The following is a 65406-nucleotide window of genomic DNA, read 5'->3' as shown; positions in this document are numbered from 1 at the left end:
AAACAGGTTCATATTAAAATCTTGGGGAACTGAACTAACCTAATGATGGGTTTTATGCAAAACTGACGTGCCAGATGGTTGGGCTATCGTAGGGATCCTACTAATTTTCTGTTCTCGAGCCCCTTGCGAACATTAGGTTACTATTAGCCAAAGAGAGCTAGGCTGTTGCGATCTATGCTTGAGGTGTGCTTGGTCTGAAGCGTTGGATATTCTGGACATATCAGCCCTTTAAAATTAAAGGGCGCTGCAAACCTCGTATTTGCCAATCAGTGAAAGTCAGGTCTAGTGCAAATGACTGGCTGTTCGGCATCATTCTGGTGATGTATTTTTGTGCGTGTTGATTTCACTGTTTGCTAGTACTGGCCCTGTTTAGTTCCCCACCCAAAAATTTTTCATCCATCCCATCGAATTTTTAGACACATGCATGGAACATTAAATGTAGATAAAAAAATAAACTAATTACACAGTTTAGTTGAGAATCGCGAGACGAATCTTTTAAGCCTAGTTACTCCCTGATTAGCCTTAAGTGCTACAGTAACCCACATATGCTAATGATAGATTAATTATGCTTAATAAATTTGTCTTGCAGTTTCCTGACGAGCTATGTAATTTGTTTTTTTATTAGTCTGTAAAAACCCCTCCCGACATCCTTCCGACACATTCGATGTGACACCCAAAAAATTTTCGTTACCAATCTAAACAGGCCCTTAACTTCTGATGAACGAGATATGCAGATTGATTGATGGTCGAGCTGGAGTACGCGTTGTTTCCTTTCAATCAGGCCGCTGATGCACCTTTTGGGACTGCTGATGCTTGGCCTGCCCTACCAAATAATGACCCGACTTCAGTTTTGCAGGTTATCACTGCTTTGAGGCTGGTGCAACCAGTGTCGTTGACCTTTGGTGTGCAACCGTGCGTCATTTCCTCATCCAACTAGGCACATATATGAAACATTAAATATAGATAAAATAAAAACTAATCATACAGTTTGACTGTAAATCGCGAGACGAATCTTTTGATCCTAGTTACTCTATGATTGGATAATATTTACCACAAACAAACAAAAATACGACAGTAGCGAAATCTAAATTTTTTTCACATCTAAACAAGGCCTAGAATTATAGATATTCAGCCGCGCATTGGGCAGTGAACTTCCACACTGCAGTTTCTGCGTGCGTCATACGTTTGATGCAACAGGGACAGCTGCAATACGGAGGAGCTACATGTCGTGGCTGCGTGCCACGTCCTCAATCCACGGTAAGAAACTGAACGTCTGTTCGCTTGCTCGACTTGCGTCGATGCAAGTGCCCGACGATGAGGATGAGGATTAGGGACAACAGAGTTATAGTCTTGCAGCCTTCCACGATAAGTCTGACGACCGATTGAAGTCCTCATCGCGTACTGGTACGGATGACAACTTGCCGCGGTTTTGTTGAGGAAAAAAAATGTTCATTTAAACAAGGGCCAATTTTGCAAAACATAACTAAGCCATTGAATAAAAAGATTCTTGCATTCTCTTACATAACCGTGCAGTTTTGGGATAGCCAAGTATTGGCGTTTACGATTTAGTTTAATCTCTCGATAATCATGAACTTTGCCAACAGTTCATGTAACATGAGCATAATCAAGACACGTTTAAATTGAGCACGACAATGTCCAGATCTACCGAGGATATGAGATGCCACGATTTAGGACTCGGCGAGGAAGCGGATAACAGCGGCGGGCGACTGGATCGGAGGAACACAAGGACGACGGGCAGAGCCGCAAGGTGCACCGCTTGGAACCCATGCTGCTGTCGGGAATATCTAAAACTGTGTACGCATGCAAACTGCACTGCATATGGACAGTATAAAACGGAAGAAAATTGAGTGCGGCCTCCCCGCACCGAGTCCCCGTGGGCACCAGGCTCGTACGCGTGTACACCGGGATTTGGAGAGCCGTCCGCTCGACTCGCATCTCAGCGCTTCGGCTCGCACGTCTTCGGCTCGCAGGGTCAAGTCCACGTAGCGCTCGGCTCGCAAGTTAGTTGCAGATCGCCCGACGCTCGTAGTACATTCTCGGCTCCTGGCTTTAACGCGCTGCTTGTACGTCTAGAAGTAGGATTAATTTTCCAGCAGTCACTGGTACAATCACTTGAGTGCAAATTTACCACTGCTGGATTTCATAACTATTCCTGTGTAATAATGATGAAAATATTCAGATGCAGTCCATGATCTTTCTGATGGTGCAAAGGCTTTTGAGATATGTTTACACATTGTATTTTTTTTTCCGAAATACATATAGCATGTTGGCTATTTTTAAACTTATATAAGAGGCTATTTTTGCTGAAAATTATCACAGTATGTTGTGATTATTTCTGTGATCATAGAGAATAGAATATGCAAAAATTTGAAATTGATAACCAACGTAACTAGCAAATCCATCCAAAAAAAGTACTACAAAGTGACGTCTTGTTGAACAATATAGTTACATATTCTCATCAAAATTTAACTTCCTAGCGGATAAGGACATTGCAGCATCTTGATGAACACCATGTAAAAGATCCGTATATCCGCCTTGCATGAAAGGAACAGACACAGTAGAAGATTGCCCATACACAGTTTGTGAAGTTTGGCGTTGTAGCATTATTAGTATCTCCGCCATGGATGAATGGAGCAACCATGGCTGAATCATTTGCAAATTGTATTGTACTATTACCGCCACTGTTGCCAGCATGAAGATCCTGTGTCGTGTATAAGAAATTATTTATAACAATTTATTGTAAGTAAATAAAATATAAAACTAAAACAATAAGTGTAAATCATTTACGATTAATTGGTTTGGATTAACACTTCCGTCTCTATTCTCTGCAGTATTATTTGTAGCATCTCCTGTGAACAAAAATAATTAATATATAAGTTAGACTTTTTCGTGGGAACAAAATCAGCTAGGAAAGGTAGGATCAATACCTTTCGTCTTGGAACTTTTCTTTTTCTTCTTTGATGTATTTTTTTCAACTGCACTTTGGAGTCGCTTATTCTTTGGGCCCTTTATGACATGGGGAACTCTAAATGATATTGTACCGTTCAATGTGTCTGTAGCACATTCAGTTGAAACTAGAGGAACATCATCGGATTTTTCTTGCAACTTGCTTATAGCAATATCTGCTTCCAAGTCCAATTTATCTATACCTTTCTCCAAATCATCAAGAAGTTCTTTTGACAATGAACATTTCAATGTAAGGGATGTAGCCTTTCGTGAGATACGCGCAGCACGCGTTTTCAAACTTTCTTCGCCGGTTTCTTGTTTCTCGATATAAAATCCTCTTTTTGCATATTTGGTCCATCTTCCCAATATATATTGCGGCGGCAATTTGAAAACATCGTTCACACTAAAAACTTTGAAGGCATGCTTGCACAGTATACCTACAAAATAAAGATATAATTTTCCATCGGTGCACATTAGAAACTATATTATAATTCAAAATGTGTGCACATACCTATGGATTCATACTTTCTGCACGAACATGTAATGGATATATTCGCACTGTCAAAAACAGTCGTTGCTCCATGATTAGCTTGCATATGTTTAACCATATATGTGAAGATTGATCCATCAGTTTGCAACAATTTACAAGAGAATGAAAAATATTCTTTAAATTCTTCCTCAAACTCCAAATACATCCTCTTTGTATAGGATTCAGCTGCGGTTTTCAATAGAGGTAAATTTGGGAAGCAAGTAACTGGGTTCTTTCGACGTGAATTAAAATCCGCTTCTAACTCATTTTCACGAAGGCTAGCGGAAACCTTCTCGCACTCTATAAGAAGTTCAGTAAGTCCAAGTTTTCTACGAAATCTTTTCTTGAAGACGTTATTCATACCTTCACTTCTTTGAGTTGAATTCATATCGGCAGTAAAAGAGTCACGATATACAGCGGCCCACTTTTTCCTCAAAGCATATAAGTTTGCCATCCATTGGTTGTTCTCAAGGTTATACTTACTCAACAATTCCTGCCACTTCTGGATGAATAGATCTTCTGATCTATCTTCATACACACATCTCTTAAATTCAGGTAAAAATGTGTCAGGATAATTCTGAATTATGGGCCCTATATGTTTAGCAGCATTAAGATAGATGTGCCACAAACAAAGACGATGACTTGTATTTCTAAATACATAGGCAATTGCTCCTGCCATGGCCGCGTCTTGATCAGTGAAAATTGTGTTGGGATGTTTGCCTGACATTGCTATTAGGAAGGTCTCAAAGAGCCAAACAAATGATTCAATAGTCTCATTAAATATCAGTGCAGCCCCAAAAATTATTGTTTGTTTATGATGGTTCGTTCCAAGGAGTGGAGCAAAAGGCATTTCAAACTTATTAGTCTGAAAGGTGGTGTCAAATGATATAGCGTCACCAAAGCATGCATAGTCCATAATCGACTGACCATCTGCCCAAAAGAAATTAGCTATCCGGCCATCTTCCTCATCTATTTGAGCAGCATAAAAAAATGCAGGATCATCTTTCTGCTTATTTTTCAAGTAATCCAACAATGACTGTGCATCATTGGACTCTAAGTACTTCTTCCGCTTACGACCGATCTCATTGTTGCTATCCATCTGTGCGAATGGAACTTTGTCAGATCCTCCATAAAACTCTTTCATGAACTCATACACCTGGGCTGGCTTCATTCCAGCTTCTCTTATCTGACCAATGAGCTGCTTGTCTGCTTCGGTTACACGACGCTGTGACTTCAACTTGTGCAATTTATTTGGACTAGCAAGATAATGATTGTGATCAAGTACAACCTTTTGTACTTTCCAAATCCCCTCTTTACTAACACTAAACTGAATACGGGCATCACAACCCGTCCTTGTAACGTCCCTGTTTGATGACTCGTTTCCTCGAAATCCTTGGTTAGTGCAAACTATATACTTTTGACATATAGTTTTATCAACTCGGCGCTTCGTATGACTCTTTCTAATACTAAACCCGACCTTACCAGCATAGGTGTTGTACATCTCATAAGCTTTATCCTCTGAATCAAAAGTCATTCCAACTTGAGGGCGAATCAAAGGTTGTCCAGTTTTATCTACTACCTGTTATATGTAGAGAGAAAATTTAAAGGTGTTTCGTTCGCAAAAAAAAAAGAAAATTTAAAGGTGTTTAATAACCAAGAAATACATAGTATGATTTTTTCCATGCTTATAATAATCAAACTGACATCTCATACCTCATCTTATTGTTGTGTCGTAGATTCTAGCAACTCCGAAACTGATGCAGTCCTGTGCAATGTACACGCGCACTTGATGACAGCAGTGTTGTTCTCCTATATAAAAACACTTGTTTGAGATGTTCCAGCATACAAACCTAGCATAAATAAATTCTATAATGTTATCAGGTGCATAGCGATCCATACGTACCTGTGTTGCATCAATAGCATCAACGTCACCATTGATTAGGGCAGAGTTCGTTTCCATGCTGTCTACTGGTGCATTTGATTGGGAACAAATCTCCTCTGAATTATCTTTGAAGGCGTAGTCCGTCGTATGGCTTGGGTGGCTACAAAGACATCGCGCAACCGGTGGCAACTCGCACAACCGGCCGCGGTATGTATCGGCGGCGGCGTGACCTATTTCTGCGCTCTTTTCCGTGCGATGGAACTAACTCAGGTAACTATCCAATGATTACGGCGCTGATCGGGTGTCCAAATCCCGGTGTACACGCGTCATCAGCACGAGCCTGGTGCCCACGGGGACTCGGTGCGGGGAGGCCGCACTCAATTTTCAATTTTCTTCCGTATAAAACAGTGTACACATGCACACTGCACTGCATGGACACGAAAAGGATGGTGAAAGGCGCGCAAAAACAAAACGTTAAATGTGTGCCCTCTTTTTCTCTATTTTTCTACTGTTCACGGGTGTTCTTTCCTTTGGAAGAGGTTTTTGCATGCGTGCACGTTGACAAACTGATCGATCAGGCTTAGCTTTGGAGTAAACAAAGACGAAACGTCCCAATAATAATGTAGCCATGAGACATGAGTTATCCATTCTCGGCTGTGACTCATCAAATGATCAAAAGTATAGAAAGTATAAAAGTGCATCTTTGCTTGCCGTGACATGGCTCCGCTTCACAAACAACAAACACCCCGTATTTGGGCTCCAAGCTAGCACTGGGTAGGCAAATGGCACCGGGTCATTATATATTACTGATCAATGTTTAACAATGAGCAAAAATATCCGCACTTATTCAATCGAAACTGATCACTTTGACATTTATTCTGATTCGAAGAAAGCTCTGATGAACAAAACAGCCTGCTGCTTAGTTATAGAAGCGCAGCGATTTATTCTCACTCTCTTTGTACAATAGCCTTCCTCAAAAAAACATCTGCGCCGCAGCACATGTACAGTTCATCTTCACTCTCTAGTACTAGTACGTTTATGCAAAACACAAGCAAAACTTTTATTCACCCTCCATGGTCTCCGAGAAGGCAGACCTGACATATACTACCTAGACATGCACCGATGCACGCCGCGCTTACTTGGCGGCCGCCGGCGCGAACGTGAGCAGGGTGCGCGACTCGAGCCAGGGCTTGACAACGACGACGGCGTCGAACGCGCGCTCGCCGCCGGCGTTCTGCGCACCTTCCTCCACCGCCGCGACGCGGAGGTAGTACTTGAGCCCCGACACCACCTGCCGCTGCGCCGCCACCACCCTGCCGAACTCGAGCCTGCCGCCGCCGTCGCCTCTAAGCTGGCGGTTGTACTCGGCGACGGAGAAGCGGCCGAGCTCCTGCACCTCGCCGTCGCTCTCCACGTCCCGCACCTCCGTCCTGGCCCCCACCTTCCTCCCGCGGTACCCGTCGCTCGCCGGTTGCCGTATGCCGCCGGCTCCGGCCCCGCTGCCCGCTACGTCGTCGTCGTCGGGGCGCGCGGACGCCGCCGCGGTGGCGGCCATGAGCAGGACGGCGAGCAGCATGCCAGCGCCGAGCGCACGAGGATCCATATCGCAGTGTCCGCGCCGCGTGTTCGTCCGCTCTGCTTCTCACGAGTAGTGCGGCGTGGTGTGTCGGTGTATGCTGAGTTTGTGACAGCTTTGTGATGACCCCGCGCAGTGTGTGCTACGGTCTCGCCGTTATATAGCGGGAGCTCTCTCGCCTGCTTGGAACGGAAAGACGTCGCCGGGTTTTTTTTGCTGGGTGCGGCCAAACGCGGCGCGCAGTGTGGGTGCATGAACTGCGCGTCCCGAGGCGGCGGCGCGCGGGACGGATAGGGACGAGAGGCGGCGGAGCGGAGGACACGTTGTGAGTGCTCGCGAGGGCGTGGTGCCGCGTAGACGGGGCTGCGTCCTGCTCTAGCGTAGCGTGTGAGGTGGTGGTGGGGTCGGATCCTCATGGGCTATGACGCGGCGCCGCGAGGGGTTGTTTCTGACCAACAAACTGAGGGTTTTGTCGCGACACCTCCCGTGTCCGGCACCGGCACCACGGCGCCGGTCTCCGGCTCTGTAGTTGGTAATTTGGTATTAACGCTTGCTCAGCTAGCTAGTCGTACTCCTGGCATATATATATATATATATATATATATATATATATATATATATATATATATATATATATATATATATATATATATATATATATATATATATATACCCGTAATTATCCAGAGGTGCTTCAGAAGTTGGACCGAGTCACCGAGGCAAGGACTTAAAGAGGATACAAGAATGCCGTCTCCACAAGGTGCTGCAACGTAACAAATTAATACTCTCTCCTCTCCGTACTCATCCGTACTCATAAAGAAAGTTGTTTAGATAAGATTTGATTCACATATTATAAATATATATTCATCAATAACTTTTAAGGCCTTGTTTAGATATACCTAAAAATCTAAAACTTTACAAAATTCCCCATCACATCGAATCTTGCGTCACATGTATAGAACATTAAATATAGATAAAAAAGATAACTAATTACATAGTTTACCTGTAAATCACGAGACGAATATTTTAAGCCTAGTTGTTTCATGATTGGATAATGTTGTCAAATAAAAACGAAAGTGCTATAGTGTCAAAATCAAAAAAAAATATCTAAACAAGGCCTAAGTTGTTAAGTTTAAAAATCTATACTTAATTGTAAAAATTTTATATATTTATATGTCCATCAGTCCACTAAGTATCAGCGTTCTGTATAGGACTATGGTTACAATTAACCAAATATTGTGTGCGCGCTCAAGAGAAGGCTGATCTTTCCCAATAACAGACCAAAATCGTTCGGCAAGAGACCGCTGTACGCAGATACGTTGCTGCTATCTTGTCCGGCATGTATAGGAACACGAGACCTAACCAAAATCATGTGCAAGCTCTTTTCCTTGACGCACGTACACCTAAGGCATTTGAGGTATAGTCCTTTTATCTAGGTGTGATGCAGCTGGACTCTTTCTCCTTCCTTCTGCTAGGCGTGCGGAAGGACATAGATGTATTAGAGGCAGATTCGATTGATTGGTTCGGAGTAGGAGATAGCCATACCAGCATGTCCTCCTAGCATACACGTCCGGATGACGTTATATCTTTTCACCCATTGCAACGCACGGGCACTTTTGCTAGTATAAAAAATATATGAATAGATTTGTCTTAAAAAATACTTTCATAAAAAAAATATATATATATACCTTTTTTATAAATATTTTTATAAAAATAAAAAGTCAAAGTTAGATTTTAGAGACCATATTGTTGTCTTAAATGACTTTTTTTATAGGTATATGGAGAGAGTATACTCCCTACGGTCCTGTATGTCTGGCGTGGCAAGTCTAATCCCAAAGACCAATAAACGTATTAAGGCCTTGTTCACCCTAAAATACGAAAACTTTTCAAGATTTCACATCACATCAAATTTTGTGTCACATACATGGAACACTAAATATAGACGAAAACAAAAACTAATTGCACCGTTTCTCTGTAATATACGAGACGAATCTTTTAAGCTTAGTTAGTTTATAGTTGGACAATAATTATTAAATATAAACAAAAATGCTATAATATTAAAATTCAAAAACTTTTCAAAACTGAACGACCTAATTGCATGTATGTTGAGTAATTGCCGCGTTGCCCGGCCGTGAATTCTATCGGCCAGCCGAAAAGAGATGGCGCTATCTTTGCTTCCCACCATTAGGCCTTGTTTCAAAAAAACTTTATAAAATTTTTAAATTTTTTTGTTACATCGAATCTTATAGCACATATATGAAGCATTAAATATTGATAAAAGAGTAACTAATTGTACAGTTTGTTTGTAATTTGTGAGATGGATCTTTAGTTCATGGTTGGACAAAATTTGTTAAATACAAACAAAATTGCTATAATATCTATTTTGTAAAATAAATTTAAAACTAAACAAGACATTATTTGTGTCAATCGAAAGAAATTGACGTGGTTTCCATCTCATCGCTGGTAGGTGAAAAATGCACGGTTGCATGCAACCTTCATTAAGCATGCCGTTTCCTTTAACTGTAGACTTACTGCTATGGGATGCCGGTAGACATCTGGTGACAACACTGTTGAACAAGTCCTCGTCAGATGGTGGCTCATCAGCTTGGTCAGCAACGCCATCGCGCGCCGCCAATGGAGCTTTTTACCTGTATGCTATTATAAAAAATCGACCAAACCAGGAAGTCACTAAAAAGTTGTTTCGCACCGCTGTGTTTAACTTCATCTTCGGCTATACCCGTGTGTCATTCCGTCCATTTTGAAGACTAACGGCAGTTAAGTGGCCTGACAATAGACTTGAATACTCCTGGGCTACTTGGTCTCGACAACAAAAATTTTTTTTGTCCCCAATGCCACGCTTCTGTTTTTTTTTTTTTTGCACTTATGCGAGGAGGAGATGTGGTTCACTGCGTCTGACGTTCGGGATAAGAAAATGTCGCTGACGTTCGAGCAGGACAACGACTCCCAATGCCCAGCTCCTCCCTGTCCGACACCTCCGCCATGGACGCGCGCACGCACGGGTGCGGCGCCGGCGGCGCGCGCGGCCTGCGCTGGCACTTCCCTGTCCGGCACCTCCGCCATGGACGCGCGCACGCACGGGTGTGGCGCCGGCGCGCGCGGCCTGCGCTGGCACTTCCACACGCCAACCGCGGCGGCGTGGAGCGTCAGAAGCGGCACGACGAGGACCGGGTGCCACGCGAGGACCAGCACGGCCACGTCGGCGACCCAGGAGAGCGCGGCCACGGCGCGGTTCCAGTTGGCGCGCAGCTTGCGCATGCTGAACCCGCGCGGCTCCGCGGCGTCCAGCATCCACGTCGTCACCTCGCACCGCAGCAGCGGCTCCGCCGACCGCGCCAGGTGCGCCGCGGTGATGCACGCCGCCGCCAGCCGCAGCGCCTCGCAGGCTCACCCATCCCTATCCATCATGCCACCACCGCCGCCGCCCCTCGCGGCGTCGTGATGCCGGGTGGCGTCGAACTTCTCGCCGTCGCCCCAGAGCGCGTACGCCTCCTCCCCGTGCGCGGCGTCGTCGCCGATCATGAGCTGGTCGTCGGGCCGAGAGATGGCGAGCAGGATGAGCGACGTGACCACGACGTTCCACGCCACCACGAAGGCGGCCCCGGCCAGCTGCTTCCCGAGCTGCCGGGCCCCGCCGCCGTAGAACGCGCCGCGGAGTCCAGGCACGGGTGACTCGATCTCCAGCAGCTCCAGCGTGGTCTCGGCGTCCGTGGACGCGGCCATGGACCCGATCCAGTTGGCGCTCTGGCTCCAGATCCGGGAGCCCGCGCGGGACTGCGGGAAGAAGTTGGGGAACCGGATGTTGGACGTCGCGAACAGGTATCGGAACTCTCTCTCGTGACTGGGAGGGCAATAAGGACATTGTGCCATCCGGATCCACGTGTCAGACCCCTTAAACGGAAGAAAACAAATGGAATGGGGACGGAATGACACACGGGTATAGTCGAAGATGAAGTTGGGCACAGCGGTGCGAAACATCTTTTTAGTGGCCTCTTGGTTTGGTCAATCTTTTATAATGGCACAGAGGTATAAGTCTCCCGGCAATGGGGGCATTGCGGGTTCTTTAAGAACGGGGACTGTACGTTTCACCTGAAGATACGGCAACAAGCAGAAAGCTGATGAAGAGCCTGAGAGTTGGACCCGGCCATTCGGAGGCCCAAACGTGTACACAAGCCCAATACCTGTAATAGGCCCGAGCTGGGTTAGTCTTTGGCATACAAAAGCTAGAGAAGGCCGGTCACGATGGCTGTAAACGACATTCTGAATTTCTAATCCTGATATCGCCAAACCCAATTTGGCTTCCGTGCTGCTTTTCCGTGTGTTTATAGTTTCTTAACATCTTTTCTGTATTTGCAATTTCTTGCTTCTCCAAGGCAAGCCCAACATTCACGGACATAAGTTTTTCTTTGAAATACTGCTAATCATTAAACATGCAAGGAGACATGTTATACAAATAACAAAGTTCACCTTGATTGTCGGCGCAGGGATGTCCTGGTGCGGTTGATGAAGTCTCTGCGCGTCCAGAAACCACAGTAACCCGAGTAAGGATGAACCATGCTTTCTCTTATCTCCCGACTCTGGTGATGAGTGGATTCGTCGGCGGCGGTCTGACAGAACGAAGCGAGGCTCTACGCATTTGCCGCTACTTTTCAACCATGAAACCACAAATTAGTATCCGCGGTAGCCGGTAGCCAAAATCAGAGAACCGAACCGGAGGGCCCGGTGACCAATACAGACTCGACCCAGGGCCTGGGGTAGTAGAGATAGGGTTAGGCCTTGTTTAGTTCCCAAAAAATTTTATAAAATTTTTTAATTCTCCGTCACATCGAATCTTTAGACGCATGCATAAAGTATTAAATATAGACGAAAATAAAAACTAATTGCATAGTTTGGTCGGAATTGATGAGATAATCTCTTAAGCCTAGTTAGTTCATGATTAGACAATATTTGTCACAAAAGTGCTACAGTACCTGTTTTGCAAAATTTTTTGGAACTAAACAAAGCCATAGATTGAATCGGGAGGGCGCACGAAGTTGCCGGTTTGGACGAAAGTCCTTCGTATTTACAGTAAAGCCTGGTTTACATGCGAATTTTTTTTTATTTTGACATTGTAGTATTTTCGTTTTTATTTGACAAACATCGTCCAATTATAGAGTAATTAGGCTTAAAAGATTCGTCTCGCGATTTACAGGTAAACTGTGTAATTAGTTTTTGTTTTTATCTATATTTAATGCTTCATGCATGTGCCGCAAGATTCGATGTGACGGGGAATCTTGAAAAATTTTTGGTGTTTGGGGTCCCAGAAAATTTTGCAAAATTTTTCAGATTCCCCGTCACATCAAATCTTTAGACGCATACATGAAGTATTAAATATAGACGAAAATAAAAACTAATTGCACAGTTTGGTCGGAATTGACGAAACGAATCTTTTGAGTCTAGTTAGTACATGTTTGAATAATATTTGGCAAATACAAACGAAAGTGATATTATTTCTATTTTATAAATTTTTTTAAAACTAAACAAGGCCTAAGTCGTAATCTCTGTGGAGTCCGGAGTCGTCGTGGCTCCGATCCGCCACACGGTACCTCCTCGCGCCGATGGCCATATATATACCCCCGAATCTTGTCCCGCAACCTAAGCTAGCTCCGGGGCAGGAATCGTTAATCCATCAAGATCTTCTTCTGGTAAGTAGTTGGCAATCTCCGCATGGGCGCGTGTCGATTAATTCTTGAACTTACATCTATCATGTATAGAGATCCTCCTCCTCACACGCACAAGCTAGTAGGGCTTAATTATGCACCACCAGGATGAGCAAATAATTAATCTCCTTTTTTTTATGTGCGTGCAGAGTCAATCTTTTTCTTGCCCTCGGTTGTCTGAGATCTTCACTGTTCAATTCGTAAGTTCACTCACAAACTCTTGCCCCCATTAATCAGAAATTGGATATCTGAATCCGATCTAGAACTGAAGGAATACATCACCTAGAAGTACATGGTCTCCCACATCTGTTATAATACCTTCTCGTTTACGCTCTTATAAACATGAAAGTAAACAGGGAAGCAACAAGGGATATGGAGTCGATGAAGGCAAACGCGGCGGGAACTCGCCACGTCGTCAAGAACCGTCGACTGGCCGTTGTGATCAACGTTGCCATTGTAAGTACTTCCAAATCTGTCTTGTCCACGTCACTTGTTCGTCGGTGATCGTCTTTAAAACTAGTATATGAATATGAATGCTTGTTCTTGCTTCATCATTAATTAGACTGTGATGCATCGCGCAAGTAGATTTAGTTTCTTTTTGTTCTCAGAAATACTAGAAGACAGGACCAGCCCATCCTGTCAAAGCAATTGACTTATTTCCTGACGATAATAAAAGGCCTACTTTAAAGGAAAAATATATAATGGGATTTTTATACATTTGACGAAAACATATCTAGGACAAGGACAAAAAAAAGTACACAGACTATATGGTGTTAAAACTGTTTATCTAGCAAGCCTTTTCTTTTTGTTATAGAATTATGCTACTAAAATTAATGTTATTATTTTACTTTCTCCCGTCTATCTGATCCGCAGCTGAGCTTTGAACTTTGATATTGTTATTATTTCAATAGTTAATAGTGTTTTTCTCTCATAATATATCAGCGAACAATATTTTTAGCCATATCTTTTCTTACCAGCAAACAGGCTACCTTTTTTCCTCTGATTTATGTGGAATCTATAATAATTTAAGAACAATACTTATTTAAATCATCAAAGATGTGGCACCACCTTTAGTTAAGCTAATTAAGACATGAAAGCACCATATTAGCCCATAATTGCAAGTTAAATACTCCCTCCATTCTAATTTATAGACCATTTTGTATTTTCTAGATACATAATTTTTATTATGTATCAAGACATACTAAGTGTCTAACAGAAACTAGATATCTAAAAAACCATAACAACCTACAATGAGCTATTCCATTATCTATTACTTGTGTGTTTGCAGTTTAACTCAAAACTGCTTTTAAGGCCATGTCCTGGTTTTGTGCATATATGTAACTCATATATAAGTATGTTCTCTCACTATGGGCCAGAGCTATCATTTTAAATTGTAAGTTGTTTAAATTTTTCTATGTGTATAACTTTTACTATACACATGTACCTACAAAATAACTGGAACCAAATGTTTTAATTTGAAATGAAGGAAAAGCTATTTTCTTCGGTAAATGACTATTTGTCATGTCTCTTTAGTTTTTTAAAAAAATTAAAATATTTTCCGTCCTAGAGCCAATACAACTAACTATGTTTGTTATTTCGTTGCAGAACCTGTTGTATTCATTCTTGTATGTTTTCTACGTCGGTGTCTTCACCGAACTTCTGAAACGCCTCGAGGTATGGACAGCAGGGGCGGTAATTTTGTTCATCGTGAATCCCTGTTTTCTGGTGATTTGGCGGATATTATCATTTTATAGGACTGTTTATGATGACATTGTTAATGGAGATGTAGCGAGCAAGATACCGTTGGAAAAGACGTCAGTCCTTGTATAACATATATAGGGCATAAATGAAGATGTAAAGCACGTTAATTACATGCTATGTAAACGTGGTAGAGTTAAAAACCATAGTGAACATCGTTATTATTGTCTAAATTTTGTTGCGTGTTTTTTATTTGATTTTGAATGTAAATCTGATGGTTGGCTACAAATTAAAGTGCTTGTTTTGATTTCCCAAGCTGTCCGCTTCCCCAACGTCGTCTACAGGCCGGCGGATCAGCTCTTGGAGCTCACTGGTAAAAACAGATTATTTTTTTTCAACCGTCACATGTCTGAATCTATGAAGGTGTTTAGGACTACTCCGTTTCACATTTTTTAACTTTACTTTATATTCTTTTAGCCAAATAATTTTAATTTCACGCACTTGATTTGAAATAAAATGATAAAGTTATGAAAAAACTTAGGTGTTCCATAAACTCAGTGCTAAACAACCCCTATATCTTCGCTCGGACCATCAGACGTAGTGTATCTTTGTGGTTCGAAACTGAATAAGGCCTTGTTTAGTTCATAATTTTTTTTGTTTTGGTTATTGTAGCACTTTCGTTTGTATTTAACAAATATTATCTAATCATAAACTAACTAGGCTCAAAAGATTCGTCTCGCAAATTACAGTTAAACTGTGCTTAGTTTTTGTTTTCGTCTATATTTATTACTTCATACATATGCTGTAAAATTTTATATAACCGAAAATTTTGAAAAGTTTTTGGTTATTGGGTAACTATAAACAAGGCCTAAGTTGGCGGATGGTGGCGCAACGTGGCTCCCGCGGGCAGGGGCGGATCTAGAGTAGTAACATGGGGGTACAACTCCCCCCCTCTATTTTTTTGAAAAACATATAGTATATATATACCCTTTAATAACATGTACATGTATAATATATTGTTATATATAATTACTAGTCTGTTCAACTCATACAACAAACTTAACACTTTACATTCACAACTATTTTATCATCATTTAGTGATCTAATTATATTATATCCATGTTAATGAATTATATCGTTTTGTTCGTACCCGGATTAAAATCTTAAATCGGCCACCACAGAGCTGCTCCAAACAACAAGGCATGCATGCAGTTGCATAGTACGCGCCTTCTTTTCCTCGCAGCCACGCACCTTTGTAGCATCCATCATTTTGAAAACCCGGCCTCCTAGTCGTCCGTGCCGATCCTCATTCGAGAGCTGGAACTCGTGGGGATCATTTTCAAGGATCGACGTGCGTTAGCGTGACTTCATCGATTTTTTTTTACTAGTTTTTGTTTCTTAGCGAAGTTTTTTTCTTTTTGCTAGCTAGCTACTGTAGCTCTCTCTGTCTAGAATTCCAAAAAAAAAAACTCTCTCCGTATTGGGAGTTCCGAGCCCGGCCCATCTTGTCTGCCATGAACGGGACACGGCTCAGCTCGCGGGCAGAAATACGCCCCCCCTAGCCTGGCTAAACCAAAGCCCAGCACGACTCATGTGGAGGGAGGGGTCGCCAGTCTTCACGCTTGTGCTTGTACGACGATGCCGCATGTGTGGTTTGGTTATTCAACCTGGCCACCTGAGAGAGTTGACATAACGGGCTCTGAAATGCGGATTGTTTTTCCCCTGCTTTTAACGTCTTATCTGAAAAATAAACTGAATTTCCTGTGTGATTCCTACAAATTTCATGCATTTCAAGTGGTCCGACGTACAACTAGCCTTCTGGAGCAGACTCTGGTGTGTATACGCGTATAGCTAGTGTAGTAGGAGACTCAAGCCCAACCCATTGTATGTTGTACTGTATGAGAGTAAGAGATGTAGGTGCACTACGTATCCTGTACCATCATCCAAACAAAAGATCCTCGGTAGGCAAGCAATACTCGTCCGTCATAAAAAGAGTGTTATTTCTCGTACTGGCAAATATCTTACATTATTTGTTCTAATATTTTGAAATTAGACTCCGATATGTTCGTTTGTCTTATAAGCTGTACTTTTTCTGTTAGCCAACGATATTTTTTCTCATAATAAATCAACAAATAGTATTTTCAGTCATCGCTTTTCAGACTAACAAACATGCAAGAGCACAATCATGGGTTTGACTCTTTGGGTCTTGTGCAAGTCAAATTAGAAATCTAATGTCTAATTCATCATGCACTACTACTAATAAAATCGGCTAGTACTCTTGTGGTCTGGAGAGTGGAAGAACACACGGACTAGGAGAGTGAGTATAATAGACCAAAATTTGGAGGAAATATTAGATATATACATATAGATTTAACTATGTTTATAAAAAATGGTATGAACATATATGTTTCAGAAAGTTTTACTATGAAGATATATTTCATGATTAATCTAATGGTACTTATTTGATATAATAAAATTTAGTATTTTATCTATAAATTTGATCAAACTTTCATAAAAAGTGAAAATTATTCACCTGTTAATTCTCTGCGTTCTCATACTTTTGTTCATTGTGGATCGGAGAATCGGAGATACGTACGTCCACACAGATTAATGGAACAATAGAAGTCCAAATCCAACCCATCAGAATCAAAATTAAAGAAACGTATCATTGTACCGACCTGCAGGTCCAAGGACACGTACGCCTGCGCATATATAAACAGAGCTCAATAATTGCACGGCCACGAATTAATTAAATACTCAGATATGCTAATGATCCCAGCTAGAATTTTATCACATCAAATGTTGATGGAACGCGCGCGTAGCCGGAGGTGGGGGCACAACACGCATATATCTCTTTCCCGACCATTCTACTAGTTCAGTCCAAGAAACTAGGTGATGTGTATATGACTATTTTTATTTTAATTTGGAGCAACAGATTTCCTACACAAATCTTATACAACTCTATTATGTTTGTTTAATTTGAACATATAAGCAACGCATTAGAAATTAGCTGTACATCTCGATCGTTTTTTAGACCGTGTCAAGAGATTAATAAGTTATGAAGGGATTTGTTTGCTGAGACCAAGGTGAAGGGATCTGCTCAAAAAGGGAGAGAGATATATATCATTGGTGTGCAATCAGGGCTCGATAATACCAATTCCCAAATCAAATAAACTATGCTGAAGGCGAGATACACATTATCTCCTAGTATAGTGTTCACTATGCACTTTACACGTGTAACACTTCATCACTTAGTGCTGCCTAGCTAGTTTCCCTTTGGCAAAGTCCAAGCAAGAGGATCATATCTGATCCGAACGGAAACGGAAAAGGACAGTCTGTTCCTGGGGGACAGTATCATGAAAACCATTTGGGTTTTTTATTTTATATAAATATATATAATCTCTCCCCACCCCAATCCGCAACCTTACTTTAAGGTTCTATTATTGGAGCTAGTATATTTTATCTTTTTTTTGTGCGGACCTAATTGGAAAGCGACACGTACTGATCATCGCAACCAGAAAAAAATGCGGAGAAAACACATACTTTGTGGTATGATCAAGATTAACGAAAGTTTTTTCATGAATGGCTACACTAACACATGCATACGGCGACAATACAGTTTTGTTTTCATGCATAGCATATATATATATATATATATATATATATATATATATATAAAGGTGTACTTTTCTCCGAAACTCTATGAGCAATGCCAAGAGATAAAACAATGGGTATATGTTGAGATAGAATATATGAGCAACTATGAGAGATCAAAACTGTATATAGCCAACATGGCATGGCCGGCTCCTGATCATTTGTCACGTCCTCCATTAATAATATTTGGTATAGTACGCTTGAAACTAGCTGGCTAAATCTAACAAAATCCATTAAATATTGGTGTTTGGCCCTCTATTGATAAACTCTCAAGCTACTATAGAAGTTGTTATCAACGTGTATGTCATCTAACACTAATATAAAAAAGGGATATGCTATCCTCCAAGTGCCTGATTTTTTTTTCATTTTTAAGGTGACGAATCTTAGTCGTTGGATCTTGATCCAGCGCCCTAGCTAACCCTTCAACTATTCATCTTCTTTCTCGGGTTGTTGTCTTTCAGCCCACCTCTTGTCTCGCGCCCGCCCCCTCTAGCCCTTTCTCGGACCACCCCCACCCCACCCCCTAGGCCCCTCCTGATTCTTGCCCGCTTCCTCCAGCCCCGGTGGCGTCCCCGCTGCCGAGTCTACCGGTCGCTGCCAGTATCTTCCAGCCTTTTCTCAGATGCCCCTGCCTCGTGCCTGCCTCCACCGGTGCTACCTTCTGCTGCCCCCGCCATGCTAAATACAAAGAAAACATCGAAGTTCACCGGCGTCGCCCTCACCTAACTCTTGCCATCCGGTTATCCAACCCCCCGCCTGCTCAGCGGTGCCCCCGCCGCTAAGCTTGTCATTGGCCAATCCCCCCCCCCCTACCAGGGTGCGCTGAGCTCGTCGCAGGCCAACCTATCCCCATCGTCATGCCTACCTGTCTCCCCAAGCCCTCCCTTCTAAACCCAACGGAAGAAGAAATCGTCGTCTGAATGCTCTTCTTAGTCTAATCGATTGAGATGTTGGAATTGTGTACAATAACTAAACATAAATGCGAGCTAAAATAAATAAATAAACATAAATGGGAGCTAAAAAAATAAATATAAATGCGACCAGATTCCACTATGCAAGGAATTTAACCAACTGAGTTATGTACTTATGTTCAATTCTTATGCGTGTACACACTGCTAACTGAGTTATGTACTTTCGATTCTTATTATCCGTGTACACACCATACGTACTGAAATAAAGTTTACAGCATAAAATTTTAATTTTGACTAACATTATGTACATGCTATTATGTGCATTTACAAAAACAAGCTAGCTAGACTGCTATACGGATCCAAGCTAAGGTAGACCTTCTTGCACGCCCGGAACGGTGGTGAACTGTGGAAACTACTGTGGCTACCGTCTATCGTAGCTAGCTAGGAGCAAGAGAGCAACTAGTAATAACAGAGATAGATGCTCGTTTGACGTGTTTGACTATGTGTTATTGCGCGAGCCTGGCGGTTTTAGTTACGATGCAGAGATATGGGAGGAGGAAAAAAATACTGGTCGTGATCACAGACGCGGCGTGATTCATTACGTGAACGTGGACGTCTTCCTGCCTGTAGATAAGATCGCAACGTCAACGTGTCAGCTGTGAGCGTGACTGTCACGTCAAATGGTCCCCATCGCTATGGGACTTGGAGGTGACGGATACCGAGGGCTGGGGCTACCTCTTCGCGGCCGCGCGGGGCACCGACTGTTGCGACGATCACCTTCCTTCTCCGCGAACGGCTCGGGGGTCCATGCATGTGACAGAGTCTAAAGTACAGTACCTTTCATGCATGCTTGATGCTTCGTCTAGGGTATATGGATTCACGTACAATGTTGTACGTACTAGCATACATAAACTCAATACGGAGTATAGTATACATAGTAAAAGCGAGAGAGATTAGGAAATTGTTGGGCCAAGCAATTGGCTTGTGCGCTAAGTACTACACAGTGTTGTTTGGCTACATGCAGAGACGACGACATGAAAATCCTGCCTTGGCTATAGACATCAATCTGCTGAGACATTTGTTTTTAAATACCTATAAGTTGTAGTAATAATTGGATACATTTATCTAGCTCGAGTCCTGGAGCCAGGGCTCCAATAACCACAAATAAGATTTCACCGACAAGACACACTAGCCACAGTAGTACGTAGTGCTGCTGCTATCTGCGCTATGCATCATTGCTGCTTCGTTCCTTTAGTTTCAGTCCACACTCAACAGATAAGATATTGCCCAATTATTCCGCGCCATTAGTTGGCGATGAATATCCACTCCATCGTGTGTATAGTAGCAATCGGCATGTTTCTATATACAAATTAATATCTTTGCCGCCACTGTCCATGCATGTAGGACAGTAGGAGTACGCAATAGAGCTATCTAAGCTATAGCTCTTTGTTTATACTAATAACGGTCATATAGTATAAATTTTCTCTACCTCGCTTGGTGATCGACTCTCTTATATATATATATATATATATATATATATATATATATATATATATATATATACCTACTACAGGTGATCGGTCAATAAATCTAGCCGATGATGAGTGATGACCCCCATCCATCATCAACCGTGTGTGCAGTTGTTGCAGCACGCTGCATTCCTGCATCCGACCGAGTTCCCATCCGGGTGCGTAATGCACATACCCCTCGTTTAGCTAGCCAAGCGCGCCGGTACGTCGAGATGAACGGTGCACACATCACACACATGCATGTACTTCTACAGTAGTTACATCATCAGAAGCTGCCGATGAGAGGGCAACGTCCACGTACAAAAGGCCACCCGGGTGAGCGAGCAGGTACACTGTACCCGGACGCAGTCCCGGACCCCAGCACGTGGACTGTCCGATTCTGGAACTGGGAACGCGCCTTCCGGCTTCGGCCATGACGGCATGACGCAGCAGACACACACACACGACACGAGCCTCGGCGCGGCCGGTTCGGGCCGCGCGCGTGCTCGCGCCTGCGGGGGGATGCCGTGCGTGTGCGTATCGGGCTGCCGCCTGCCTTTGCCTGGGGCTGGTGGTTGGGCGGAAACCGCGAAGGGGGGCAGGGCAACGGCAAACCGGCGGAGCGGGCGGCGAAACCGTGGGTCTCGCTCGTCGGCTCGTGGTCCGGGGCGCCTGGGCCCGAGGGATGCAACGCGTCACGCGTGGGTTTGGCGGCATGGTCCGTACCTGGGTGGTTGTGGTGGTGGTGGGCCGGGCGAGGGAGTCGTCGCAACCGGCGGTCTCGTGGCCCACCAGCGCGGCTCTCCATCGCGATTCCCTGAGACGTGTGTTCATCGGTGCTCGTGCACCGCCGTGGGTTCCATGGTCAGTTGGTCACGTACTCCGGTACTTACGTTGCGACATGCACCTTATCCAAAAATGCTGCTGAGATTCGTCGATTATATTTCTCACTGACAAATTCTCGCCCTACATAACTCCTGCTGAATTCTTCGTAAAGTCAATGCATGTCCAAGGGTGCCTAACGCACGACTGCAAACTTCTTCATCAGTAATTAAAAACTTAAAAGTTTTATTATCGAAAGGGAAGCCCGAGCAGTTCAAAGTATCTTCTAGTAGCCCCGTCCTCACAAACACAACGTCAGCCAACAACCAAGCATCCCAGAAAAAATAAAACGTGCACGAGAATTCTCATGCCGATGGCGACTTTGCCACTTCGCCAGTGCTGAGTAGATACTACACGATGTACACACGCCGGTGCAGGTGGGCACCGAGGGAGACCGGGAGACCCGCGAGCAGGGCAGCAGGCCAGCAGCGTCTTGGGCCTTGGAAAGAAAGAAAGAAAGGGTGAAGGAATCAGTTCAGGAATGGACGCAGTCAGGCAGGAGACGCCCCCCATTGCCCCGAGAACGAAAGGGCAGGTCCCTATCGGCGGCACACCGGCACGGCTAGTAGCGACGCCGCGCGGCCGCGGGCGCCCACCCCCACCGCAGCGCCAAGAGCCAGACGCATCCGGGGGGCGGACGTCCCACCGGCACGGCACCTGGCACGCGCTGACCTGGCCCAATCGCGCCCGCCTCGTCCCGTCCCCACCCCACAGGGCCCGCGTCACAGAGGATAAAGACCGCGATGCCGCCGCATATCCGCCACGCAGCGCAAGCAGTACTACTACTACCAAACCCGCAACCGCAACAGCCCCCTTCCCCGAGTGGGCGATCGAGTGGCATATCCTGCCGCGCTGGCACTGAGTGCTCACCTTGTCCCCTCCCGGGGCCATCTAATCCATCCGTGAGACCGTGACCGTGACCACCTTGGACTTTTTTTCAGTCGCCTCCGTCGAGTCTCGGCATACGGACGTGTCGATGATCAGTCTATAGTTGCCTAGTCATTCCCTGATTTTTGATCGAGAACTTGCCCCCATCTACACGTACGATCTTCTCCAGAGGAGAAAATAATTCGGGGGGCCTTCGTTTATTCCCCGGAAGGACTGCGAATATGCTGCGTCTTGATCCTTTTGAACGCCAAAGGGTCGCTTCTAAACACTGTACAAAATGCTAAGGGTAGTGCGGCACATACTTAAATAGTAGTACAAACCTCGCTATTTTATCGTCACCTTGACGCTAAAATATGTAGACGGCGTTATGTTCTACAATCACGTGCCTAGAACTTCACAAAGCGGCTACTCAAAATCTTTGTACCAGAAACATGTAGTAGCACAAAAGAAAAAAAAAGAAAAATGCATTGCACACGGTAAAAAGTAAAATAAGAATTTAGACGTTGTAACGTGCCAGCTATTGGGTCCCTGGAATGGCTAACCAATCCCAGCGCGGCATGACAGAATTAGCCAGAAGGTTCTCTATCTTTAACGCCATCAGGAGAAGCATATTCCAGGGCTCACCGCTCGGGGGCTCGCTAATCCGTTTTCCCAAACGCCTAATGCCGCGGTTAATCCTGGGAATAAACCCTCCTCCCGTTGGGCGCCCGTCGCCGAGCCAACCACCACAACCACCCTATAAAACCCGGGCGCCCGCCTCGCCCCTTCCTCCCCCTCACCGTCGCAGCAGCAGCAGCTCACGCCACCACGGCAACAACGCCTCGCCGGCGACATGGCCGTGTACATCCGACTCGATGACGCCGTCCGCGCGCGCCTCCGCGGGGACGCCGCGGGGTGCACCATCACCAGCAGCGGCAGCGACCACGACGCGTCCGCCTGCCTCTCCGAGCTCGTCCAGGCGTTCCTCGAGACGGGCGCCGGCGCGGCCGAGGAAGGCGTGCCCGGCCCGGCGCCCAAGGAGTACGACGAATCTGGCGAGGAAGACGCGCCCGGGCGGGCGGCCGCCGCCGCGGCGTCCGTGAGGGCACTGCTCGACCCACCCGCGGAGGAGGACGTGTTCCGGATCAGGCTGGCCGCCGCGGTGGCGACGGCCATGGAGGTGGAGGCCGCGCTGCGGGCGCACGGCGCGTCGTTCCGGCGCGCGGTGGTTCGGCGGCTGCGTGGCGCAGGGTACGACGCTGGCGTGTGCAAGTCGCGGTGGGAGGCGTCCGGCGGCATCACTGCCGGGACGTACGAGTACGTCGACGTGGTCGCGCCGCTGGCGGCGGACGGGCGGAAGCGGGCCAGGTACATTGTGGACGCCGACTTCCGTGCGGGGCTGGAGGTGGCCCGCGCCACGCCCGAGTATGCGGCCGTCGTCGCCGAGGTGCCGGCGTCGGCGGTGGTCGCAAGGGAGGAGTCCGTCGGCCGCGCCGTGCGCGTCGCGTCCGACGCCGCGCGCCGCTCGCTCCGCGCCCACGGCCTCCACGTCCCGCCCTGGCGCAAGACGCGGTACATGCTCGCCAAGTGGCTCGGCCCCTACAAGCGCTCCACCGCCACCTCGCTGCCGGCGGCGAACGCCGGAGCAATGCCGATGACCGGCGGGGCCGGGATGGACATCAAGTGCCGCGCCGTCGGGTTCTTTGCGCCTCCGGCCACCGCGCCGGCGGCCAGGATCAAGTAGCCTTGCTTTGCTCCCGGGCGGCGGTCTACAAGGAGATCGATCACTGGAATGAAAAGGAAAAAGTTTCTTTTAGTGTAGAGAGGTTTCTGCTGCGATCGAGAGTTTGATTTTGACTTTGAGTTGCTCTCGAACTTGTTTTGTACAGAGAATTTTGTTCGAGATTATCAAGAGCAAATTGTTCTTGCACATCATTTTGCTTCTTTGTTTCTTTTTTTTATATACATATACATAAAAAAGGAGGTGTCAGGAGCAATCGTTTAGTACTCGAGGCTGATCTTCCCTTCCTCAGAAAACACCACAGAGATGAAAAAGATCGGGAAAAAGAAATGCAGAAATAATGATGTACGCGGCGGGCAGGTGTTGTGCTATTGGGATTAGCATGGGTAACACATAACAAACATGATCACATTGTTTATAGGAGACCCTAGTTGGCATCGTGCTTGTCGGCGAGAGTTTTTTATATTTCAGCAAAGCAGAGCTCTGCTCGCTGTGTGATCTGCGTTTGATACTGTATTTTCCCCTTTGAAAACCATTCTGAAAACCAGCAGAGCATCGTGATAAGCAAGCACATGGCAGCCGTTCTACAGAAGTCACCGGATTTTGTTCTGTGAGCGACCAAATCCTCCTAGTACTAGCAGTCATTAGTCTAGCACCAGTAGCTGCTAACAAAAAATTTGCTTATACTGTATGCTTGAACCTGAAACCCTGTAAGCACTGCACTTCGGTTAAGTGTTAGTAGGAAAAGCATGGACGTATACGTGCTTTGCCGGAAGAATCATGCCATGCGTTCACTGGATCGATCACGGATCCGTGTTCATCTGACGAACGATCGATGCAGAGACAGACAACAGAGTAGAGCACTGTTGCGTTGCGTTGCGTGGCCGTGGCATGGTCCATGGCGAGCTTAGGGTGGGGTTCGCTGTGGAACTGGAACCTTTCATGCCGATGCAGCAGGAACTTATTGCCATGAAGCTAGCGGAGTGGATTGGGGTCGAGAAAGGCGACGAAAATTATTGTCAGTGGTCCAGAGTTAGATGGATAAAACGAATAATGCAGCTAGCGGCGACGAGACGAGACGAGACGAGACGGATCGTCCCGTGGACGGGGGCCATGCGGTGCTCACTGCTCAGTCCCGGCTCCACTCCAAGGCGTCCGGCTCCGGCAGCTTGGCGAGGCTTCCCCGGCCGCACGGCTGCGTCTCCGTCCGTGGGGATGAAGTGGAGCCGCCAGCCGCGGCCCTCGCGCGCCCCTGGAAACGCCACGGCGGCTGCAGCGGGTAGCGGCCGGGGAAAGGGACGTGGGACACTTGTGCCTATGCCGGGCCGGTGGATAGATCGGGTGGGGGTGGGACAGCAGGGAGGGACGGGCTTATCACCGTGTCTGCCCACATCTCGCTGGTTCCGGTCTCGTCCGGATATCGTTTGATGAAGTGGGCAGTGCCTGCCCACGCAATTATCACCTAGTACTACTGACTAGTACTGTGCTTTCCATGGTGATTTAGGCTCTGTCTAGTTCCTGAATTTTTTTTATACTATAATACTGACAATTATTATTTAACTCTAACTAGACTCAAAAGATTCATCTCGTAAATTACAGGCAAACTGTATAATTAGTTTTTTTTATCTATATTTAATGCTACATACATATATCTAAAGATTAATATAATGAGGAATTTTAAAAATTTTTGGAACTAAACCAGGCCTTAATTGGCTCCCGGCCAACCACTTATATTTTACGGGATAGATGTGGAGTTTTGAGTCATTGACCCCAGTCCCAGATGCGTCCAGAGAGAGATGTCGACCATGGTCGGATAATGCAGCGAGTACAACTAGGGCAAGAGAGGGTCCAATATCACTACTTGTACTGAAAACATAGGGGGGAAACTAGTATTAAGAAAATGAAGCGCAATACTCGCTTAACCAGTAGAGGTGAGCCCAAATCAGATCACTGAATGCACAAAACCAACCACACCAAATATCTGAAACGACTGGCTACAAGTACAACTGATGTATGCTCGAACTAGATAAGTTCTCAACTTGCTTTGCAGCTATATGCAGACTTGTAGATACTTTCAATTGTTTAAAGAATAAAATACAGAGAGAATAGTTTAAATTGTGGCAGTGTGTTTGAACGCTAAGATCAAAGAGCACAACAACGTGTGGCGTTGCTGCAACTGCCGTTTGGTGCCATGCATGCAACGGGATAGGAGTATCAGACATATATGCATGCATGGCTATAGCAGCCCATAGGGGCATGGCATGTCACTGTAGGCTTAACCTGTGGATCACTCATCATCGTTGCATGAGAAATTGAGAAGTGCGTGCCATGCTTGTCTGTTCCTCCATCCTCTCTGTGTGCCCAAACTCTTGTTCGGTTGGCACCACAAGCTGAAACCGCAATCGGATGGTATATGTAATATGTGTCTCTCACTATCAGCCGATCGGATGGATATATGTGTCTTTCGCCATCTCACACGTGTCAACCAGCCACTACTAGACGGCAGACGCTAGTAGTAGGATATGTGAGAGCACGGATCACGAGCACAGGATTATTGTAAGAGGCCGAGCAGGTGTGTGATGTGGCACATGTGCGGTCGGTCGGTTTTGTTTATTAGTTATTCAATAATATTTTTCTCTCATAATAAAATAATAAATAATATTTTTAACTATGATTTTATCGAAACATCTAGACTGTTGCTAGATATTGACCCTATGATTAGGACCAGATCTTTTTTGCAAGATTGGCTTAAATCAACTCTTCCTCCATTTGTTTCCTTTATTGTTTATCGTTTCTTTAGCTTGTTTAGAGCAGCTAACGCGGGCAAGTTTGTTCGCTTGAGCTTATCAGCCAAATCTACCAGCTATTCAGCAATATTTTTCTCTCACAATAAATCAGTCAACAATTTTTTCTATCGTAGCTTATTAGTCAAACGAACAACTGAAATCTCTTTTTCCTTATTAAAAAAGAAGAAGTATATATACCCACACAACTTTGATGATAATTGGCTCATCACGGAACGTGTCATAAAATTGCTGTTTTTTTATGACGGGATGACAATTTTCTTTTTCCTTGTCACAGCATTCGTTCATCACGGGATGGCAATTGCTGGTTTGAATTATGATTTCGGAGGCACGTGTTTTCAGTGGCTATTCCTACATAAGAGTACGTGTATACACATCAACTTGTTGATAGTCTAGCCTATGTACGCTGATACAATTTTGTTCTCATTGTGGGTACTAGTGATTTTTAAAGAAAACAAGATACTCGCTTCGTCTTTTTTTAATTGTCGTTTGCGCTTAAAAATACAACTACCAGCAATTATATATTTAAAAATATTAATATTTACAATACATAATTAATATTATTAGAAAGATCTTTGAATCTAGTTTTTAACAAATATTACATGTATTTTCTATAAATCGAGTTAAACTTGTGGCATGCAATCAATGATGACAATTAAAAAGAGACAGAGGGAGTACGTACTCCTGTTTCTACATTAATGGCGTTTCATGTATTTTATAAAAAGGCCGGTAATTCTCAATACCAGTCGTGTCGTTTCTCAACACGCCTCACAGCTCACACGTTAATGACACAATGTGCTAATCCCTTTGCTAATTGGCTCATCACTCCGGTAGTGGACACCCAAGGTCCTAGATTATTAGCACGCTGTTCGCATGGTCACCGAAAAGACCAGCAAACGGCATCCGAATCCGGTTGACGACGTACGATATCACGGGTGTATAAACTAATTTACCCCTTGATGAATACCAAAAAAAAATTTGCTGGAGCAAATGGCTTGAGGAAGGGATAACATGCGTGGGGCCAAAGGCCAAGTGGCATATTCTCCATATACGGAACCTAACCGATGAGATCAAAGCCTAGGATGACAGCTGACAAAAACAATGTTATCTTGAGCTCTGCGGCGATTGACGTTACTGACTGGAGAAGTGTCACATCACATGGCCGTTGTTTAGGCTGGATCATGCGAATAGAATTTTGTCGGAGCCGTGCTTCTTTCGCAGGAGTAGTAAAATCCCATGTTTCTTGCTCTGATGAACCAAAACCTCATCTGAAAGCTGAATTTCGTGGAGCTTTCGGGCGTTCAGAGGCTTCCAGTGACAGAGATGGTCATGGACACTTGAAATTTACACCTCCCAACACTGATTTCGTCGTCGATGCACCCACTTGCTAGTTGTTGCTACTCACACTTGCAGTGCAGGCCACTGGCTATTGGGAGGCACGTCGCACTTCCTTTTTCCACAGCGGGTAAAACGATGTTTGATCAGTTAAAGCTCCATCCGGCTGACTTTTTGCAGAGCATAATCATAATGCGATTTATTATCTCGCATATTGATAGATATGTAGCGTGAAGCTCTACGAAGGGACTGGATATAACAAAGCTGTCACTAAACTAATGGCAGCCACATTACGGTGTTTCTGCGGAAGATCTCCACCGAACTGATAAGTGGTACTTTATCTGTCCAAACAAAATAATATTTTAGTTTTCTTCTACAAATTAAACAATCTTAGGTTTGATCATGTTTTTTAAAAAAGAATCACTAACTGGTGTCATAAATATTGTTAATAAACAAACTCGATCAAACTTGAAATAGTTTGATTGAGAATAAAATTATAATATCAAGTTTGTTTAGAACAGAGGCAGGGAGGAAATAGACCTTCCTTCTAACAAGTTTTTGTGCACAGGCTTCTAATAAAAATATATCTCTCCATTTCATATTGTGAGTCATTTCGATTCTTCTTAAGTCAAACTTATCTTGTTTTAACAAGTTTATAGTAAATTACGTTAACATATAAAATATCAAATAAGTGCACTATCAAATTATATCTAATGAATGATGTTTGTGTATTTCATGTAAACTTGGTCAAAACTAAATAAGTTTGACTTAGAACCGAACTAAAATGACTTACAATTTGGAACGTGAGAGTAATGAATAAATAAGAACATATGAAGACCATGCGTCAAGGCAAAGACCAAAGATCATGTATGCAACTTCATTGAATGTAATTTTTTGGAAGCTTCCAGAGTTATTTTTACGAGCTCTATATATTTTATTTAGGCTCTTGTATCTCCTTGTATCTCTGGGATTTTTATCAGAATTTTTACCTTGAAGATAGTTTTGAGGCAGCAATAGGACAACCTCAATGTTACATGTTGACAATGACTTAGCATCCTCCATGTGACCTCTTTTAGATTTCTTAACTGATGAATGGCGAGTTATTATGTACTCTGCGGGTAGATCAACTTTGCAAAGCTACAAATTCTCGCAGCGAAGATAAATATATCGTTTATATAAATTGAAACCCTAATGAGACCCACACCTCTGTAGTTTACTGTTTTTTATTTGAGACCATTTGAACATCAAAATAATTTGTAGATCTACGAGAGACTTGGTCCAAAACATACATTTGTGATGGCGTTGCAGTGATGATAAAGCTTTTCTAAGCCCATCAATGAACATAAGAGAATTGAACTTAAATACATTAGAGTTGAGAATCGCTGACTGACTGACTGACTTCTTGAATCCAAATTCTGAAATTCATCACCGTCGGATGACCCTGGTTTAAGCTTGGAAAAAATAGGACAGCATCGAGGACCCAATTAGGTTTGCTTGTGCTAGCACATAAAAACTCTTGGGCTTGGACCAGGGCCCAATGCTTCTAACGCAACCGATCCGGCCCAGATGCTTCTAACGCAACCGGATCGGCTCAGATACCACGAAGTTTTTTTTTTTTAAAAAAGTCCACTTTCCCCCCTCTATTTTCACGAAAGTTCCCTTTTCTCCCTAAACTCCAAATCTGCCAAATCTCTTAACTTTTGAAACTGTGTGTTTTACCTCCCTGGCCCAGTTATAAACGGTTTTAAAGTTTGTTTTCTCTTTTTCTTTTTATTTATTTCGAATAAATTTTTTTAAAAAAGCATAGTAAATCATAAAATAAATATATAATTTTATTGGACTCCACATGAGTGATCTACACAATAAACAATGCTTTAATATAAATTTGTTGCTGTAGATTTTGATCTATTTTTCTGTAATTAATTAGAATAATTCATAATTAAAGTTTCTATAGTCCAATTGTGGTAAAAATATTTATGATGACCTAATTATTGTATGCTTAAACTTGAGTAAAAATTTCATACTTATTGGATAATGTATAACTTAGTTATAGATTTATTTAGATTTAACATACATAAACCCTAAATAATTTCATGCGTATTGGCAGAACCAAGCCATATATGACACGACCAAAAAATAAACCATATCTGCAATTTCAAGTTTAACTGCATGTAGTTGCGCAATGGCGAAAGAAGAGCAGTGCATTTTTTGTGCAAAAACACACAGAAAAAAAAAGTAGTTAAAAGCAATTTTTCAGCTAATGATTCTCTCCTTTCCACCTGTTACAGTTTCATTCTATTACACCAAACCAGGCTGACTGGTACAAAGACAGCAAGTAATATCAGTTGCCACTATTGGGCTTCAGGTCCACAAAATTTGGCAAGAAAATGATGTTCAAGAATGTGTCAGAAAAAATACAGTGAATCTTACGTATCTGAAACTATGTTCGTCCCTATCTATGGTAAACACAACATGCTAATTGATGCGATACATGCCTATGATGTTGCAGCGCAGAATATTTCACGTGGTGGAAAAGTAGCCAGCAATTTCTATCCTCAGGTTCTATCTCTCTCAAATTCTCTCTGTATGGTCTCTAGCAACATCTCATTCCAGGTGTCTACTGGTCCTGGCATGCACCAATGCAAACAATCCTGAGGTGGAGGTTTTCCATCTGGCCCTCTCTGTGTCTTCTTGTTTGGGTCAGGACTTCTATACGGGCCAGGATGCCCATCAGCCCTGAAGGCAAAGGGCTCAGTGATATCCATCAATTTCAACCTGGAACCGTGTTTCCCCACATTCTTCACTGCCTTCCTGAAGCCTGCAACCTGCTTTTCATGCATTGCATCGGTAAAGCCATTCCTCACCACTTCATCCAAGGGCTTGACCTTTCCAGTGCATGATCCACCAGTGTTCCATGCTCCACCTTCATAATGATCAGGTGACCATGTTCGTACAATAGCTAGGCCTGTGAAATTTGGGTTAGTCGCCACAGCAGTTAGGCAAGTCTCGACAGAGATACCAAAAGCATCCACATTGTTGACCTGCATTTTTCCTGCTTTACGAGGCCACCAAAGCTGCCCTCCAACAACATTCCCATTCAGGATATAGGCTGATCGTTTGGCAAACCAATGGCCAGAGGAAAGGACAATTACATCAAATCTTGGGAGAAACTCCACGAAGGTTTCATCAGGAATATCCAGAAAAACCTTATCAATGCCCATAGGAGCAATCCCCACAGCTTCAGTTGACCTGTGCACTAACCAAGAAGACCAGACACGGGCAATAGTTGTTTTAGTTGACTTGAAGAGCCACTTGTGTATCCTTTTGTTGCCACGGTTTTGTGGGACATCTACCTATAAAAAGGAGAACACCAAATGCTGTAAGACAAAAGGCAGACAGATGTTGCCTGACAACAAATGCTACAAATACATTGAATGTAAAAATGCAGAACTGTTTTTCCCTTCATAATACATTTTACTGTATTATAGGGATAAAAGCTGTTAAGAAGTGTTCAGCAGAGGTTAATGTCAACCATGATGAGAAAAAGGAAAGCTACTAATCTTAGTATTAATCTCCGGAACTCCAAAAGAACTTCTGAAATAGGAGAAGCCTTATATCCTGATGAAATACACGCTTTTAAGCAAATCTAACTCATAAAGCCCCCTACCTATAATTCTATAAGAGTGTGGATGGAAGTATCTTGTTATTTTCCATTCTTTTTCTTATCAGTAATAGTTATTTTTTTAGAGAAAAGGTCCCCAATGAAATAAAATGATGATGTTTGTAAAAATGCCTAGAAATTTGTTTGCACTTGCATACAATTTTTTTTTTTGACATGGTATAAGTTAGTAAACTAGTCACATAAAGTATTTGGCAGGTCATGGTTTATCTTAAATATACTATAATCCAAATGTAAGCTTGTGAACAGTAGGAGGATGTATCTCACCTGCCACAGAATGCAAAGGAGGGACTCCATCTGATTCCGAGCAACTGAATCCCCGACAAAAGCAAGTGTCTTGCCTCTCATCAACTCCAAGAACTTCCTTGCATCAAAGCGTGGGAGGTCACACTGTTCCGGTTTCCATCTCCAATTCTCATAGTCCTTGTCCGGTCGCCCATTTCCTTGGCAATTTTGCATCTGTGTGATGATAGGGCAAGAGTTGTTTGTGTATAGTGGCCCAGAAGAATCAGTAACCCACTCTCCACGATATAGATCGCAAGTATCTGCACAGCCAGAAAACAAAGATCAATTCCTGCTATCTCAGATACTCTGATACGATGACGAATCTAATAAGTCACTACAGTACAATGACATATGACATCCCAAACCATTCATGTTGGTAAATATGCTGTGCAGAAATCTCAGGGAAACGAACTAACAGTTCACCTTGCTCAGCCTTTTGAGATTCGTCAGGAATTGCTGTGGCATCACTGGAAGCAACTGGATCCGGCTCGTTATCATCCAACTTTCCTGTAACTGCAGAAGTTTGGCTTGAATTCGCGTCACCACCCTGACCATTCTGCTCCACTAAGGGTTCCCGCCCACCCTGCGACAATTCCTCCCCAACTACAGCGCCACTGCTGTTTCCATCAGCATGCTCCGACGACGAACGCTTCCCGAGGCCAGTAACTCCGGCGGGGAGGTAGTCGTGCAGCGACGTCCGAGGCAGGGACGAGCCCTGGGACAGCGATATCACCACTAGGGTCAGCACCAGCGCCAGCACCGACACGACGACCGTGACGAGCCACCGCCGGACTCCGGTGACCCCCGCCGGGGCCTTCCTCCCCGGCAAGCTCATGGGCCCCGAGATCAACCCTCCCGTCCGAGCGGCATCTGCGGCTACGCGGGGCTAAATTCAGATCCAGGAAAGGGAAACGGTAGCGACGGTGGACAAGTAGACGAGGATGCGTACCAGCGTGGAATTTTGTGCGGGCCGCGCGGGGATCGGACCCGAGCGCGGAAGCGGCGTTGCTATGCTCACCGAGTCACCGTGGTCGGAGCTGGAGGAGGAAGCGATGGGGGAAGGGGAAGAGGTTGGAAGGGCAAGTTGATTAATTGCTGATCAAGTGATCATGCGGCTTGTCTATAAGTAAAAGGTAAGTTTCCAGCGGTAAGCATCCATCTGTGGATATATTTTTTTAGAATTACACTGTATAACGTTGACACTCACAAAATAATTAAATAAATGTGCTCGGAAGAATCACCGGCGACCTGCCTTTTCATCACTCTTATTCTCCGGTAAATAGACCCATTGCAAAACTAAATCTTGGATTACTACGAATTATTTTAAGCTTCCTAGTTTCTAAATTTGAATGGTGAATTATCTTGTGCCATTGATCCAGCCGTATTGCGTTTTAAGGTCTATTTGGATTCTCTCCTACAAAATTTACAGCTCTAAAAGTTTCGGAGCATTTTAACTTATTTTTAAGCTCTAAGCCTTTAATGTAAGGTGAACTAAATTTTAGAGCTAATTTTATACCACTTCTTTAAATATTTACTCCCTTCATCTATGAAAGAATCAATTCCTAGAATTCGTGTCAGCCAAACTTTTTAAAGTTTGACTAACTTTATAGAAAAGAATAACAACATCTATGACAAAAAAATGTGTATCATATAAAAATATATTCTATGGTGAATCTAATGATACTAATTTGATACCATAAATCTTGACATTTTTCTAGAAATTTGGTCAAAATTTAAAAAGTTTGACTTAGGACAACTCTAGAAATTGATTATTTCATGGACGGAGGGAGCAGCCTTAAAGTTTAGAGGAGAAAATCTAAATAAACCCTTAGGCGAAATATATCTAAGTTGATTGGTTTATGAACAAAATTTGGTTGCCAAAACTTAGAAAAAGTCAAACATTTTGTTGTCATTTGGTTTACTAACCAGTCAACATCTCATGTTTTTATTGTCAAATCTGTGCTTTTCTTTTTGTCCGACTTGTACTTATCAAAAAATTTGACAGACAGACCCTTTGTCTTCTCTTGTGGTCTTTATGATCACGTTGACAACAACTGGACCGACACATCTTAACACCGACTAAGTCACAATAAGCATCTTTCCTCTTAAAACAAAAGTACAAGGAAAATAATTAGATGTACGAGTGAGCAGATTGTACTATAGGAAACATCAAACATAACAAGTCGAGCTGCATATCCAGATTTCTTATTTTGTCTGTGAACACGAAGTCATTATTAATAGAGTGAAGTATATTTTTTAATCTCCAACTTGCATAGTATTCTGGTTTAGGTAATGGAACTTTACAACTGTCAAAACCAGATAAAACTGAATCGGATATGTATATTACGGATACCGAATACGGGTAGTTGTTTCTGCTGGAATTTACAGTCCAATACGGATAGTGTCAGATAAGCCAAATATTGATATCAATATTATATATGTTTTATAGATCTAACTTTAAGTATTCGGGTTTAGATACAGTATGGATATTAAATATCCAGATTTCATTTATGGATTATTTACTTGGGTTCTCGAAGATATCCAAAAATCTACGTTTTGTTTTCACCCTACTCTTAATGGTTTTAAGATGTTTGTTTTCTATTTTATAGAAACAACAAAAAATTGGTTTAGTATCTAAAAATTCATAATAAGTTATTTTTAAATCAAAAAAAGAAACTGATAACTTTTTTGTAAAAATGTTAATTATGTGTTTATATTCTATATATTTATTTGGAACTAGTTTATTTCTATTATTATTTGCTTTATCGCTTATAGTCATGCTCATTATTTGGAACTAGTTCAAAGTTAAAATTGAGATCGATGTGCAATTTAGAGGGTCAAAATATACTTTACTCTCTATAGAATATATAATGTTGTGCCTATGTGGTGACCATGTTCTTATGGTGAACTACAATAAAGTTGTTTAAAAAAATTGAAATGCAATCATTATGAAATATTTACAAACTCACAATGTTTGCTCAAATCAAAGTTAAATAGCTCATCAAGTTTCACAAAGTAAAGACAAAAATTATCCATATTCCCAGACTATAAATGTCCAGAATGTAAACTTTTCAAACAAAGTTTAGTCTTTTTGAAGGTCTAGCATTTGCTCCTTGTATTCCAAAATATAAATCGTTTTATTTTTAAGTTAAATTTATCTAATTTTGACCAATTATATAAGAGTTTTATTAGTATCATCTATAATATCAGATAAATACACTACCAAACACATGTTTTATAATGAACTTAAATGAAACTAATTTGATACAGTAGATGTTGGTACATTTTTCTATAAACTTTATTCACATTTGTGAAGCTTAACTTAGGATAAAAAAAGCTATATACATTTTAGAACGGAGGGAGCATGTAGACAATCTTCCAGGAAATGGAGCAGCTTCTGAATGACTATAGGAACTTTACATTGCCTGTAATCAAACATGTCAGGAAGACAGGAACAAATATCGTCTAATTTTGCTCAAATTTACATCACGCTAACGACTTTGACTTGCATTGTGCTCTGCAGCAGGCTAGTATAATTTAACCACCCTTCGTGTGTGTTTCACGCTCAAACAAAGAAATCTCCTAACCATGGATCATGCTTATGATTGGCATAATTTCACCAAAAACCGATCAGATACGTGAGCACAAGTCTACCTAAACCAAAGCCCATTTGAAGCCTGCAACCAGTGCCATCATATCAGCTATGAGCCTCCCAGATAGGTTACGCCTTGGCGTTCCACAGCTGACCGAGCTCCCCCCTCTTCGCTCCAAGCAAAACGATAACTCCTGCACAAATTCAACGCAATAAAAGCTATAAGAACTCTGATATATTGCCCACCAGAATTGTGTAAAAAGGAATCAAAATTTCTGCTGCTCTGGTACCTAGTGTTGAAGGAACAAGGTAGAGCAGAGCTGGCTGGCCACTTTTCATTAGGTACAAGCCAACATATGTGCATGACAAGCCTGCATTGGCATGACATTGACTTTTTAGAAAAAAAAATCGGGCAGGGGAGCCGCTGATTATATCAAAAACCAGAAAGGCATGACATGTAAGCAGTATTGATATATGATTGTTCATTAGGTACAAGCCAACATATGTGCATGACAGAAGCATGACATTGATATATGATTGTTCTTCTCTGAAACTTAAATTCAGAGGTGGACTGACTGCTACATACCAAAGGCATAACCGATCATTAGGCAGAGGAAATAGCCGTCTGTCAAGTCTTTGCCGTGTGTTCTGTCAAATCTACAGTTCAGTTGGAGCTGGTAAGTTTCAGGCGAAGAAACTTGCTCTTATAGCTGAAATTGTGGATGAAATCAGAGTCCACTAGAGGTATTCACCTGAAACTGAAAGCAACAAGCAGTCCTGGGAAGAGAATGTCCCCGAATCCAATCATGTCATACCCATTCCACGAATCGAATTCCTTTGGCATCTTCAACACCATTGGAAGGCTCGGCCCATCATCAGTGCCACGAGCAACCTGAATTTTGCGAGATTTCATTTCGGCTATGCTCAGCTCACGACATGAAAATGTTCAGTTAGCAGCTATCTGTGATTTGAAACTCACTGTGATCATGACGCTTTTCTTGAAAAAAAGGGGTGATATGAAGACCCAGAATATGTCGTAGAAAAAAGCCGCCACAAGGAGCGCCGTCGCAACCTGAAAATAATGATCTAGAGCTCGTCAGAGATGTGCTCCACTCCAGTATGTCAGTCCGTATATAACCGCTCGACGCTCGTACTTTTATGTTTGGCATATGCACCACTTGCAATACTAGAATCATCATGCAGATGCCCTGAACGAAGAAGAACCGTGTCAGCGAACACAGTCACTGATGAAAGATGGGAGCAAGCAGGAAAGTAGCTGTGAATACTGAGATGAGGAGAGCACGTTGGGCTCGGACACAGGTCCATGGATCTTGCGTACCATGAGGTTCTGACCAACCCAAGCAAGCGGTGAGTTCTGGTGCGTAACCCAGGCCAAGGCGAAGATGAAGGCTAGCGGCAACATGACTAGCGTGACCACCTTCACGTTCCCTATAGCAGGAAGCTTCGCTTTCGCCTCGCGACACCGCTGGCAGAGTCTGCACGCAGCATGCAGTTTTTCAAGAACTAGCTAGGCGTATGCAAACAAGCACTGAATGGATAGCACACGAGTATATGCATCATGCACACCTTACAATGAGAGATGATGCCACGAATTCCATTCCCTGCAAGTAGATTAGATGATGACAAGTTTCAAATGAGGTGACTGCAGTTCGTCGTCGATCAGGTGAAGCAGCAAAGTTCATTGGAATTAATTGGGTATGTACATGGACAGCCCCGAGGCAGAAGAGGGAAACCAGGAGCCAGGCGGACCAGACGGAGTTGAAGAAGAAGAGGAAGAGCAGGACAAGCGAGGACGTGACGATGAACACGAGCGCCGTCTGGGTTTGCAGCTCCACCACCTCGGCGTCCGGGTTCTCCTCCCCACCCAGGGAAACATCGCCCGGCTTGGTAGGCTGGATCAAGAAAGCCAGTCGTTGCCACATCACGGGCATTTTCAGTACTCTATCATGGTTTTGCAGAAGCTCTGCCCGATCGACATTTGGTTTGGTTTGTGCGCGTGTACCTCTTCTCCGACGACGGCGACGGTCCACACCGAGGCGCAGGCCACCGTGCCGACGGCCATCATCCAGAGGAAAGGTATGGCGCCATCGAAGGACGGCTTCAGCGGCGCGTACATGAGGATGTCGACTGCATGCGAGACAACCGAATCATGGATGGATGAAAATGCGCACGTACGTGGGCACATGAGAGCGTGGCTGCGTGGAGGTACTGGGAACGCGTAGCTATTTGTTCTCACCCTTGGCCCCGTTCCCGATGGCCGACTGGACCTTGTCGCCGGCGGACTTGGAGACCATGACGACGGGGATGCCGATGTTGGGAGGCGGGTCCTTGTCGGAGCAGACCATCCTCTGCAGGTCGTCCTCGTCGTTGACGAGGAGAATCGCGACGGCGCCAGCGGCCTCGGCCGCCTTGGCCTTCTCGATGAACGTGCACTCCCCGCGCACCGCCACGGCGACGGAGCCGGTGAGCTGCGTGGACGACTTGGCGCAGCCGTTCTTGGGGCTGGGCACGACGGCCCGCTGCTTCTGGTCGTCGGACGCCGCGTCCGGCAGGACCACGCCGAACCTCGCGCTGATCCCCGTCAGGCTGCTCCGCTCGTCGCCGTCCACCCAGTACGTCACTTTCACCTTCTGGAGCGTGTTGTCGCAGCCGGGGAACTTGGGCGAGGTGCCGTCGTCGAACTCCGAGCCGGTGCCGGCGCCGGCGGCGGGGTGCGCGAGGAGGAGGACGGAGAGGAGGAGGAGGAGGAGGAGGGCGCGGGGAGGGATGGTCGGGAGCGCCATTGCCGTGCCGGCTTGCCGCGCGCGGGGAGGCGGGAGCCAAGCCGTCGTGCGCGCGCGCGCGTCGTCCGCCCCTGCCCGCTCCGAGTCTGCCTCAGCGGCATGCACGCATCGCATCGCCGAAGGCGCCGTGTGTGTAGCTAGGTGTTGCTATTGTATAATATTATTCCAAATTTAGATGTAGCCTTTGCTGCTATTTTCCGTTCCGAGTGTCGCCTTCTCCGATCAACCGATCCCTTCATCGTTTTTGTGTAATGTAACATTCACCCGAACCCTTCTCGGGTATCTCCACATACGAAATTTTTATTGTTTGTATCTATGCATAAATCACAATATTATTATCGGATTAAAATTTTCAAATAAGCAAAGCAAAGCATTTGCACTGGCTCGTGAAAACCAGTGCACTTTAGTGAAAAAACTGCAATACAACTCTGTATCACGGATAACAGGTCGATGCTGTTGAAATGAAGATGTGTTTGTTGTAAAAAAAGAAGTACTTGTCCTATCAATTGTGATTAAGACACATTACAAGTATTCAAAACAAAAAGTAGAGTTTATACCACTATTCTTTGAATAAAGTTGAAATTAATAGTAGACAAAACACTGTAAAGAGCAATATATAACTAAGAAATGCTTTAAAACACCATGAAAATAGGATAAATTTAGAAATCTATTTATGTAAAAAAGCAGATGCACAAAGGGCTAAACAACGATGTAGATATCTTACTGGATATTGGTCCTTCCGGAGGATTCTATAGAAATTTCATGTTACTGTAGGTGAGAGAACATATCAAACTAACCATTGTTCAAAATTAGGTATAAAGTATATTAATCAAATTTATGGTTTGAAACTTAACCCAATATAAATTAGGTTTAGTTATTCTGTTGCAGTGATGAGTTCTTCCGCGCATACAGATTCTAATAGCAATTTACTGATTTTTAGCTTAACCTATATTACCTGGCAAGTTCAGGCTGCTAATGAGAATCGAAAACGTTAACTGACCAAAAATCCTACAGAATGGTCCTCTGTACAAATGGCCAACTTAAAACTTTAAAATTCAATTTTGGTTCGGGCGACCGGGAAGAGCCAAGGACGGCCCAAGGAACGGCCCAACAAAACAATTTATATCGTGTTGGTTGGGGTGCGCCAGGCTCGGGCAGTAGTGCAACGCCCGACCGACACGCGAGGACCCCAGTAGCAAGCTACTGGTGCGAGCCCTGTCCCACAAAAAATAAATTTAATATCGAAGTGGACACATGGCCCACATATCAGATATTAAACTGATAAGAACAGATACTACACTTGATCTTAGCCAAAAGGCCGAGAAAGGTATGAGTTTCTATGATGCCCAGGGTCTTCTTTTATAGCCTTCCTCTGGCTCTGCTCAGCCAAAGCCGCCGAGGTGGGACTAAACGAGAAGCGCGCTCCGCGCAGGCACGCCGCGCGCTCTTCGGTACCAGCAAGGCGTCGGTGCTAGCCAAGCCGCAGAGAAATGGGCTCGATAAGGCCCATCAATAGCCAGCCCACAAAAGAATCCCTCGGGCCTGGAATTCACTCATCGTCTCCTACTCTCCTTCTGTACTACTCCGTACACAGCTTACACTTGGCTTGGTGAGTTTGAAGCGGCGGCCATGCCTCATCGATGCGGCCTCCCTGTCCCGCCGTCGCCCTGCCGACGCTCCTCTCCCGCCTCCGCGCGTGCAGGTCCGCCTCCCACGCGATCCAGTGCCACGCTCTCCTCCTCACCTCGGGCCACCTCGCCGCCTCCCCGCTGCGCCTCTCCAACCTCCTGCTCCTCGCCATCGCGTCCGTCCCCGGCGCCGCCCCGCTCGCGGACGCCGTCTTCGCGCGCCTCCCGGAGCCCGCCGCCCGCGACCCATTCCCCTGGAACACCGCCATCCGCCTCCACGCCCCCGGGCGCCCCCGCGCCGCGCTGCTCTACTTCGCCCGGATGCGCAGTTGCGGCGTGCGGCCCGACGCCTACACGTTCCCCGCTGTCCTCAAGGCCTGCGGTTGCGCGCCTGGATGCAGGGCCGGACTCCTGGTTCACGCCGAGGCCGTGAGGAGGGGGCTGGGCGCGGACCTCTTCACGGTGAACGCGCTCATCAGCTTCTACTGTAGGATCCTCGACTGCATCTCGGGCAGGAAAGTGTTCGACGAGGCAGGTGGCGTCTCGCGGGATCTCGTCTCGTGGAACTCCATGGTGGCAGGGTACGTCGGGTGCGGGGAGATGGGACTCGCGCAGGAGCTGTTCGACGAAATGCCGCAGAGAGACGCGTTCTCCTGGGGGGCCTTGATTGACGGGTATGGGAAGCAAGGTGGTGCTGGTGTGGACCGTGCGCGCGAGTTGTTTGATCAGATGACCGAGAGGGATTTGGTGTGCTGGAACTCGATGATCGATGGTTATGCCAGGCACGGAAGGATGGATGAGGCGAGGTCACTGTTTGAGGAAATGCCGGAGCGGAATGTGATCTCGTGGAGCATTGTCATTGATGGGCATGTCAGGTGTGGGGAGGCCAAGGAGGCTTTGGAGCATTTTCAGAGTATGCTACGGTGTGGCATAAGGCCTGATAGGGTCGCTGCTGTTGGGGCTGTTAGTGCTTGTGCTCAGCTGGGCGCTTTGGAGCAAGGAAGATGGCTTCACTCTTACTTGGAGAAGAAGAAGGTGCTGTCTGATGTTGTGGTGCAGACTGCTTTGATAGACATGTACATGAAATGTGGGCGCATGGATCTTGCCATGTTGATATTTGAAAGCATGCCTGAGAGGAGTGTGGTCACTTGGAATGTGATGATTGTTGGACTTGGAACTCATGGTTATGGTCTGGATGCTGTCATGCTGTTCCATCGAATGGAGGCAGAAAGAGTTGCAGTGGATGATCTTAGTTTACTTGCCATGCTGACTGCTTGCACACATGCTGGGTTGGTCTCAGAGGGTTTAGAGATATTTCACAGAATGAAAAAGGATTTCGGGATAGATCCCAAGGTAGAACATTATGGTGCGTTGGTTGATCTACTTGGCCGTGCCGGACGTTTGGATCAGGCCAGGCATGCTATAGAGACAATGCCCATGGAACCAACTCCAGAATTGTGGGGATCTCTTCTTGCTGCCTGCCGAAGCCATAGTTGTGTTGAGCTGGCTGAGTTATCAGTGGAACGTCTTGCAAATCTTGGAGCTGATGATTCTGGGGTGTATGTTCTTCTTTCAAATATCTATGCTGATGAAGGAATGTGGGGTGATGTCTTGAGGATTAGGAAATTGATGAGTGATGAGGGGATGAGGAAGGATATTGGGCGAAGTGTGATTGAAGTGGATGGAGAAATACATGAGTTTGTGAATGGAGGTGGCTCACATCTTTGTACGGATGAAATATACTTAATGCTGTGGAATTTGTCTAAAATGGTAGCATCTATTTGATGGCTACTTTCTGTACCAAACAGTGGCAACTCATCAGTGGCACTTAAACATCACTGGATCGATGAGGATCTTGAGTATCCATGTGCGGTCGATTTTATTAACTTTTTATTGACTTGCTTGTACAGTGGTGACTCAACATGTGATTGAATGAAGAAGCTTTATATTTGAGGCTGCAGTTGTTTACTCCTTTTAGTCTGTTTCAAAGGGCATAATGCTAACTGTCTGGACTTAAAAGTGGTTTTAGCCTTTGAAGGACAAGTTTGGTCCCTAATTGAGAAGTGTCTGAACCTCTGTAGCATTGTTCTTTATATCGTCACTTCATCAGAATCAAGATACATGAAGTTCAGATTTCAAGATTGTATGTTGCCTCTTACTTCTGTCTACTTTCTGCATTTCATTTTGTAGCTGTGAAATATGCCTTGTTTTAGGAATGTATTGCTTATGGCTCATATTAGGAACAATAGTTCTACAATTTGGACTATGAAATATGCCTTGTTTTAGTTCTTTGGCTTCAAAACTGGAAAGTAACTGCTTTCCAAATTACCAGTCTGTTTTAAGCATATAGTCCCAATGATTTCAGGTCGACTGGTCGAAGCTGGTCGCTCTAGGACCGACCAGGCGATTAATCGAGATTAATCGTCGACCAGGGCAATTAATCGCCCTGGTCGACCCTGGTCGTCCACCTGGTCGTCCAGCTATTTCAGGGCATATATGCCTATATATATACCTCTATATATACTATATAATATACACAATCAAGCTAGCATCAAGACTACATTAGTGTTTAGATAGTGAATTACTTGTGGGAGTTGGTTTCTTCTCTTTTCTGCACTGTCCAGAGGTCCATATTGCTGTCCCAAACTCCCCCTGCAGCCCCTCTATTCTATCTAAACCCTAACAGGCCAAAAAGTTAAAGCCCATTAGCCCAGTCCCAGTTAGAAAATGCCCAAAAAAACAGAAGCCTGGTCGTCCATCTTACCTGGTCGTCCGATTAATCGCGATTAATCGACGATTAATCGGACGACCAGCTTCTGGTCGAATTAATCGAGTCGGACCTCCTAATCGAATCCTAGGAGCGACCTGGACGATTAATCGCGATTAATCGGACGACCTGAAATCATTGTATAGTCCTGACTACTGACCATCAGCAAGTAGTGTGATTTGGCAAACCATTTTGTTTAGTCAATCTAGTATGAGTGAGACATCGAAACGGTTCGTCCTCTTTGTTACTTGTACAGAAGCATGCTCAAGCTTAGAATTTATCCTAACAGAGTTAACAATGATGAACACTTTCAAGCTACATAGGTGCTGCTGGACCATGGGTTCGATGCTGTGTTGACGTCAACCTTGGTGCATGAGACTCAAGTATGGCTTGATGTAGGTGTCTTATGCACACAAAATAAAATAGATCGATATGGATCCTCTGACTTACATCCATGTGAGTCTCTTAGATTCAGGACCACCTGATAGGGAGCCAGTATGACCTATTCTTGTTTATTTAAGACAAACGGTGAGATCTCATTCTATTGCCTAATAGTAGTACTGGGTTCTGGGCCGCTACATGTCAGACTTTTTTGCTGTCTAGCCGAGTGCATCTCCTCTCTTGTGTCCCTTTCAGAATAATAGTGTATTCTATTTTTTCTGTCCTTCTGTTGCTCTTAGGATATCTGCAAGTATTGAGCTACAGTCATAGTATGTAGTAAATTGCTATCATCTCATGTGATGACTGATGAGTCAGCGTAGTGTGGTTTACTCAAGCAAAATTCTTACTTTATGTTTTGAAATTATTAATATGACATATAACTGACCTTTTAATGTGCGGCTCAGCTTTTGCATGACCTATGGCATCTCAGTGAGGGTGTACTTAGTGCTGAAAGATATGGGTAAGCGACTTTTTAAATCAATACAAATACATTCTCCATGTCCAAACATAATCCTCTCTGGATGCCTTTGGCCTTGTTTAGTTCCCGATGGGAAATATTTCGCGACACTGTAGCACTTTCGTTTGTTTGTGGTAATTATTGTCCAATCATGGACTAACTAGGCTCAAAAGATTCATCTTGTCAATTTCGACCAAACTGTGTAATTAGTTTTTATTTTCGTCTATATTAATACTCCATGCATATGTCTAAAGATTCGATGTGACGAGGAATCTTGAAAATTTTTGGGTTTTTGGGTGGAAGTAAACAAGGCCTTTGATGAACAACTGATTATTTGTTGGGCCTCTCTATCTGAAGGCTTCAATGGACCTTCTTGTGTGTACATTAACATATTCTGAAACATGTCTTGGTATTGGGTGAACCGCAAAAGGTTTAAGTGACTTCAATTGCATACTTTGCAGTAGCCAAGAACAAACTTTGTTTACCAACATCAGTGGCCTTTTAAGCAATACATTCTTCTGCATGGAACTCTGATATCCTGTTCTCAAAAAAAAAGAACTCTGATATCCTGCTCACAATCTACATAGTTGCAGTTGTGGCTCTGCTGTGGCAACTCATGCACTCTTGTTAGTATTGTTTCCAGTTGACTCAAATCCTCACACAAGTTATAAATACATACTTGTGGCTTATAACTGCAAACTGTGTGCTCTTTTGGCATCAGAAGTTTGTGGCTGATAATAATGCACAGCATGAATGAAACTATGCATATTCACTTTAGTCAGAGATGCAGGTGACGGTCTGACATCTTTTTTCTGACAACTTCTTAGTTAATTAAACTTTAAATGAAGTCTAGTTTGATGAATTGCTGGCTGCACAATAGCATTCCCTCTGCATAAGCTTCATTGTCGTCGCCTTTTCTTCTGTGGGTGTGTGTAGCTTAACATAATTCCCATTTGTACAGGTGATTGTTAACTTTTTTACTATGAAAAAGAGGAATGACGTGAATGACCAATTGACCATAAGAACTGATGGTGCTCAGAAGATCCAGCCTAGATATCCAAGGCTGTGCAAGCAGATGATACATTTTGAGGTCTGTTCATACTTCATAGACTTGAATACTTGATGATGCATCGTAGCCATAGGTCAACCATACTATTTATGCACTTGAATAAGGTGGCTAAAGATGTCAAAATTGATAACCATTTACTAACAAAATTACTAGTCCATAACCTGAACTAAGCATTTTAAAGTACAAAATGCCCCTCCATACTCCAGTCCTCTACTAGCTAGCCTCTTGTAAAATAGAAATGGAAAAAAAGAAGCCTTTTCAACAGAGAAAACAAATAATAGAAGGAAAAGAAGAGGGAGAACCAAAAATGGGAAAAAATACTACTATTCTCCAGGACATACCATAACATAGAAGCTCCTCCTACTCATTGAAGATCACCTGTGGCAAACACACTTGTAGTGGTAAGCACTGTTCATGGGGTCATTTGCATCCACTGGGACTTGCTCAGCAGTACACTTGAATCGACACCCCCTGCACTCGTTGTATGTGCATATTGGAGCAATTGAGCCGATCAACATTCTCCTTGTATACTTCGATAGTATGCCCTTGTTTAGACCCTAATATCAAGGCATGTGAAAATATCACGCTAACTATACTTGCTTTAAGGTCACTAAACACTTTGTGGGTTAACCTAGTACAAGGTTTTATTCCACTTTTTTTTATAAAAAAAGCATTAGTTTCATTCCTTGTTTCTATTCTAAAGTTTTTTCTAGTAATAGTACAGGAGTGATGTTGGAGGCAAGTGGTTGGCATTTTCTCCTTCCAAAGTTTTCCTTGCATAATACATGTGTAAAAGAATAAAAAGGTACTGCAAGCCTTTGAAACTTAGAACCCTGAAGAACGCTACTTAGCTACAGCTAAAAGAGAGATAGGTACCTTGACGGCCTCCTGCAAAACTATATGTTTAGCAGGCAATTCCTGGTGGGGATATTGCACCACAGAATCAGCACCTTCACCGCAAATTAGATTGGAATGAGCAAATAAGCAGTGAAAGTGAACAAAAAGCAAATACTAAAAGAAAGAAGGGACTCGTCTTATACAAGGAAAGAGGAAATAAACAACTCGGTGTTTGTATAAGGAGGGGAAGAACCTGATGTTCTGCCATTGTGGCCTTGGCTGCAGAGAGCATGGCCGATGAGCAGGCAAGAGAGAAGGAAGAAGAGGAGCAGGGAGCTTGTGGTAGTTGTGGGGCAACCATTAGCCATCCCGCTTGTTCAACTGAACGAGAGATAGCAAATGGGAGGATGGTGCTTTGTTTGGATTCAGAGAAACAGCATAAGGAAGCAAATGTTAGTGGTTATATAAACTGGAGAGACAGGTGCAATGGCTTGTGTGTGGCCGCTCTGTGACTCTGCTCATGCCTTGCATATGCATATCCCTGTGCCATACCATGCAGAGACACTGGTATGGAGAGGGAGCAGTGGGTACTGCGGAGACCACCAGGTGGCTCCACTTTCTCATATGCACGAACGCACGGGATAACAGAGGCGGCTGAAACTTAGCTATGGGGGCCTTGCTTTAATTATTACCATAGCATCACTTTGTCTGTTATACATGTTCCTTTCCGCAGTTTTTTTCTGTATCATATTTTGAATGTAGCAATACTTTTTTACAGAACAATCGAAGTTAGTGGGCACAAGGTCCGAGTACAAAGTTTGGGTGTTTCAGTATCGCACAGCAGGGAAGGTAAGACAGTTGACATGGCTCCTTCCGGACAAAAATGAATGGAAATCAACTCCATATCTTCAATCCAAGACCGTGAAAGAGAAATCAGCCAAGCTTAAGCTAACAAGTTCAGACTTCGGACGGACGGATCTTGTGACCAATAGAAGCAAATAGAAAAATGGAGAGCTGAGCAGCGAATAGATGTTTTGACTAACAAAATAGAAAAGAGGATGCATCAGTACCTGTAACTCCCATTCTCGGCAAGGAGAAGAATCGATACTTCATCTTTATCTCTTGTTTGAAGCAAGCAACTGTGGCTACGGATGCTCAGCTGAAAAAACTTGGCATCGAGGATGCTAAAGGCATCGGTGCCCGTTTCACGTGAACACAAAGTGAAGCAGACAAACATCTTTTCTTATTTAGTTAGAGAAGATGCTTGAAGAAAGGCAACAAATGGAGTAACTCTTCTGAGCCTGTAATGGTGACCCCGCAGTGCCAGAGGAGGGGTTCGCAAGTTCTGGATCCTGCATCCCTGCATCTCTGCAAGGGCAAGGTGTTGCTCAGTCCTCCATCTCTGCAAGGGCAAGGTGTTGTTCAGTCCACTGCTGTCCATCTCCTCATGTGACCTCGAGGCATGGGCTGCACGCATCTGGATTTCATATTCAGAGTCGTATCGTACCATCTACAGTCTGGTGATATCTCATCGACAGTAATGGTTGGAAGCTCTGGATCTGCGACGTATTTTTGTTGTCACTTTTCCATGGTTCTTCGACACCCCCTTTGGTGGAGGATGTTGCCATGTTGCTGGCTGATGTGGGCAGGCTTCAGCTGCTGTTGCTTTCAGTCTCAGAGCTGCTATGGTACCACTGGTCACGACTCACGAGGCCGTAGCTGAGTCAAAATGTGGTCAAACTAATTTGAGTGGTAACCAAGCTACAGGACACCGGTATGTGACGCATGCGCTGCTGGGTAGTGCACAGTAGTGGTATTTGGACTCTCCAAAGAAAAAAAGCAGTGGTATATTTAGCTGCAATGGAAGCATTCGGCAGCCGGGTAAAAAAAAAGGCGTTATGCATGTGAGGAGTTCACTGGCTGAGCACGTATTGTAGGTATCTGCATTCTGTCGTCTCATATTTGTTTGATTCTTCATGCTGCAAACGGCTGGTAACAAAAAGGCAGACTATTCAAAGCATATGCAGTGACAGTGATCTGTGCTTATCAGTTTTGCACCACGAACTTTCTGTGAAAATCTTGTGGGTCAAGGTTCTGCTGGCAATCTGGCATGGGTTTGACACTCGTGAGCCGTATCTCGTCGCCTCGATCGTCGAACTGTTAGTGCACAGAACAATGACGCAGTCTCATCGGACGACCTGAGGAATCTGAAAGTTTATTGTTTGCGACTACTCCTACGTGGAAGCACAGCAAGGAGGACCCACACCAAAGAAACACGTACGAGAGGGGTACACTGGAGGGTACACAACGTGGCATGCGGCTGACGGATAGCCTCATAGCCCGACGAGCACACAACTGCACAAAGCATGCAGCCTGCAGTGCAGCCCGTCAGAGTTTGTTACCCGTAGCACTGAAATGATAAAGCAGCGACAAGACACGATGGATCGGCCTAACATGTAACACGAAACACGGGGGGGTTTAGCAGCCTAGTTCTAGTTGGCGTCGCAGGACGCCGGCGGGTAGTCGCACTTGCACTTGGTGGCGAGGTCCATGACGCGCGCGGCGTCGATGTCGCTGGGGAGAGCGCCCCGGTAGCCGCAGAGGCAGTCCCACCTGGCGGACTTCACCTTGTCGCAGCAGAGCGTGCCCGGCGCGGCCTGCGTGCTGCCCACCTTGCAGTAGGGCGTGCACGCGTCCACCGCCGACTTGTCCACGCCGCAGAGCTTGATGGCGCCGGCCGCGGCCGCCACGGCCACGATCAGCACCGCCACCAGCGCCGCCGCGTTGCTCGCCTTCCTCATCCCGGCCATCGATCGATCCACCTAGCTTAGCTTGTTTGTGCGTGGTGGTGGTCTCGTCGGCAGAGTCGTCGGACGGCGGCGGCGGCGGCCGGCCTTATATAGGGGCGGGGGTAGCGCGGCCCGTGACGACGTGCATGTATTCGCGCGCTTGGCTCCATCCGTCGCGCGCGCGCGTGTGACATGTCACGGGCAAGCCAGCCATCTGCCGATCGCCATGCGTGCACGCGCAGAGATGCTGCTGCATGCGGAAGGTAGCCAGTAGCCAGCCTGCCTCTCCATCGGTAGTAGCAGATACCCATGGGCATGTCGACGGTAACGACGACGATGGTATTGCTGGATCCGGATGCATTCTGCCCCCTTTGCAGTGTCGCTTCGTGCCAAGTGGACTCTTTCTTTTCAGGGTACGTAGTGTATGGTTCATATAGATAGATAGCTTCATCTTGGCGATTACGAGAAATGGTGCGTGGTCGGCGAATCGGACATGGGGCCGAGTACACATAACTACTGCACCGATCAGCGCGATCAGTAGTGTCCCCATGACTTTTATTTTGACACAAAAAGAATAATTATATTACTTTATAGCTAAGTATATCGTCACCTTACAAACACTTTGGAATTCGTTACGTATATCCAGAAACTGATCATCATCTACATTGTATCTGTACTTTATATAGCTCTAAATCTTAAATCCAAACCTGTTATGGATAACTGCATAGGCAAATACTCATCAAAAGCTCTGAGGACAGCCCGACGAACTACATTGTTGTAGGTAGAGTTGAGAAACTTCTTCTTTTTTGTGTCTTCTTTCTTTCATCTTTCTGCCACTGAAAAATAAGGAATACTAATCTAAAACTTATTATCCTTAGTCCTTAATCGTGGTTAGATCTAACCACAACAAAACAGAGAAGAGGTCGGAGAAAATTATTCTATGGCGACAACATCATCTTTGCCTAATGTCGCTGTTCGGAAAAACAAGTCTTCATGTTGTCATGCAGAGGAAATTATTGATGTTATAGTTATCACCCTCATCTTCAATAGAGGCGCCATGGAGAAAACGAATCCACCCTACCCATGTCATTGTCGGGAAGGAGGAGGAGATAAATCCACAATACCAAAAAAAACTTAGCATGATGAGTGAGATCCATCGTCATAGGAAAAATGAATTCACCCTAAACCCTAAAAGACTCAATCTTCTAAAAGACTAATTAAAGCGATGGATCCCCCTTCGGCCTGCGGTGATATGAAAGGGAGGGGGACTAGCGGTGGTGGAAGAAGTACTCGCTCTTCCACGAGTGACTTTGAATAAGATCCAATTGATTAATTATTTATCATTGCTTACTGAAATACCTAAAGAAATTTTATAGTAGCTCAGGAAGTACAATTCCAATGGGGTTACGAAAAAAATACCTACATTATTCTTTTTAAGTTAAATATATTGGCGATCACTTATAAACTCAGTTTTTAATTTTTGATGTCCTAAAGTTTTTCCAAGCTCTAGCACTAGATAAACGGATTTTGACTCACTCTATATGCTGACATGTCAAAGCTAACTCAACATTGACGTGAATCTAACATATTTGTTCAGCGCCTAAACTTGTGTGCAGTGCCATCTAGGTCTCAAACTAACTTCCAAAATTATGTATTTAGATCCCAAAACTGGTAAATGGGTCATACAAAGTACCTAAACTTGCAGTGTGATGCCAACTACACGAAGTCTAAATTACTATTGTTTGTGATAAACTACATGTGTGATGATTGCTGAGTGCTGACTGTGCACTTTGCATGTGAGCCCACATGTCATCCTTCTTGCATTTCCTTCCACACTCCCTCATGTGGCATACTCCCTTCATCTTAGTTTTTATTATTGTGATTGGTAGTATTTTTCAGGGTGCTTCTGAGAAGGAGGGGCTATATTTTGATCAGTATTATGTAGACTAACAGTGTGTACAATAAGCTAATGTTGTTGAATCTGTTTATTATGGAACCTTAGTTCATATAAATACTTAGCTAGGAATATTTGAATGTTGTTACCAAGATTTCTCTTTTTAAAATGTCTACGGCATGATTTTTTGTAGCGTGATTCATTTATGATGGCAAAAAATTTAAGGTGCTTTTACAATTTGATTGGCAAAGCGCCGTGAAGCATGCATAATAATAATATAAACTAGATATAATTGTCCATGCATTGCATTGAGAGCAACAAAAATTACACGAGACGTTTTATATCCAAGCCAAATGAAGCCCATGATAATTGAATTTTGCACGCATATTGTATATGACAATGACCAGATATTATCGCGTTAGCCAATGTCTCATGGCATTTAAATTGTCATTTGCCCCTGAACCGTATAATGGTTTTAATTCCGTGCACGATAGGCTGTTGGAATGGTCCACAAATCACTATAGATCAGGGATATATGTCCACGCTTCCAGCCCATACATCATCAGGTGTAGGGTATTCATAATTTGGTCCGTGGCGTTTATCCTACCTTGCCCGTGATCACACCTGTGTGTATATATACACATATTTATGTGTGTTTTTGGAAACAAAAATCATCAGATAAAGAGAGGTGGCGCGTAGACCGTTGACATTTGACACAGGTTCCTTTGGTTGCAGAAGATAAGAGATATGAACACAATGCATGCATAGGCTGATGAAAGCCTGAAATTAAATCATGAGTTGCAAATACATATACACTAGAGCATCCACCGGCCAGGCCAGCCGATAATCATATCGACGACAACGACTCAAAGCAAAGAACTAACAGAGAGGAAGAGGAAACACAGTATGTAATGAACCCGGCAAAAGACAATCAGTTGGTTGGCTTATTGGCTACGGGACTGAACCAGACAATAATTTATTCTATTTTGGTCGATTCGAATTCGAAGCTGCGCAGTGCGCGCGCGTGTGGCCTCCATCTCCATTTAGTGGCACCTAGCGTTTGGGAGGTTGCACTGTGAAGGGATGGCCTCGGCGCATTTGGCGTAGGACGTGCCCTTGAGCTTGTCCCAGTAGTTGGTGCAGAGGCAGCCGAAGTCGGCGTTTCTCAGCGCGTCGCAGCACCCCCGGCTCGGCGTCCCTCTCCAGCAGGACGCGCACTGGTTCCGCACCGTGCCCGGGTCGACCCTGCAGATCTCGCCGGCCTCGCCCGCCGCGAAGAGCAGAGCTAGCAGCGCGACGACCGCCATGGCCACGACCACGGCCTTGTTGATGCACACCCTTCTCCCGGCCATCGTCGACTCGGATCGATCGATCGACAAATGTCTTGTTGGGGGCTCTTGCTTGGCCTTGTGTGTGTAGCCTGTGATCTGCAGTTGCGATGTGATCGCTCGAGGGGATGGAGGCTTGTATATATAGCGAGGTTGGGGATCGATGGATACTAGGATCAGAGAGTTACGGTGCCCCGTGAGTCCGTGACGACGACGTGGTTGCATGTGCAAATGTGCTCGCGAGCTGGCCTCCGGCCGTCGGCACCCCAGAAAGTGGACGGCCGGCCGGTCACGGGCAAGACGGACGTGATAGAAAGACAGGATCTACTGTAGCAGTGAATCGAGTCGGGGTACAAATAATATATAGTAGTAAACAGTGGTACATGCATATGATTAATTTACTACTAGAAACAGAGAAGCAGATAGGTTAGGGTTTCGACCATCAGCGTTCCCGGCGAGAGCGGATCCGGTGGCGTCCATGTTGAGAGTGTTGACGTGGTGGCGGAGTAGATCCCGTCGTCATTCGGGCCTCCACCGGCACTGACCGACGACGGCGGGTAGGAGAGTGGCGCAGTGGTGCTTCCCGACGCCACTGCGCAAGCCGATCGGATGGCCTAGGGTTTGTCGAGTGGGTGATGAGCACGGCGAACTTAGGTTATCGTGCCTGCGGCCCCCACTTCTATTTATATAGCGCAGCGCGTCGGAGACCTACCAACCATGGATCGGTTGGGCGCCCCCGATCAGGACGCGATCCAGAGGGAAAAGGCCCCATCCGTTGGGCTGGGCCTGAGATCAACCTAACAGGACGGACGGAATCATCGCCGCACCGGCCAGGACTGCACCCAAGCCATGGCTGTGGTTGGTCGTTCATTCGCATGTGCGCAGGCATGCTGGAGATACTACTGTCTCCCTAAAACTACGCGACCCTATACGTACGTACGTACGTACTGCAGTTGCAGAGTGCAGTGCAGAGGCAGGGGAGCCGGCCGTACCAATGGGCAAGACGACGACGGTATAGCGGCGGGCGGCAGTGGTTTCTTGCTGGAATTTGGACGCATCTCGCGTGCTGTTATGCGCGTTAATTAGTCATCCGCGTCCGGGGAGAGCACGGGTTGGCGTACCGTAGCGCCGCAGCGGTGGTAAAATAACCTATCGCCATGCTTGTGACTCGACCTTTCGTCAGTCAAGTTTACTTACTAGTAGCTCATCCTCTCGCTGCCTCTAGCGAGAATTTCTTTTTGCACTACTGGCAGATGCACGAACATGCCTTCCAGCTAGCCTGTACGCGCTGGATCGAGACGCCTGCCTTTCAATTTCTGCATTAGTATTCCTTAAGTTCTCTGTTCTATGTTTGATCTCCCTCCGCGATGTTAATTGTGATACAAAACTTTCTAGTCACAATCACAGGGAAAATAGCAACTTGCAAAGCTTAGAGTTGCGACGACCCGGAGCTGAAAATAGCGACTTGCGACGCGGAGGAAAGGGCTTAAAAGACGAGACGAGACGAGCGAGTCAGTGTAACGGTTATGGGCAAGAGTTCGTAAACTAACCACGCAGGCGTAAAGTGCAGCCGCGAAGGCGGAAGCCACCGAGTGCGAGGTGTCAATCCAGCACCGGCACCGCTCATGTCTCTTGCGACCGTCCGGCCATGCGCCGCTGGACAGGACTGCCACGGGGCCGACGTGTCAGTAATGAGCGTTGGCCACGTTACTCTCAGGCACACCGGCCGGTGTAGAGAGACAAAGACGCAAAGGACACCTTTGCTTGCATTGCTTCTCCTTCCCGCATGTTCTTGTCCTCTCGTCGTCGAACCCTCGAGCTCTTCATCCTTCAGCTCAGGATCTGCAAGGCCGATCAATCGCATATTCGCATGCATGGTACAAGAGAGAAACAGGGCTTTCGAGAATTCAGGACGAAGGGAAAGCCTCGAGGAGACATCACATCAGATCAGACATGGATGGGCTGCCTAGAGAGCTGTGCATCAACATCTTCCACCTCCTGGATCACCAGTCCCTCGCCTCTGCTCCCCAAGGTTTGTTTGACGCCTCATCGCATCCCAACATGGAATTGGAAAAGCACAATTTCAGTTTCTCTGTATTAATTCTCAACTTCCCGTAGTGGTCTAAATTCTTAATGTCCCCATAACTAACAAGTCATAGTATTTTGGCTTTCATTGACAATTCAGATTTTGTTAGATTGTGTACTATCTCTCTGTAGACTTTGATCCAAGTCTTATCTTTAGATTGTCAAATCGGATCGGTCGTAACTCGTATATCCTGTGTTGTGCTGTGTACATGCTGCTCAAGCCTGAAAACGTTCCAGGCGTTGCATACTTGCATGCATCGAGTGATAGCTCATACAGTATAGTTGACACTGCCAGCAGAGGAGATAGCATGTACTAGAACGAATGGTAGCGATCGCTCGTTCGTTCTGGTGAGCTACGCATATACCAATAACTTAACTGTGCGACGATGCTGCTCCTGGTTGGCTCAGTTTGCAGGAAATGGAGGGCGCTGACCTCCGACGATGAACTGTGGCGCAAGCTGTTCAACGACAGGTGGGGAGCGGACGCCGCAGCGTTCTACGCGCCGGAGGGCTCCTCCAAGTCCTGGAAGGACGTCTTCGTCTTGCAGGACCGATCTCACCGATCTGTTCCCAAGTTCCGGTGTTGCCAATTGGCAATTGCCTCATGCTACTACTGCTGTCGAGCAACAGTTGAGCCGCTCAAGCACAGGCAGGTCCTGCATCTGCTTTCTCAGGGGTATCAGGCGGATCATCAGGGAAGGGAAGGACTACTGCTACCTGATATACCATGGCGAGATCCAGAGGTGCTTGGGCTCCTGCCAGGACATGGACACGGATGGCGACTGCGGCAAGAACGCGCCGCGGCAGGACGACGCCTGCCACGGACGAGCATCGGCAGATATCATCGGACGCCAAACGTGTCAAGAAGGCCTGAACATGTGCTACCCTTGTGCCCCTGATCACCAGCACATTGTTCCACGCTTGTATGGCTCTTGTTAATTTGCATCCTGTGTTTCTGATGTGTTTACTGAGACTATGGTAACATGGGTAAGACTGTTACTGGTAGGTGGTAGATGCTTTGGTTGAGTCAGCGTTTCAGAGCACCTCTTGCCATTTCCAATGCTCCCTCGTAGGTCTTGTTGCCCCCAATGAAGCCACTCATATGGACAAACACACAACCAGGGATGCCGGTTTCTGCTGAAAGTTCGTCGCGCTCTCGTGTCCCTCCACGTTTCTGCAGAGCCTTTCGGCTCTCGAACCTGTAAGGAGCAACTACGACTGCTTGGACTCGCCAACTCTTGCTCCTCTCGTCCTGCAATTAAGCAGTCAAAATCAAATACATGTAGCAATGATATTGGGTTTTGAGAAGAAAAGGTAAATAACCAGGCTAAAAAAAATCTACGGAAGCAATTTAAAGTTCTATCAGTTCGGACATAACAAAGGAGATGTTACCTTGCTTATGAGATTGAATATGAACCTATTAGATCAGAGAATACAAAACGTTGGGGGAACTCAGCAACAAGGAAAAGAAAAAGTTTACACTTAAATAGTAGTAGTTAGCTACCCAAATTTGTTGGTGACTTTGTCAATACTTCAGTATCGAGATTTGTCGGCTCGTTTTTTTTTATGGTATTCATTACAAGTAGAGTGTATGCGTATATGTTTATAGAGGTGAGCATCTGTGGATGTACGAGTGTATTATGATTTATAAAGAAAAACAACTGTTTTTAGCAGAACAATTGTGTTAAGAGACTTTTTACTACGGTTAAATTTATTTTTTTAGCAACTTTTACTATGGTTAAATAAATCACTTGTCGTGACATGTCCAGGACTCCAGGAACCATGACCCAAAGCGGCCCCAAACGGACTGGGCCGGCCCAAATTCTACCTCTACTACGGTTCTTCTTTTTTTTCATTTTTTTTTGTTCGAATTTGAAAAGCAACACACCAGCGCTGCAGTGCACGCATGTGTGCAGTACAGACAGTCACAAGACATGCATGCAGAGACATTATCCCAATCTTCGGCTCGCACTACTCCTACTCCGTCCACAACACATCTCGTTTGTTAAGAAGTCAAATCTTTTTAAGTTTGACTAAATATATATAAATAATATATTAATATTTATTATATATAATATGTATCATTAGATTAAGTATAAAATATATTTTTTTATAATATACTTATTTATAGATACAAATATTAATATTATTTGATATATTTCTAGTCAAACTTAAAGTTTAACTTCTCAAAAAAACGAGATGTGCATTTACTTGTGGATGAGTAAGTACGTTCTACAGTGTGGCACTGTCCACTTGTCCTACGCACAAGGCTGGAAGCTGAGGCCTTGTTTAGTTTGCAAAAATTTTCAAGATTCCTCGTCACATCGAATCTTTGGTCGCATGCATAGAACATTAAATATAGACGAGAGGCTGCAGCTGCTTGTCCTTAACCTGCGCTGCACCTGTACAGCACGGCCTGGGCCGGAGTTTCATACAAACCACTAACCACCTTCCTCCTGGAGTTCACATGGCGAATGGCCAAAAATTCAGGTCCTGCTTCGCTTCCACCAAGCCAAAGATTTGCTCATGTTTTTTTTTGGAAAGAAACTGCAGGGGTTTGCACCCCTACAGCAAATTAGCTCATGATTTTGACTGTTATTTGGTTTGCTACAAAAACTTGCCAACCTCTTATGTTTAGCTTGCCAAATCTATGATAATTTTTTTTTCTAACTTTTGCTTCCTAAATCTTTGGCATATGCTAAATTTTAGTCGCAAAAACCAAGCAAATCTTCACTATTCTACTACCTCCGTCTGAAGAAGAATGTAATTATAATCGTACTCGATATCAATCATCTTTCATCTCATCTAAAGTTTGGTTGAACTAATAGAAAAATGTTAACTCTAGGTCGAAATAAGGAAATAATAAATTAAACATGTTGTTATTAACAACAACATCAACTTTACTGTGGGCACAGAATGAAATAGTTTTTGACAAATGCAAACCTAAAACTCTTTTGCAGGTACTCTTCAGAGAAACTCACTGGCTGCGTCAATGGACGAGCTTACAACGGCTTGAAGGCCTGAAGGAGCTCGTTTGAGTAGCAGTTCACCTAGAAACGTCGACTTTAGCGTTTTTTAGTTCTAATGGTTGGCTTACACAGACATGTTGGTTTCATTTAGTCAAAACTTTTTTTCTCTTTCCAGTGGTCATTTGTCGGGTTGTTTTGTTCAGCCGAACTTGGGTCAGTTGGTTCTTGTAATAATTGGTCTGATTTTATCTACGCATAGATGAAGCCGGATTTTTATCCTTTATTAAAAAACAATGCTGCTGCTTGTATTTGATTTTAGATTATTTGATTTGACTTGATAACATGCTAGAACTGCATTCTTTTTCTTTTCTTTTCTTTTGATGGAGGAAGTACCACACAGGATTGGAACTGTGTTGCATTTCATGGCACAGACATGCGATAAAGTAGATTGTATTGTATGGGTTCAGTTTCAATTCACAACGTGTCAACGTAGACCCACAGTCCACAGATCGAGTTTATGTGATTTCTTCCATGCATAGAGACTGAAATTATGAACAGCACACGTACAGACACAAATGGACCGTCCGCCGGCCGGCAGGGCCAGCAGCAGATGGTCAGACCAACGAGAACTCTAAACGAAGAACTCGCACACAATTTAATGAAAGAATGAAAAAAAATAACGGATGTCCAAATTATTAACACAATCATCAGTTTGGGTACGGATTAAATTGAGCCTAAATTTCCGAGGGAGGGAGGGCACCAGAACTGGAAGAGCGAAAGAGGATAGAATACACTGCCACAACCTGAAAAAGTCTTCAAAAATCAACTGAATTCGCTTCAGAATCTCTTCTACCTCTACGGTTGACGTCCGTGAGCTTGTGCTGCATTCCATGACCCAGACGACTTTCGATTAGTTACAGCGTCGACTTCCATTGTCTCGTCTGAAACTGATGAGCAGAGAAAGAAGCAGGGAACGCCCAGAAGGGTGAAGCTTTGCTGCACGCAGGCATGGATAAAAAGCAGATCTTGACGCGTCAATGCAGCTGGGACGGCGGACATCTGCACTGTCCCTAAGCTAGCTTATACTACATCAAAAGCCTAACTTAACCCAAAGGAGAGCCAGGCAGCAGCAAACACGCTTTTAATCAAAAGGAGCAGAGAGCCTGGTAAAAACCTGGAAAAAGATAAAGGGGCAAAAAGAGACGAGGAGGAGAAGCCGAGAAGCTCGCTATGCGGGCCGGGATTCAGAAAATTCGCCAGCTTCCTGTTGCTCCCGCCCGTCTTTTGTTTGTTTGTTTTTTTTTCGTCGTCGTCAATCAAAGCAGTAGATTCCGAAAGGTTCTTAGCTGGCCCAACAAAAAGGCCCATCCGCATCTGCGTGCATATACGCTTGTACCACAAGGCCTGGTCCATTCTCTTTTTTTCCCCTTCTTTCTTCGGCTGCACTCAACATAGCTTTAGCACACTGTGCCTTTGCATTACCAACAGGGACAGGGGCTTATTCACTTTTGAGTGAAGTTATTATTATCACTGTCGATGGTAGCCTGGTACTTGTAATAATTTCACAGCAACTACTGGGCAGTCATCAGTGCGAAGAAAATGTACTTGAGCAAAGTATAATCCGTTCCAGTAAACATGCATGTGTGTTGTTGCAAAGGATTTGAAATCATGCCAAATTATTATCTTTCAGAAACGGAGAACTCCGTCGTTTAGCAAGCTTGGCGTCGTGATATAACTCATAATAACGTGTACTCCTACGTGTTCAATCCATCTGGTGAGTAGCAGCAGTGACACACGGAATGACTTGTAGTAAAAAAGGGAGGTGACATGCACACATAACGGAGAAAGGGCCCATCGGCCAGCGACTTTTTATTTTACATGCACGGTAACATGACCGACGACCAACAACCGGTCCAAGTAACGCATTCTTTCTTCCGTTTCAATTACGGTCAGTTTTCCAACGAAAAGCGTGCGGCATGTCAAGCACACGATTAGACCGACGGGCCGGAGGGGTGGTTCGCACACGGCGCCGCGCCAGCCAGCCACTGGCACTTTTCCTTGCTCGTCACCGGCCGATGGCGACGGCGGTGGAAAGCTCTCGGCGGCGGGGAAGTTAAAAGCGAGTCGCGCGGGCGCGGCGTGCAGCGCCCAGGGCGGAGCGGAACCGCAGGAATCATTGTGGTTTTGCCATGGTTCCGTGCAAAAGCGGGTGGCTTTTGGCGCTTTTTCCCGCTCCCACCATGCGCGGCCGGGCAGGCCTTCCTTGAGAGCCGCGGCTGATCGATCGAGGAGCTGCCCGGCTGCCGGGTGCCGGGTGCCGGCCGGGGAGGGGAGGCGACTGGCGAGCGCGACGACCGGCGCCATCCGCGGGTGTGTGGGTGTGGTCGACAAGGGCACGCGCGCGACAGGCACGCACACACACACACACACACACACACAACAGACACTCATTGTTTATCATGCGGTGGCAAGGACTTGGTGCCAAAAGCCGGCAACTTTACAGTCGTTACTGGAGATGGAGAGAGACACGGACGGAGACACTACACAGGCAGTGAGAGACAAACAGAGAGAGAATTTGGTAACTAACAATCTGGCCTAGCGAGTGAGAGTGAGGCGGCGAGCACAGAAAAGAAGAGCATCATCACTGCGCTAGCGCTACGGACACTAGGAACTCGGAAAGCAAGGGCCAAGGGGGTGGTGCTGGAGCTGGACTGCTGGTGGCCTCTCCTCTGCCCCTGCACACCATGCACGGCGCATGAGTGACTGTGGGGTGCTAGTACTCATTGCCTGCCTGCCTGCCTGCCTGCCCGGGCTCGGCTCATCAGTAACAGCTGAACGCTAGCTGCTGCTTTGGGCGCTCGCTTTTCCTCGACGGCTTTCTGAAAAGTTTGGGTACGTGTGCCCCCACATTCTCTTCGGCCAAGCCTTTTGTGCGCTCGGGCGCTCGGCTATGTATAGAGGAGCAACCCTTCTGCTCTGCTGCCCAATTCCAACTCAGCTTTGACTGCTCTTGCATTGCTTGCTGCTCAGTTTCTTTCCCCCCCTGTTCCTCCTCCTCTTCTTCTCCCACCTCGGCGCCTGCTTCGGCAACTGCGAGCGAGATGGAGGTGAGCCAAGAGCCCAAGAATGTGTGTGTTTGTTGGGTTTCTTCTCTTGTTTTTTTGTGAGATGAATATTAGCTTCGTCATGATATATGGGGATCTGCATCCTTTTTGCAGCAACGAAACTAAACTATACACCATGTCCTAGCAAACAGAGAAACATGCCATGGCAGTTGGAATATCCTCGTCTTATATAGGAGTAGTTTTCTACTGTGAATCTGAAATATACTATGCTCGTAACAGTGTTTATTTTCTTTTTTTAAACAAGCACGTACATGTCCTACATTCACATACTGTTTTTCTTGTTGCTTCCAAACTTTCACCGGAGAAGTAAGCTTTGTTTCTTTTCGTTTTTCTGACAGGCGCAAGACGACTGCAAGTGGCGCCAGATCCCGGCGTTCGGCGACTGGAACCTGTGGGACGACATGCCCGTCACCCAGTACTTCCAGGCAGGGACCTTCTTCTTCGCCGCGCCGGCCGAGAAGGACGACGAGGATCTCTTCAAGGTGCCCCAGTTCCCTGCCAAGCCCTACAGCTACAAGAAGGTGAAACAAAACAAAACAGAACACTGCATTTCTTTCATCAGCTCTGAAGATACTATCAGTTAGCACCGTTTCGTATTTTTCATTTCAAAATTTCACTTCCACATATATACCCAATCTGCACCAGTTGTTACAACAAAGAAACTGACAATCCTGTGGTCAATGCATGTGCAGTGCGTTGTTCGAGTGAAGGGGGAGAAAGAAACTGCTGTACCACCGGCGAGGAAGGGAGGCAGGAGGCGCTACGTGAACGAGCAGCAGAAGTGGAAGCCCAAGGGAGCTGTGGTGGACGAGGACCTGTACAAGATTTCCCCGCAGCTTCTCTGCAAGGTGAAGAAGGCAAGTACCCTGTAATCCCCGTTTGCTCTCAGTCTCAGATCAGTGCGCCTCTTGCTGCACCCACGTGTAGCTAAGTGGGTTTACTTTTTATCTACGTAGTTCTCATCATGTGATTGACATAACATAAGCCTTTTATCTAGCCTAAGCTGACCCTTTGCAAGTAGCTTTTGTTAGGATAACACTAGATAGAACAGCTATATTTGTCAAAGATGTGACCTTTTTTCAAAAGCTTAAGCACTTCATTTTTCACAGCAATTGGAGCTTTATTTCCTAATAAAGCTAGCTGGACTGTAAATTCCAGCAAGATTTTAGGTGTGGGATTTATTCTCATGAACTTTTGTTTTGTGTTGCAGAAGAAGCTGCTGAGGAATTTGCTGGGAGGGTGCCTGGGCCTGAGCTGCATCGCCTGAGAGATGCAGAGCTTAATAAGTTTCTGGGGAGTTTGCTTGGTTGGTGCTCTGGAGAGTTGTATAGTGTCTACGCTAATATGGAATTAATGGAAACTTACTACTGCTTTTGCACTCGTTTGAATGTAACACTTGCATTCCATCTTTACTGGTGTTGCTTTACTGCCTCACTTTTTTACTAGCACGTCTTAAAGCAGTTAGGGCAAAATAGAGGTAAAAAAATCAAACTGGAATTTAGAATATTATCTTATCTGATAACGACATAACGTTAATTTTCTGATTCCAGAACCTACTAGGTACAAAATCAACCTTGATTAACTCATGTCTTCAGCAAGACTTGTTAGGGCAAGCTCAATGATTAAGCCAAGCTCTTGTAAACCAATTCAAGTTCTCGATGTAATAGACAAGCCATATAACGATACAACAATAGTTGTATATAGCTAATCTTAAAAGTAATGTTACACTCTTTCCTGGTCCTGCATCCCATGTTCCCGTTTATCTTCTCTCTCCTTATCTCTCACACTTTACTAGGCTAGTGGTACTGGTACTGGCCAAAACGACAATATCTCACGAGTCACGCATAGGAGTCAAAGTTAAACAAACTTTTTTTTTTTGAAACTCAAGTTGAACAAACTTGCTAACCTCTCGTCTCTCCCCTCCCCCTCCTTTCGAGACCTTATCTTGGGCCGCTCGACCTAATCTGACCATAATTTTCAGCACATAAGCTGGGTTCAGATAACAATTACCTGAGGTTTCGGGCTAAAAGTTTTGGTCCGATGTAAGGCCCAGGTGAGGTTTGGGCCGGAAAGTAAAATAAACCTGTAAGTAATAATTCCAAACATTACTCTTCGATTCAACTTTTCTTTTAAAGAGTGTTTGGTTGAGGTTGTTAAAATTTAATAGGTATCGTAGTATTTTTGTTTTATTTGATAATTAGTGTTAAATCATGGACTAATTAGGCTCAAAAGATTCATCTCGCAAATTACTCTCTAGCTGTATTTTTAGTTTCGTAAATAATTTATATTTAGTATTATGTGTTCAAACATTCGATGTGACGAGCAGTAAACTTTACTGGATGCAACCAAAGAGGGCCTAAGAGATTTCAGAATTCAGAGTAAAGCCTGTTTGCTTGAAAGAAAAGTTATGCTAAAAACATTAATTATTGAAAAAAAATATTATTAAATAGCTGAATAATTCAACAGATGAGCTCAAACAAATAGGCTATTAATCCGAGAGAAGCCTCCTGCAAATATGCACTAATCAACCGAGCAAGCTTTCGACTCGCGGACTCGTATCGAGACGGGAAAAAAAAGAGTTGACGCGGTCATCTGTATCCATGATCCAACGTATCCACCACCTGCGTGGTGGACGGTGGTGAACTGGTGATGGCCACGCGGTGGCGCTGGCGCCATCCCTGCACAGGCGGATCGCGGTGACGATCGCGAGTGGTGACCGGTACCGTAGGTGTGCTGTTGGGCGTGGCAAGAGAGTCCCGAGGGCAAGGATCAGGATTCGATTCAGATGATGATACAATTGTTATTAGCATAGTATATTACTCTCTCTATACTAAAAAAATAAGGTCATTTTAAATGAGATTTTGATTAAATATTAAAAATATAAATTATAAATAATTTTTAAATTGTTGAATTTATAATTGTAAAAATCATATAAATAAATTTGTCTTGAAAAATACTTTCGTAAAAATATCATTTTTTATATATATTTTTATATAAATAAAAAGTTAAAGTTATATTTTAAAAACCGTATAACTGTCTATAGTAACTTTATTTTTAAATATGGACGAAGTCAGAAGTATATCCTATATCGGAGTATCAAGCTGAAGCAATTTGGATTCCACGATTTATCCTAAAATCTCATTCATAGTCTTGTTGCAGTCGGATTCGGATAGCGTGCCATAACGGCGAGTCTCCGTGTTCGGAACGGTATCGCGATACCTCGTACGTGTCGTGCGTCTCCCTGACCCCGAGTCCCTTCGTATATATATCTACCGTGTCCGTGTGCGCCGTGGACCGGACAAGCACAATACAGCACACCTCCCGCAGCGCCGTCGTCGTGTCCTATCCTGTCCAGCCGGCCGCCGGCCGCACAGCCGGAGCCGAGCGACCGCATACGTATAGGTAGCAGGACCACGCCGCCGCCGACCCGCCGTCGTCGTCCATGCCGCGCGGCAAGATCGAGATGAGCCTCATCGGCGACGCACGGGACCGCGCCAAGGCCTTCAAGCGGAGGAAGGCGGGGCTCGTGAAGAAGGCGAAAGAGCTCGCGAAGCTCTGCGACGTCGACATCGCGCTCGTCGTCTGCGCCGGCCCCGACGGCGGCGCGCCGGCCGTGTGGGAGTCGGACCCGGGCGTCGTCATCGACAGGTACCGCAGGCTGCCGGCGGACAAGCGGGCCAAGCACACGCACCTGGACTACATCAACGGCCAGCTGGGCAAGGAGGAGCGCAGGCTGGACAAGAAGCGGAGGCAGGGCCTCAAGGCGCTCGCGTGCCCCGGCGAGGCCGTGCTGAAGGACATGGACCTGGAGGAGCTGCTCGCGTCCATCGACGCGGCGCTGCTGGCCACCACTGAGAGGCAGAAAGCGTTGGGCGTCGCCGACGATGATGGCCAGCAACTTGGGCAGCAGGTGTCGTCGCTCGCCGACGATGATGGGCAAGGGGGTCCTTCGTTCGTCGGCGGCGACGACCTCGATGACATCCAGGCCTGGCTCGACGAGCTCATGTGGGATGGTGCCGAGCCGCTCCCTCTCAATGCCAGCATGATGCAGCCTGCGTCCGGTGCGATCCAGTACAACAACGGCAACGACGTGGACATGGTCAGCAACCATCAGTGCCAGGCACAGATGCTGCCAGGCAATGGCGAGAACGGCCACGGCCAGTTCCCATGGCGCGCTTACCAGCCGCACACCACCGTCTCTCACCCTGATTATCACGGCTTCCAATCCGCTGGCAACAACTACGTCGACATGGACGAGTACTCTGAGATGCTGGTGCCGAGCAATGCCAATGCCTACGACGGCTGGTACGATCAGGCCTGGTGGGGCGCCGATGATGAGTCGTCATGCGCCGCCGTTGCTGTCTTGCCAGCGGCGGCGGCAGCGGCGTACCCGTCCCTGGACATCGCCGGCAATCCTGCGTACATGCCACCGTCGCACGAGCACCCCAGCATGGCCTTCGGCGACCTCATGGATGCAGGTCGCCACGAGTACGAGACGGGGTGCTTGGCTGATTACTTGCACTTCCAGTGCCCGGACGCCAGCCAGCATTTTGGAGCCAAGCCGGAGCCGCTGCATTACCTCACTGATATGGCACAAGGCATTCGCTACAACAATGATCTCGAAGCAGGGAGCTGCAGCTCCGGGAGAGCTCAACTCTTTGCTCAAAGTCACAGCTGCTCTGGGACACCACAGTTTAGGGGTTCAGAACAGTCCCAGGGACATCAGTATCAGGATCCAGGAGTACAGCATTTTTGGGTGATGGAAGAGCCGCCGCGTTCAACTGAGGATGTTGCCACTGCCAGTGCCAGAGCTAGAGGGGGAGGGACATGGGCTAACAGTGGAGGTCTTCACCAACCATGGATACCAGTTTATCAATAGATTAAGCTAACATGATCTGAACCTCTTGTACTAAGTATAGACATTTGTTCTAGATGAACTCTTAATTGCTATATAATACTGCAATATAGTAATATAAGGAACGGCTAAAGCATCTCATGATATGGAGGCTTTTGTACTTTATTTATCTGAAAAAATAGGTTCTGCTCTGTTTTTTTTTGAACTTATCGGCTCTATTCTTTAGCAAATAAATAATATTTTTTTCTCATAATAAATCAGCAGCACATAGTATGCTGCAAATAAAGCCTAATACATTGACTAATTCTAGGAGCCCCCGAAGAAAGGAAGCCCGGAAAGCTAGAAAACCCATCCCGCCGTCCCGTGACTCGCGAGTTCCTCCGCACTGAGGCGGAACGCGGACGCGCAAGCTCGCGCGTCGCGCGGCGACGACAGCTGGCGTTCTCCCTCCACGGCTCCACCCGCAAGCCACCACCGCGGCAGGACGGCATCCAGCACCTCCCCCACTCCGGCCCCCATTGACAGCTCGACTCAGCTCGTCCCCTCGCCGCACCGCCGGCTCGCCCCGACGCCCCCTGCCCGTATCCCTGCTGCCTCCTCCCAGCGCGAAGGAGCCGACCAGTGGCGGAGCCAGGATTTTTTTTGGAGCCTTGGCGAGACGCACCCTAATACTAACGACCTTTGGTAGAGCTTCAGCTTCTCACATGGAGTAGCTTCTTTTGGTGGGGCTG

At 45.2% G+C, this 65406-nt stretch overlaps 10 protein-coding genes and 1 long non-coding RNA gene across 15 annotated transcripts; 5 read left to right on the top strand and 6 right to left on the bottom strand.

Annotated features, from left to right (window-relative positions):
- On the bottom strand, positions 6225-7119 carry LOC8078722 (cysteine proteinase inhibitor 4). The gene has a single exon (XM_002456785.2). It carries the CDS (start codon positions 6979-6981, stop codon positions 6514-6516), a length of 468 nt encoding a protein of 155 aa, XP_002456830.1. The 5' UTR covers positions 6982-7119; the 3' UTR covers positions 6225-6513.
- On the top strand, positions 12512-14601 carry LOC110433396. Its single transcript, XR_002450813.1, has 4 exons — positions 12512-12656; positions 12821-12871; positions 13028-13127; positions 14277-14601. It is a non-coding gene; the product is annotated as an uncharacterized LOC110433396 (long non-coding RNA).
- Positions 22969-24198, top strand: LOC8078721. The gene has a single exon (XM_002458931.2). The coding sequence runs from the start codon at positions 23045-23047 to the stop codon at positions 23933-23935; it is 891 nt and encodes a 296-aa protein (XP_002458976.1). The 5' UTR covers positions 22969-23044; the 3' UTR covers positions 23936-24198.
- Positions 30308-33142, bottom strand: LOC110434148 (protein YLS7-like). 2 transcript variants are annotated; one of them, XM_021457922.1, is made up of 4 exons: positions 32985-33141; positions 32459-32911; positions 32018-32295; positions 30308-31424 (listed from the first exon to the last, which is right to left on the bottom strand). In XM_021457922.1, the coding sequence occupies exons 2-4, from the start codon at positions 32868-32870 to the stop codon at positions 30627-30629; spliced, it is 1488 nt and encodes a 495-aa protein (XP_021313597.1). In that variant the 5' UTR covers positions 32871-32911; positions 32985-33141; the 3' UTR covers positions 30308-30626. The 2 variants fall into 2 exon arrangements, with proteins under 2 accessions (XP_021313597.1, XP_021313598.1); XM_021457923.1 differs by having other exon boundaries at positions 30344-31424; positions 32459-32905; positions 32985-33142.
- Positions 35320-39750, bottom strand: LOC8056166 (signal peptide peptidase-like 3). Of its 2 annotated transcripts, XM_021455840.1 has the most exons (11): positions 37885-39750; positions 37651-37775; positions 37352-37540; positions 37215-37249; positions 36967-37123; positions 36782-36835; positions 36607-36699; positions 36380-36519; positions 36214-36284; positions 35918-35998; positions 35320-35821 (listed from the first exon to the last, which is right to left on the bottom strand). In XM_021455840.1, exons 1-11 carry the CDS (start codon positions 38543-38545, stop codon positions 35757-35759), a joined length of 1671 nt encoding a protein of 556 aa, XP_021311515.1. In that variant the 5' UTR covers positions 38546-39750; the 3' UTR covers positions 35320-35756. The 2 variants fall into 2 exon arrangements, with proteins under 2 accessions (XP_021311515.1, XP_021311514.1); XM_021455839.1 differs by having other exon boundaries at positions 37215-37540.
- On the top strand, positions 40024-47650 carry LOC8078720 (pentatricopeptide repeat-containing protein At3g29230). Of its 2 annotated transcripts, XM_021457541.1 has the most exons (4): positions 40024-42202; positions 43672-43727; positions 44686-44814; positions 46409-47650. In XM_021457541.1, the coding sequence occupies exon 1, from the start codon at positions 40072-40074 to the stop codon at positions 41842-41844; it is 1773 nt and encodes a 590-aa protein (XP_021313216.1). In that variant the 5' UTR covers positions 40024-40071; the 3' UTR covers positions 41845-42202; positions 43672-43727; positions 44686-44814; positions 46409-47650. The 2 variants fall into 2 exon arrangements, with proteins under 2 accessions (XP_021313216.1, XP_002458975.1); XM_002458930.2 differs by lacking the exon at positions 43672-43727.
- On the bottom strand, positions 44911-46385 carry LOC8078719 (EPIDERMAL PATTERNING FACTOR-like protein 9). Its single transcript, XM_002456782.2, has 3 exons — positions 45884-46385; positions 45670-45743; positions 44911-45350 (listed from the first exon to the last, which is right to left on the bottom strand). Exons 1-3 carry the CDS (start codon positions 45996-45998, stop codon positions 45168-45170), a joined length of 372 nt encoding a protein of 123 aa, XP_002456827.1. The 5' UTR covers positions 45999-46385; the 3' UTR covers positions 44911-45167.
- Positions 48123-48440, bottom strand: LOC8056165 (protein 108). Its single transcript, XM_002456781.1, has one exon. It carries the CDS (start codon positions 48438-48440, stop codon positions 48123-48125), a length of 318 nt encoding a protein of 105 aa, XP_002456826.1.
- Positions 51062-51769, bottom strand: LOC110433521 (putative lipid-transfer protein DIR1). Its single transcript, XM_021455825.1, has one exon. It carries the CDS (start codon positions 51663-51665, stop codon positions 51357-51359), a length of 309 nt encoding a protein of 102 aa, XP_021311500.1. The 5' UTR covers positions 51666-51769; the 3' UTR covers positions 51062-51356.
- LOC8056164 lies at positions 53276-54851 on the top strand. The gene is made up of 2 exons (XM_002458929.2): positions 53276-53673; positions 54135-54851. Exons 1-2 carry the CDS (start codon positions 53595-53597, stop codon positions 54623-54625), a joined length of 570 nt encoding a protein of 189 aa, XP_002458974.1. The 5' UTR covers positions 53276-53594; the 3' UTR covers positions 54626-54851.
- On the top strand, positions 59626-61228 carry LOC8056163. Of its 2 annotated transcripts, none has more exons than XM_002458928.2 (4): positions 59626-59823; positions 60159-60341; positions 60513-60677; positions 61031-61228. In XM_002458928.2, exons 1-4 carry the CDS (start codon positions 59797-59799, stop codon positions 61085-61087), a joined length of 432 nt encoding a protein of 143 aa, XP_002458973.2. In that variant the 5' UTR covers positions 59626-59796; the 3' UTR covers positions 61088-61228. The 2 variants fall into 2 exon arrangements, with proteins under 2 accessions (XP_002458973.2, XP_021313478.1); XM_021457803.1 differs by having other exon boundaries at positions 59642-59802.

The sequence above is a fragment of the Sorghum bicolor genome, chromosome 3 (assembly GCF_000003195.3).
Source record: "Sorghum bicolor cultivar BTx623 chromosome 3, Sorghum_bicolor_NCBIv3, whole genome shotgun sequence".
Lineage (NCBI taxonomy): Eukaryota > Viridiplantae > Streptophyta > Magnoliopsida > Poales > Poaceae > Sorghum > Sorghum bicolor.
Note: the sequence above shows the minus strand (reverse complement) of the source record. Positions and strands in the feature narration are given on the sequence as shown.

Bases quoted from the DNA above. Each gene is read 5' to 3' on its own strand.
- LOC8078722 (XM_002456785.2), bottom strand. From the start codon at position 6,981: ATGGATCCTCGTGCGCTCGGCGCTGGCATGCTGCTCGCCGTCCTGCTC.
- LOC110434148 (XM_021457923.1), bottom strand. From the start codon at position 32,870: ATGAGCTTGCCGGGGAGGAAGGCCCCGGCGGGGGTCACCGGAGTCCGG. The intron at 32,296-32,458 runs GTGAACTGTTAG...CTGGCTGTGCAG, and splicing joins ATCTCAAAAGGCTGAGCAAG to ATACTTGCGATCTATATCGT. The intron at 31,425-32,017 runs GTGAGATACATC...TCCTTTTTATAG, and splicing joins TCCTTTGCATTCTGTGGCAG to GTAGATGTCCCACAAAACCG.
- LOC8078721 (XM_002458931.2), top strand. From the start codon at position 23,045: ATGGCCGTGTACATCCGACTCGATGACGCCGTCCGCGCGCGCCTCCGC.
- LOC8078720 (XM_002458930.2), top strand. From the start codon at position 40,072: ATGCGGCCTCCCTGTCCCGCCGTCGCCCTGCCGACGCTCCTCTCCCGC.
- LOC8056163 (XM_002458928.2), top strand. From the start codon at position 59,797: ATGGAGGTGAGCCAAGAGCCCAAGAAT. The intron at 59,824-60,158 runs GTGTGTGTTTGT...TTTTTCTGACAG, and splicing joins TGAGCCAAGAGCCCAAGAAT to GCGCAAGACGACTGCAAGTG. The intron at 60,678-61,030 runs GCAAGTACCCTG...TTTGTGTTGCAG, and splicing joins TTCTCTGCAAGGTGAAGAAG to AAGAAGCTGCTGAGGAATTT.
- LOC8056164 (XM_002458929.2), top strand. From the start codon at position 53,595: ATGGATGGGCTGCCTAGAGAGCTGTGCATCAACATCTTCCACCTCCTG. The intron at 53,674-54,134 runs GTTTGTTTGACG...TGGTTGGCTCAG, and splicing joins CCTCGCCTCTGCTCCCCAAG to TTTGCAGGAAATGGAGGGCG.
- LOC8056166 (XM_021455839.1), bottom strand. From the start codon at position 38,545: ATGCGATGCGTGCATGCCGCTGAGGCAGACTCGGAGCGGGCAGGGGCG. The intron at 36,285-36,379 runs GTGAATACCTCT...ACTGAACTGTAG, and splicing joins CTTGTTGCTTTCAGTTTCAG to ATTTGACAGAACACACGGCA. The intron at 35,999-36,213 runs GTATGTAGCAGT...ATGCCAATGCAG, and splicing joins AATGATCGGTTATGCCTTTG to GCTTGTCATGCACATATGTT.
- LOC110433521 (XM_021455825.1), bottom strand. From the start codon at position 51,665: ATGGCCGGGAGAAGGGTGTGCATCAACAAGGCCGTGGTCGTGGCCATG.
- LOC8078719 (XM_002456782.2), bottom strand. From the start codon at position 45,998: ATGGCTAATGGTTGCCCCACAACTACCACAAGCTCCCTGCTCCTCTTC. The intron at 45,744-45,883 runs GTTCTTCCCCTC...TTTGCGGTGAAG, and splicing joins CCACAATGGCAGAACATCAG to GTGCTGATTCTGTGGTGCAA. The intron at 45,351-45,669 runs GTACCTATCTCT...CCTTGATATTAG, and splicing joins TTTTGCAGGAGGCCGTCAAG to GGTCTAAACAAGGGCATACT.
- LOC8056165 (XM_002456781.1), bottom strand. From the start codon at position 48,440: ATGGCCGGGATGAGGAAGGCGAGCAACGCGGCGGCGCTGGTGGCGGTG.